Source organism: Drosophila miranda, assembly GCF_003369915.1.
Source record: "Drosophila miranda strain MSH22 chromosome Y unlocalized genomic scaffold, D.miranda_PacBio2.1 Contig_Y1_pilon, whole genome shotgun sequence".
In the NCBI taxonomy this organism is placed as follows: domain Eukaryota; kingdom Metazoa; phylum Arthropoda; class Insecta; order Diptera; family Drosophilidae; genus Drosophila; species Drosophila miranda.
Genome location: NW_022881603.1, coordinates 27,065,304 through 27,134,246, shown reverse-complemented (window position 1 = coordinate 27,134,246; position 68,943 = coordinate 27,065,304). Strand labels below are relative to the sequence as shown.

The window sequence follows — 68,943 nt, the reverse complement described above, 5'->3', positions numbered from 1 at the left end:
TTATTTATTTGCTCTATAATATATACTGTACAATTTATATTTAACTTAATTTAACGGACAAGAGTATGTTGGGACTAGGGGCCCCGCGGACTGCGGTACTGCCGCAAAGCATTGCTTCGCAGTGGCGTGGACACCTACTCCGTCTGCTCCTTCCGCCTTCTCTCCAAGGACCTAAGCGTTCGCATCACGCTAGAGGCGAACTCCGCGGCTGCTTCCCACACCTTCGGGTCTGCCAGCATCAGCGGCACCAGAGTCTCGGTGCTGACCCTAGACCCTGCTGCTGTCTCCAATGTCTGACGCTCGAGGTCAAACCTGTGGCAGTCGAAGAGGACGTGGCGAGCGTCCTCCTCTATGCCTGTGCCACACTCGGGGCACCAGTCCTCTGTCTCGTGGCCGAAGCGCTTGAGGTAGCCGCGGAAGCAGCCATGTCCGCTCAGTGCCTGGGTAAGGTAGAAATCCACCTGGCCGTGCTTCCTTTCAACCCAGCATGCTATGCTTGGGTTGAGGGTGTGGGTCCATCGGCCTTTGGGTGAGTGGTCCCATCGAGTCTGCCATCTGTCTATGCTGGTCCTTCTGGCGGCGTCCTTAATTTCTGCTTTGGAGCGTACCTCGGCTGCACTGTCCGTCATGGCATCATGGATCTCCTTCCTCTCCCTTATCAGCTCCCTGAGCGGAACTTGCATGGCAATGACTAACGCGGCTTCCTCTGAGATGGTCCGGAACGAGCACGCGATCCTAATGGCGCACAGTCTGTACGTTGCCTCAACTCCTCGCATGTAGCTCCTCACCTTCGCGGCTTCTGCCCACACCGTTGCGGCGTAGAGCATCTGCGACGTCACGACGCTCGTCAGCAGTTTCCTCGTTGCCTGCTTTGGCCCTCTGGTGTTTAGCAGCATCCTGGATAGCGCTCCCGCGGTCCCACCGGCCTTCGTGTGGACGTATTCCAGATGCTCTTTGAAGGACAGGCGCGTGTCGATGAGGACTCCAAGGTACTTGATGGACCTCTGCGATTCGATCGCGGTCCCACCGACCTGCACTCTGGCGGTCTCGACCACTTTACGGCTGGATATCAGGACCGCCTCCGTTTTTTGGGCCGCCAGCTCCAGCCCCGCGGCGGCTAGCCACGCCTCGACGGCTTGTATGGCGACGTTGGCAAGCTCCTCCACTGCGGCAAGTTCCTTCGCTACCGCCACTATTGCGACGTCGTCAGCGAAACCCACCAGGTTAGTGTTGGCTGGCATCGGGAGCCGTAGGACCCCGTCGTACATGGCGTTCCAGAGCAGAGGTCCCAAAACGGAGCCCTGCGGGACTCCGGCTGAGTCTTCGTATGCCCTAGAGCCCTGACATGTGTCCATTGTCAGCACCCTATTGCTGAAATAGCTTCGCGCTATATTCAGTAGGTAGCCCGGGATGTTGAAGGACCTCAGTGCCTCCAGCGTCCGGGTCCAGTCGGCCGAGTTGAAGGCGTTCCTAATGTCCAGTGTCACCACCAGACAATAGGACTTGTTTCCGCCTCTCCACCTAGTCCCAGCAATGGCTTCCTCCGCCGTTTGTACGACCCTCAAGATGGCGTCCAGCGTCGACCTCCCTTTCCTGAACCCGTATTGGTTCTGGGAGAGACCGCCTGCTACTTCGATGGCTGCGCTCAGCCTCGCACCGATCACCATTTCGAAAACTTTTCCCATGGAGTCCAGAAGGCAGATGGGCCTGTAGGAGGCCACCCCTGGCGGCTTGCCCGGCTTGGTTAATAGTAGCAGCCGTTGCCTTTTCCACCTCTCGGGGAACGTCCCCTCCTGGAGGCATTTGTTGAAAAGGCCCGCAACTTCCCTCGGGAGTAGAAGAAGTGCCAGCTTCAACGCGCTGTTGGGGATCGCATCCGGACCCGGAGCCTTCCTAGGTATCAGGTTTCTGCCTGCCTGCAACACCTCGGCTTCCGTAACCTCGCAGATGTCGCTCGGGACATGCTCGAACCGCAGGGAGCTAGGGATCTGCCGTCCTCGAGGAAACAGTGCCCTGACTATACCCTCCAGTGCCTCTGGATCTGTTGGAGCATTACTGCCCGCGTTCAGCCTCTTCACCACCATCCTGTACGCGCCTCCCCAGGGGTCCTCTTCGGCGGCATCACACAGCTTAAGGAAGCATTCCCTCTTGCTGTTCCTTATGGCGGTCTTCAGATCCTTCCTCGCCGCTTTGTAGGTCTCGCTGCATCGGGCCAAGCGCGGTGTGCCTCTTGCTCGCTGGAGCAGCCTTCTGGCCCGGTGGCAGGTTCTACGGAGAACCGCAATCGCTTCGCTCCACCAGAAAACTGGATCCTTGTGCTTCCGGAACGTCCCTCTCGGTAGCATGCTCTGGTCGCAGGCGCCTTCAAGTGCGTCCGCCAATTTGGTCGCCATATCGTTGGCTCCGTCTGCATCGTTTGCAGAGTAGCTCTCAAGGGCGCTTGCGAAGGCTTGGGCCCTCAGCGTGTCCTGGCGGTACGCCTTCCCATGCCGGAACGGGGTACCTCTCGATCGGGCAAGGGTGCCCAGGGTGCATAGTATGGCCTCGTGGTCGCTGGCAGTATATACGCCGCTGATCCTCCATCGGGCGTTCCGGGCCAGTGTGCTGCTGGCATAGGTGAGATCGATGATCGACCCTACACCTGCCCTGCTGAAAGTTTGCTGGGACCCTTCGTTCAGAAGGACTACGTCCAGAGAGGCAAAAGCCTCCGTGCGGCCTCTGGCGTTTGTACGGAAGGACCCCCATTCCAGGGCCCAGGCGTTGAAGTCGCCTCCGACTACGACGTTGTTCCGTCCTCGCAGATCGCAGCTCAGCTCGTCCATAATGCGGCTGAAAGTCTCCAGTGAGAGGCTGGGTGCCAGGTAGCAGCTGTAGAACCATATGCCGCCTACATACCCTCGGACGAACCCGTCTGCCGACTTGGTGTCGCGCAATTGTGCCGCGTCGACGCCACAGAGCCACAGGGCCGCTTTGCCAGTAAGGTCCGTGGCCCAATCGCTGCTGCTGCCCACCTTATGTGGTTCGCTGAGGAGTGCCACCTCAGAGCCAAGCTCGCGCACCGTCTGCGTCAGGAGATCCTGTGCGGCCCTGCAGTGATTCAGGTTGAGTTGAATCAACTGCATGTCGTCCTGGTTTTGCCGAACCCTCTTCGCGTGGCTGGGCAGTTTTTAGTGCCTGCCTGGTGCGTGACCTCCTTCTTTCCAGCTGCTGAGCAGATGAAGCACGCAGGCTCTTTTTTGCATTCGGCAACTTTGTGCCCTTACTCCCCGCATTTGATGCAGCAGCCACTCCTGTACACTGTACTCTTGCAGTTCCGTGCGATATGCCCGGCTTCCAGGCATCGGTAGCACCTTGGGAGTCCATCTCTTTCCCGGATCCTACATATGGTCCAGCCGATCCTCACCTTGCCGCCTTTCAGGACCGCTTGGCCCAGGGAGAAGGGCAAGCTGACCACCGCCAGCTGGGACTCCGCGTATCCGCGGCGCAGACTGCGGACTCTTACTCGACCCTCGTCAATGTTGAATTGGCGAGTTAGAGCGGCACAGATCTCCTGCTCTGTCGCGAGGGAGTCGATGTCCCGTATCTCCAATATGACCACCTTCGAGTCTGTCGTCATTGCGCGCACAGACGCTCCATCGCCGAGGACACGTGCGATGCTGGCTTTCATGCCCTCAGCACTCTCCACGCTGTCTTTTGCCACCTCCAGCAGAAGGTTGCCGTTTATGGTGCGGCGTACCTTGGAGACGCAGCTTCCCAGGTCGGAAAGCTGGTTGTCGTGTCGTCTGGTGACCATTGCCAGAACCTCGCTGTACGACTTCCCGGGGGCCTGAACTATGACCGCGTCTGGGCGAGCGCGGCGTGCTGCTCTCGGCCTCTTGGCCACCACGCTCCATTCGCTGTCCGGGATTCCGGGGCTCTTGGGCTGCCTCATGGCGCTGGTCGTCGCCACGTCTCCGTGTGGCCGCAACGGGGCCTTTTTAGGGGTCCTCTTGGTTGCGATAGCTCCTTTTCGCAGCCTTGTCCACTGATTGCTGGCTAAGTTTACGCCACGGTTCGGTTTGCGCTGCGGCATCTTTCCTCCAGACGGTCGTTGTCTGCTGCTCCTTGTCTGGGCTCCGCGTGCTCTGTGAGCATTTCGGGCACAGGCCTTGGGCGTCGGAGCCTTCCTGCAGCGCGCTTCTACCCGCTGCAGCCTCTTGGCTCGATTCGATGATGTTCGAGTGCAGCTCCTTCATGCGCACGAACAGTGGCCATGTTGATGTGGCGCGTATTTTTGTCCATCATCCTGGTCTGAACCTCATCAAGGATTTTTCCCAGCTCCGAGAGGTTCTCAAGGCAGGTAGCCTCCTGGTGGGCCTTGCTCTTCTTGGGCGGCGTTTGCCTCTGGGAACTTCCCGGGCTGGCTGGGTCCCGAATCCTCTTGGGGGTCTCCCCAGAGTCAAGGTCCCGACTCTGCGCCGCTGCTGCTGGAGATGGAGATGGCTCGCGTGCCGGCGATCGGGCGAGCATGCTACCCTTCCTGAAGGCGAGCTTTTCATCCTCCTCCATTTCTATTGTTTACTTTAGAATTTGAATTTCGAAATTAAAATCTCCCTCCGTTGGCGCGCAACTCCAGCTCTCTCCAACACTCTGGCAGCCCTGGGTCGATCAGGGCTGTCTGGCAGCACCGTCAGTGTGGCAACTCTACGCGATCACCTGTCTGGCGGCGCGATCAGCTGCTGTGTGTGAAGCTCCGGACGAGAAGAAGAAGAAAGAAGAAAAGTTGAGTGAAAATTCCTTTTTTCCCTCCACCAACAATGTGGAAAGTGGAAGTGGAAGGCGCCAAAACAAGGGTTCACCCCCCCCCCCCCCCCCCCCCCCCCCCCCCCCCCCCCCCCCCCCCCCCCCCCCCCCCCCCCCCCTTCGACTGCTGCCTGGAGCGCACTGATTGTGCCCGTGCAACAGAGCAAGATGCCGGTGGGGCCGGTTTTTATACGCAGTACGTACCGGTGCGACAGCAACCTGCTCTCAAAAGCTTTTCTTCCAGGTAACACGCGCAGCGCGGATGCTAAGAACGGAAAATCAGGAGCCCGTGATTCAAAACAACCGCACTTGAAAACGCTCAACTCTTGTGTGTGTGTGTGTGTGTGTGCGTGTGCGTGTAGCTGGGTGGGGCGGATGGATGGATATATGTTTGTTGTGTCCACATCCTGCGGCGAAACTTGTCACAGACTAATTTCGTGTCTCAGCTCATAAATTGTTAATAATGAGCCTTCGCCCCCCCCACATGAGGCGGCACACACTCGTTCTTTTCGCGTATACTTAGCATTTTGTTTTGGTTCGGTTCGTTACGTTCTCTGACAATTACAAAGCGGCAAGTATATGGGTAATTTGAGCAGGACACCAGAGTCCTGTGGCTCTGCCGACATGAACATGGGAATGATGACTGGATGAGTGGATGGGTGTGAGTCTGCTCCCCAGAGAAACTTTGACACATTTCGTTGTAAGCACAAATTGAATGTATAATTTATGTGTTTTTTGTAGGTAGACAACAGTTATTGTGGGATCCTTTTAGTGACGGCGATCTCTATATAACCAACTCCTTGTTAGGCCCAGGCCCAACAGAGCCTCCTGGCAGCGTCAGTTTTCCGCAGGAGTACTTTTCTGGTTATACTTTTCTCTATAAATTTTACGATGTATAGTATCACTTCCCACGAAAAATCGGTTGGCTTTTGATCAACGGGATCCAGGCAAATAATAACTTGTGCCTTGACATTTCTGGCGTCCTCTCAATCGTTTTTATGAATTTTCACTGTCAATGCCAAAGATTCAATTGGTGATGACGTAAATTACAATGATTTGTTGCCACTTATGCTTTCCGTTCGAGTGTAATTATATTTGTGTAATTCCGTTTTGCCGCCACTTTCGTTTACCGCCATTAACAAAGCTATTTGCTGACGCTTTTGGCTTGTCACCAGACTTGACCCACACACAAACCGACAAACAATCAAGATCTCATTACTGCCTGTCCCTCCGTCCGCCAGTCCGTGGACCCTTGTCAGGGTTGTTGTCTGTGCAAACGAACATATTCATTGAGCAGCTTGTACAGAGCCAAACAATGCTAATCCATTCGATATGGCATGCCCGGATTAGCTACCACATCCGCATATTGCAGAACTTGTTCTCTGAAAATTCGATCTTCGATTGGGTATAAAAGCCCTGGCCTTTCTGGGGAATGGCATCAGTCAACGCACTTCCTCCAATCTTTGAGAACGTTCGTCCAACACAAACCCAAAACCCAAAACCCAAACCCAAAACAAATATCAACATGAAGGTGAGTCAGCTTTACAGTTAGGCCTGTTTCAGGAGGATATTTGCAAGAGATTTCTAATCTCATTCATCTTTTTGTTCTGTTTAGTTCCTCATCTGCTTGGCTCTGTTCATCGCCGCCGCCCAGGCTCATGTTGTGGCTCCCGCTGTGGCCACCTATGCGGCTGCTCCGGCCCTGACCTACGCCGCAGCCCCAGGCCTGGCCTATGCCGCTCGGGTGACCACCTACTCCGCCGCCTATCCACGTGCCTACTCCGCCTACGCTCCTTCGGTCTACTCCTCCGCATATCTGGGATCGACCTCAGTCTATTCGGCCTACGCTGCTCCCGTCACCACCTATGCCGCTGGCCCCGCTGTGGTCTCCACCTTGCTGAAGAAGTAATCGCTTTGGATCGATCAAATGAAATGGAATTATGTCAAGGATTTGTGAAATTAAATGAAGTTGAAAGCTAACCCTTAAATGTTGGAAAATAATCTTAAATGTGGGGGAATCAGTAGGGGACAATAGATCTCTCAACTATTTTTCCATGGATGGAGGAGAAGATTGGAACTTAGAACCACATCGGACTTTTAATAGTTTATTTCTTGAATCAGTGAATCAATTTATTTAAACTCGGCTTAGACGCCCGGCAAGCGGCTCATGCTCCGGCATCCGCCTGCCCGTTAATGTTATGCAAATGAACTATGACTTCCACAGCACAGCCACGTGCCACACACACGTGAGGAGGCAGCCGTCATTGTCGTCGCATAAACCTCAGCATAAGTACCACATACACTTGTACATGGAGCCTGACAGGAGACAAAGTGCTTGGCTGGGCATCTCGGTTCTCAGCGAAGTAATCGCCCAAGTAAATTTATTGATTGCTTCATAATGCACCTATCGTCTGCGGGTATAAGTATTCCCCCCTTTTTGATCAACTTCCGGCAAACGATTATGCGCAACAACAAAAGTTTTCCTCGCTACATTTCCGGTAAAAAACTTTAGCCTAAATCACTTAGACCTCTCTGTGTTGAGGTCTCTGCTCCTGCCCCGCCCTCCCCCGAAAAACAAGTGTCGGCAAGTCGAAAAATCACACAGTGGGTGGGACGAAAGCAGTGCAGGGGCTGGCTTGAGTGGGTGGCAAAAACTTTAGAAAGTTTGCAGTCAGCAACAAATAGCAGCAAGAGCAGTCAACAGTTGCGAAATCTCGATATGATTCCATTTATGGTAAGCGTTCTGTCAAAAGAGGGCCCGAGACCCGAGATCTGACTTCTGACAGAAGTTTTTAAATAATTAATCAACGTTTTACCACTGTGTTGCCAAGTAAATATTTAATTAACCATTTTGGCAATGACAGTTTCAAAAATGTGTACGCACGGACAAATGTATTTGGGCATGATCCCGTATTCCGGATTCAAAAATTCCCTTCTGTCGTTTGCTTCAGGAATAAATTATGCAAAAGTCAACAGAGAAAATATAAGTTTTCCTTCGGGTCGAATGGAAATAGATGGAATTGTGAATAAATTATGAATGAAAAAACCTGTCGGCAATTAAGTGACCAAAACAAATCGACTAAAGTGAAAGATTTTGTGTCTAAATGTTATTGGAAAACAAACAAAGAATTATGACTAAGCACAGTCAGATGATTTTCCGCCCAGCTGCACTTCGAGGAAGACTCTAGGCATCAAGGACGTGACATTCCTGAATGGAATCATCATATTCAATGACAAACAACGGGGTACAGTTCTTGCAGTCCCACTTGAGACGCTGCCAAATACCCGGGGAGATGTTTAATATGCACTTCACTTTCCAACAAAGGCTTAATTACAATGGAACAACAAAACATGAATGCAAACATACATACAATGTACACTATGCCCATCAAATGTACGACTACTCGGCCCGTACAAATGTACACAACAAATAGCTTTCAATGGCAATGGTGGCAATTGAAAAGGGAAATGAATATCGGATTATTTCTGCTTACAGAAACAGCTTTCCTCTCTGTCGCCTCTCGACTGTTGTTTGCTGTTCGGTTCACTTCTTGGCTCCGCTCCTACTGGCAATTCCATTTGAATCGACGCATCGGGGCAAGGATCCCTTGTCAAGACATCAATTCCGTTGGCATTATTATTTCATATTTCTTGGCTTTGTCAATGGGGGAAATGAGAACAATTGCCATGGCAGCGCCGGCAATTGCCTTATGCCCGGCAACAAAGGGCACAAGCTCTGATCTGATTGATAATTCGCATCAGATAAATGGCCTTGCCGGTGCTCCGTTTGAGTTAACAATGCTATTCAGAGGAGAAATCAGTGATTTGAGTATACAATCGCACGTTGTATACGGTTTTATATTTTTTAATACTGTGCAACTGTTCCCACTAAAAAGAAAAGTACAGTATTTCATCACTTTTCAGAATTTTAATAATATCAAACTGTTCCCACAAAAACTGATCCCACAAAAACTGTTCCCACAACAATTTTTCTCACAAAACCTGTTCTCGGAAAAACAGTATATTCTTTACAGCGCTATTACATCTGTTCTCTCTTTTCGTGTTCTCACAAAAACTGTTCTAAATTCAAAACTTATTCGAAATTTTGAATAATTGTTGGTTATTATTTTATTCGAAATTTTCTTGTTTTTATCTCCTGCCTCCTGTACAGTTTTCTTATGCCAAGTTCTGCTAATTTCTAGGCTAATCCGTTGTCAATGCCCTCAGAAATCTCACCAGATGAAAACTGTTCTCATCTTTCTGTATATACATACATATGTATGAAGAATTTTTCTCCATCTTCCATGCATTATTCGACCCGAATTACTATTTTATGATAGAAATATATTTAAAAAGTGGAAAAGTTTTGTTTTCTTTTTTAAATTAATAAAACATTCAGCCGGTTTGAGCACACTTTACTGTGCAAACAAACTAAAATTAACTAAAAATTTTATGGGGGGATGGGAACAGAAGCGGTAGCAGTAGAAACATTAAGCAAACAGCCGAAAAGTATGCTTCAACTTTGGGCATTACATAAATTCCGCACACACACTCAGGCGCACAGGCACACAGAAGCACATAAACACACCATAAGGACGAGCAGGAAAAGCAGGAAAAGCACATTTAAGCTTAGTTAGAAGAGAGGGACAGAGAGAGAGATATAGAGAGAGCGAAAGCAAGTTGTAGGAAAGGATGGAGGGAGGCCAGCAAACAACGATAACATTTATCACGAAGACACTTAAGGCTGGCTAAAAGGGGAGGGGGGAAAATGTAGGAGGAGCGACAGAGACAGCCATGAGGTTTGTTAAATCAATTTGATAAACTGTCAATAATGAGAAATAATTTAACGCGTAGAGCCAGACTCCATGTCTAACCAACAACCCCAGAACCACGCCCAGCCACCCACTCTCGTGGCAGAGAAAAGGCAAGTTCGGAAACAGATTTATTCCTACTGTTCGTCATAAGCAATTATGAGGAACTTGAGCGGCCTTCTGCCACTCATCCGCACTCCGCCCACTGGCGGCTCCGCTCCTATTAGCACTTGGCCAAGTTGAGACAAATTTTTGGTTGCTTGGACAAGCGAAAGCCGAGATTTATCAAAGATATCATTGGGATGGACCAGTCAACAGCCAACAATAACGAAAAGTGTCAACAGAAGCTGGAAAAGTGCGAGACGGATGGAGGAGTGGGCCAAAAGGAATAGCACCACCTAGATAACAATGCCAAAAATGGCTTCGAAGCTGCCTTAATTGGTGGGACAAGTGGTAGGAGAGGAGCGGGAGCGGGAGTAGACTTAATGGTGACGACAATGACGATGTCTGTGCGTGCGTGCCCCAAATCCTTTTGTGCGGGCTGTTGGAAACGACCTTCATAAAACAAACACGCCGATAATGAGAGAACAGTCGTGGCTTCTCCCACAAGAGATGGGGGAATTCGGGCTCCATTCGGTGCCAGTCCCCGACCCGTGCCAATATTTTGGCTGCCACTGCCACGGACTCCTCAGGCGTCCATTCCCTTTGAGAGTGCAACTAACTATGCGATAATCGGCATTTGATTTGCTGCCAGCGAAAACTTTTCTCAAGAGTTCCTCCGATTGGGAAGCCACCTCTGGCCTGTGACGAAGGGTTACCAAAGGCCTTCATCAAATCGATTCGGTTTGATGAAATTTTAGAGATTCATATAGACTGAGGGTCTGCGCAAAGGGAATGGTAATGATGTGTGCCACCGTCAATGGGATACGGAGGATTACATTTAAAGTTTGTTGTAAGAGAAGGCGCTTAAGAGGCTTATAAAGTTCGACTGGATGGCACAGCTGTGATGGCTTTGTATGAAAGCTGCTGTTTTCATTTTCCAATTTTCCGGAATGCTTTCAATACAGATCCCTAATCGAAAGCCCGAGTTAAATACAGGAAAAAATCCACAAAGAATGTAAAGTGAAAAAGGGCAGAAGTAAGACAACAAATGTATCTATTTTCGTATGTACTCGTATGTAAATTCCTTTACTTTGATGGCTTGGCAGTCTCCTGGCATTGCCTCCTCTCATGATATGTCTGTAGAGCTTCGGATATGGTTGGGGCAGCCGCACAGTTATCTGTTTACCTTCAGCTTTCCTCCGCTTTACACTCGACTTTAATCAAATAATTTTAACCTTTTTTTAGGAGGGGGTATGCCCAACTCTTGTTTTGCTTTTGCCTTTGGAACATTAAGCCAGTTAAAGAGCGGAAGTCATGTTAGCTCCGGCCTGCCACGCCGGTCTGCCAGCCCCTGCTGACTGCTCTCTGGCTCCCTGGATCCAACTGGTAAATTTGCATAAAAGATGTTTTTCACTTTTCCAGAAAAAGAAATGAAAACTCTTCCAGCAAATATCTCAGGTCTGCTTCCCTTTCGCCTCCCTCCCCTTCCGATGGCTGAAGAAGTGAAATATTTTTCAGAGCAACATGGAAGCGAAACGACGAAATGAAAAACTGAGAGAAATTGTAAACTAAACAAAAAAAAAGAGGGGAAACAGCAATACATGGAATTTTCCTCTTTTTTGGTTGGGTTTTTTCTTTTCTGCTTTGCTGCTGTCGTGTGGAATTAACTTAACGGAAACGGAAATGGAAAATGAAAATGGAAGCTGCTGCTGCGCACGGCCATATGGCCGGTGCCCAAAAGATGATCGCCGACAGCTGTTGCACTGCTTCTCGCTTCCTTTATTGTGGTTTTCCCCCTTTTGGCAATAATCCTTCGCCCGTGGCTCTTCTAATCATGGTCGATTGCTTCTCTTTAGGGCCCTGCTAATTATCCAATGAGAGCAGGGTGTTTTGTTGGACTTCAGATTCCGACTCTCTCTGGTGGCGACGCGGCCTCGACCTGAGCACCTGCCAATAGTTGCAGCAGTAAATGAACAGAGCTGGAGGGGAAGAAAGGTAGTTATTAAGGCAGCTCCTCGTTTCGTTTTGGCTCACTTATAATGCTGAGCAGCACCCAGGTCAAGGTGGCAATGATCATCATCAAGTTGTTGTGGGCGCTTTCCTCCTCTGATGCTACATATATTGGAATGTAAATTGCTTTTGTGGCGGAACTCATTCGTGTCGATGACTACTACCTGTAAGATCTGTGAGACTTTCATTGCTAGCCATCGAACTGAAACGCTCTGCTGTTCCCTCGAACCGTTCGTTGAGGACTGGGCTCTCTTCCACCCATTCAAACCCACTTTATTCCAACGTGCAGCCTCGAACAGCTGTCTTTCTATCTATCGTTTAAAATTTGTGTGATTTTATCATTTTTCATTTTTTTCATCTTTGAGTCATTGGAATTCATATAATCAATTAATGGCCAGCTTTGGTAAAGGTGGAATTCAAAGATACACATCTTCAGTGCCGTTTAGTAGTAAAAGCAATTAGTATTAGACACCCTCTAGCTCCATTTCAGAGCTTATTTGAGATCTCCCTTCTGAATGCCTCTCGTTTATCATTGCTTCGAGCTGTCAAACTTTCTTCCACATTTTATTCACTTTCAATTGCATGTACCGCATTAATTTCATTCGGTTTTCTATTTATACCAACTCTTACCTCATTCGGGGAGTCTGCTGGCCTCTTATTGCCGCCCCCAGCTCGCCTGCCTGCCTGCCTTACCTTTTTTTTTTTTTTTTTATTCATAGTAAAAATAGGATATATTTATATAAAATATAAGAATATAAAAATATGCCTGCCTCACCTTGCCCAATTGTATCTGTTATTGGAGGCGTTGCTGTTTATCATTTGCCGCATTGCATGACTCCCGCTCGTATATCAATATCGGTCGGGCTGCCATTGACACGCCGAAATAAAGAGGAACAGGAGAACCACTAATAAAAGGAGACTTGTATTTATGGCCAAAACAAACAAATATTATTGACAAAATTATGGCGGTGCGGCAGCCAAAACTACGAGCAAATACAAAGTACATAAAATATTGTTGTAAAAAGTTCGCATTTTGTTGCATACTTCGAGTTTTGGTGGCATGCTTCGTGACTCGTCGGAGGGGCAATGGCTGAATGGGCCAGGACGTTGGGGGATTGGCCAAAACGAGTGGAAAAAGGGCACACATATGCATAATTTTGTGCCATATGGTTTCATAGCCCTCTGCTGCGGTGGCCCCATCATCACATTGCGTGCACTAGGATTAGGGATGCGACACTGCTAAAACTGCTGGCGGATTATCCTAGCACTGGCAGCATCATCATGCATAGGAGAAAGGCTTTCCCCTTCCCCATCAGCTCGGTTCACTTGGAACGTGCTGACACCTTACACAAAATAATAGTTACCAAAAGTTGGCGCTGCACAGCGCTGCCCTGTCTTTGCCGAATACCGTACTCGTACTTGCCTGGCTGTCAAATCAGAATTTATTTTGGCAATGCAATCGATTTAACAATTTGGACCAGTACCAGTGGCAGTCCACGGCCAGTGGCAGGTGCTCCCCAGCGGAGTGGGGCGGGGCCAGCATATGGCACGTGAGCGGTGGCCACAAATAGATATATACCCGTCGATGTATCGAAATTGTGTTGAAGCTTTTTCGGAGTTGAGAATAAAGTGTTTTATTTGATCTAAAAAAGTTGCAAGTACATCAACACCGAGTTTGGAACTTGGAACAAAGAAAGAACTAAGTGACTAGACACACGCAGACACACACACACACACATTGCAGCACAGATTAAAAGAGGAAAAGAGAGGAGCATAAACCCATAGATGTAGCCGTATACCATCCTCGTCCTCGTCCTCATCATCAAATGCAAAACGAACCGAACAGCAAACGGCGAACGGCGAACAGTGAACAGAAAAAGTGCTCAAGTCGAAAGCCCTAGAGTTGTTTCGCAACATTTGAACACGTCAAGTTTTTTAAGGTCAACATGTCGCTGGCAGGCAGGCCAGACATGGCTAACACACAGCCAGGAGCTGCCGCGGGCATTTGAGTGGTGGCTGGGGGGACGGGCGTGATGAGTGGGCAATAATAGTTGGTCCAACATGTGAGTGGCCTTTTGCATATGTCGCCCATCCAGGCGATTGTCTAGTTTTTAAGCACTGTTTTGCTCTTTCTATTACTCAATCTTTTATTATTTCTCTATTTTTCTTTCTTTGAGTATGAATTATGGCCTATGGATAGCTCTTCTCATTGATATCCCGCCCCCCTTACCAGACTCGCTCTTCACCTAAATCCTTACCTTGCTTAACTGAAGTTGAAATATAGTCTAAATCCCACCTAAGAACTCTTTTCTGTCTTGATATCAAAGTCTTGTGAGGACCAAGCGCCACAGGCTCTCGCTGCTCTCTGAAACGTTTATTGTTACTTAGCTTTGGGGCAGATCCAGGGCTGCCCCTTGGCTCTTTGGATGCCTTGTTTACTCTTTAGATGTTCACAGCTTGCTTTATGCACACATCCATCCATACACCCATACGTTCCTTTGTTTATGTGTGGGTGGTCTACTCTCATGTTGGAAAGCAGTTTTTCGCAAAATTGTCTCAAAAAGAATGTTAGTCTACAAACTTTGTTGGCAACAATTTGGGTTAAAACTTAAGTGTTTTGCTTCAAGTTGAGGCCATGCCACCAGCCAGCCCCAATTTCAACCCCCAACCCATTCCCGAACCATAGCATCTCATTAAATTTCGTTGGCAGTGCACTGCTTTACCATGGCTTAAACCCCAAAACCCACAAGAGAAGAGGGAATGCTCGAAAGGAAAACTAGAAAAAACGAACAAAGTTGGAAACGTGAAATATTTTTGTGCTTTTCCCTTTCATGCATTCCCAAGGCAAAGTGCAGAGGCAGAAGCACCACCAGAAGCAGCATCAGAAGTGGAAGCACAACCAGAAGGCGAATGAGAAGCCCAAGCAGACGGTAAATTGTCCTTTTAACTTCTTTCCCAGCTGCTCCGCACAAATTTCAGTAACTGCAGACTCCTCCGCACTTTCACTTTCCCGCACCGCAGCTTAAGGAGACAATGGGGTCGAGAGTATCTACGGGCTTCCTCATTAGACCAACTAAAAAAAATTAACATCCATTACCCAGATGAAAACTTTAACAGGATTCCCCCATCCCATTTCTTGGCACCAGAACATGCATGAGCTTGGGCATGCATCGGGGCTAATTTGATTGAAAGTTTCTGATCAAGTTTGTTGCTGCCGAGGAGTCGAGTACGAGTCTACCGCAGTCCGAGGCCACATCAAAGCGCACCCAAGCAGGCAAAAGTTGATGCAAATATACGAGTATCCCCCGCAGCAAAACCATGCCCAAACCCAAACTGAATCCCAACCCAGACCAGGACCAATCCATTCAAATGTAAGCACGGAGAGGGTCCCTGTCTCCTCTCGCAGATAAATTTGTTTGTTCACATTTTCGGGGCTGCATTATTGGATATCTGGGCTCCAACTTAACTAATTTTAAAGTTTTCCAAATGAGAGATCTCTGTGTATGCGTGTGGCAAGCTCTGCAAAATTTTAGAGCGCAACTGATTTGGCTTGGGCCCTGTCTTCGTCGTCCTCCTCCGGCTGCTGCTGCTACTACTGCTGCTTCTTCATGGAATTAGTTGGGGCATTAGTTAGTTAGCATCTGGGGAAAAGAGAGAGAGAGAGAGAGAGAGAAAGGGAGCAGGAAATTGTCTATAGCTGCTTGCGGTGGGGCATCATAATCAGGGATGACACTTTAAAGTTTACAAGAATTTTCCGAAGCAAGTTCACGGCTTGGTTAACCATTTGTAAGCAATTCCTAATGAAATTTCCAGTAATTGTTATTAGAGTTAAATATTTTTAGAGAATCTGCTCATTGTAGCACCCTTCCACTAGCAAATCATTCTCATGCACCAATGGAGGTGCTTTCAAATCATATACCTCTGTATTTTGTGTCAGACGTCACACATAAAATAAGTTTAGAAACATCAGATTTCCAATGGCATATTAAAGTAAAGATCCTAGTATCATTCCTTTTTACTTTTTATCACTCTTTTATTTACTAATTTAGTACGACTGCAAAATGGAATACTTTAAACGCATTTCTTCAATGCTGTCTTATTGGTAAGTTTTGCACCAATTACACGTTTCAAGTTATGGTTATCTCTATGGCTTTTGCAGCCTGGATTACATACTGTTCAACGGCTGGCTGGCAGTTTTCGGGGACAAGCTGGAAGACCACCACAAAGGTTCGAATTGCAATAAAAGGCACTGCAAAAACTGCCGGGTACAGCGTATAGTGAAGCGGATTAAGAGGGCCAGGTTCCATGTCGTTTTGGCAATTCTGACCATCTCGCATAAGACTCTGTGCAAGGCTCTTATGGAGGCTCGTCTTCGGGGCGTTGAGGTGCGCATCGCAACGCCCAAGAAGATGCTCTCGGCCCGGGACCTGGTGATAAGGCAACTCTTGATGTATATCCACTCCGTAGATCACAGTGTGGTTCCCATCATCAAGTGCGTCTTTCTCGACGGCAATCGGATCATTTTGCGTATGGATGACGAACTTCTATTGCTCATGCAGCGCCTGCTGATCGATGAGAATTTATTCAGTTATTATTTTTGGTACTTTGGGTATCTGTGGCATGGTGAATACTTCGAACCTCTGGATATACCGACTGCAGCTTAATTTGTGATCAAAGAAATACAACCAAAGATGCTTCCTCCAGGGAACAATTAAATTGAATGGAACTAGAGTCAAATCTCTGTAGAGCATTTCAACTTCGTTAGTCCCTATCCGCCCACCTGATTTCTCTACTCTTCTGTGCTTTATTGCAGTCAAAAGTTGTTCGCAGTTCTTGTGCGTAGTTCGCTGTTTTTCTCGCTGTTCTCACTGGACCTGTTATACATGGTGTCAGGAAATATTGCCCGCTAACCAAGTTAACAAATCCACCCCAAACGGTTTTGTTTCCTTCGTTCGGCGGTTCTTCTTGGCCCGGTTTCACTTTGTTGATTACACTTTGGTCGGTCATAAATTTGTATCAGGTGGAGTGAGGAGAGAACGAAGCTCAGACAGAAAGTTTGGCCAGGAAAATTCCTGCTTACTGAACCCCTGGGTCTTCAGCCGTACACAAAGAGTGAAGGCGTAGAAGCGGAAGGGCGATTGAGCTATTGAGACTTCGAAAACAGAAGACACTAGATTCGCTACACTTTATTGAATTTACATTAACTGCTTGAAATACAAAGCGATACGAAATATAAAATAGCAACAATGGGGTTTCTGAAACCTTCGGAACTGAATTGGGACTTACCGGCACTCAAACGAGGCTCCCATTGTTCTGGACTTTTCAAAAGAGGACACCGGAAACACAGCCACAGCTAATCCATTAAAACACTTCTTACACGTTTATTTATTAACAGAGTTTGTGTTTATGATTGCAAATATTGTGTTCCATGCAACTAAATGATGTAGAGGCTTTGGATTCAGTTTCTCCATCGACCAAAGTCGGTCTCCACCTGGCATTGTCCTCTAGAACCAGCCCCTGACAGGCAGACCAATTTTTGGTTTGCATTTTTGGGTGCTGGGTCGTAAACTCTTTGCGGGATGGGGTTCGAGTTGTGGCCCCATTGGATATATGGACATTGCTTCGCTACGGGCTAGTACTTTTCCAATTTGATTTGGGAACGGTCGTAGCGCTAACCCTTCTCCGCATGTGTCATAAACTCAGGGGGAACCTTTCAATATTTACACAAGCGTATACAAGGCTTCCCCGCACCCCTTCCACAAAAAAAGAGCTGAAAGAGGCTCCCCTTTCGTTTCGTTTCGTCTAGACATCTTATCTGATTGGTCCACAATTAAACCCAAGCGAGGAATCCGTAGCCAGGCTGCCTGCTGCCTGTGGATTGAATTAGGGATCAAACAACAAGTTGTCCCCGTGGCATGGCCTTGATTTCGGTCAGGTGGAAAAACTAATTTACAGCTAAACCTTTAAGGACCCTAACCACAGGACAACCCTCGGGTGGAGTCGAGTCTGCAAAGTTTTGGCCCAATCGATGGCTTGGAAAACCTCATCGACTTTGGTAATGTGAGTGCAATTATAGTAGATGCTCGGTGCACAAGTAACTTTGCGGCGAGCCAACACAAATGTGGGCACATCCTTGGGTATCAGTTACTGGGTCAGCAAACAGCATCATGAGGGAGCAGACCATAAATCTCATGGCAGCCGCAGTCGCTCGTCGTACTACTACTGCAATCAAGAGCGGAATCCCAATCTGAATCAGAAATCAGCAAGCAGTGCCAACTTGTCAGGGCCAATAGATAGATAGTGGGAAACTGGAAATGGCGTCAAGGGCGCCATAAATGAGAATTTCCGTTTCATTTCCGCCCGTTTGTTTGTGTGTGGCGGCAGCCCATAGGTGTGCGCCTCTTTTTTTTTTTTTTTTTTTTTTTTAAATTCCATTTAATTGCTTGTATTTACAACTTATTTTATACTTAAAGCAAACTATATTAAAGGTTAGACTATGCAAGCCCAACATGTGTGGTACGGCCGTGAAGCAATGCTTCACACATGTGCAGGCTTTGTTTAGACTAACTGGACTCTTGTCTGGTGCTCAACAGCGCGCAGTTCCCTCATAATGGTCGCCGCGAAGCAGCTCGTCGCCTCCCAGTTTTCCGGGGACAGGAGCATGCACGGCACCAAGCTCTGCTTGACTACGGCTCCACCCAGCGCTTATTCTAGCCGCTGGCGCTGCGCTGCGAACCTGCCACACAAAAATATCGCATGCTCGGCATCCTCCTCCACGTAGTGCCCGCACCAAGAGCATTCTGCGGAGTCCGCGTGCCCGAAGCGATGAAGGTAGCTTCGGAAGCAGCCGTGACCACTGAGGAGCTGAGTCAGGTAAAAGTTGACCTGCCCGTGCTTCCTGCTTACCCACGCGTCGATGGACGGGATAAGCTGGTGGGTCCAACGCCCCTTAGTGGTCGTGTCCCAGCGCTGTTGCCACCTTCTGAGACTCTCCTGTTTGCACGCCATGCGTACCTGCCTTTTCGCCGCCGCGTCCATTCCTCTGCCATGTGTTTCCTGGTAGTATGTGGACCGTGCATCCGCCAGGAATTCCAGGGGTGCTATGCCCGCGATCACGTGTGCTGCCTCGTCCGAGACCGTTCGGAAGGCACTGGTGATCCGAATCGAAGAGAGGCGGTGCGTGGCTGCCAGACCCCGTGCGTAGCTCGCTGTTCGAAGGGCCTTTGCCCAGATTGGCGCCGCATATAGCATCACCGATCTCGTGACAATCGTTAGCAGTTGTCGCCGCCATTGCTTTGGTCCTCGGGTGTTCAGCATTAGCCTCGAGAGCGCACCGTTGGTGGTCGCCGCCTTCGTGCCCATGTAGGCCAAGTGCTCCCGAAAGCAGAGACGTGTGTCCACCAGGACACCAAGGTATTTGATAGCGCGCTTAGACGAAACCAGGGTACCTGCCACTGAGATGTTGGCCGTCTCGACTTTCTTCCGGCTGGATACCAGCACTGCCTCTGTTTTGTGGGGTGCGAGTTCGAGCCCGACCAGGTCCAGCCACTGATGAATGCGCGCTATCGTTTGGTTGCAGGTCGTTTCCACGCCGGACAGGTCTTTTGCCACCACTAGGACAGCCACATCGTCTGCAAAACCCACCATGTGTACTCCGTGGGGGAGGCTGAGTCGCAAGATGCCGTCATACATTGCGTTCCACAGAGTGGGGCCAAGCACTGAACCCTGCGGGACGCCTGCCGATACCTCGTATTCCTCCGTGCCAGCCTGCGTGTCGTACAAAAGCAGCCTTCTCTCAAAGTAGCTTTGTACCATCCGCTGCAGGTACCTGGGTGTGTCGAAACTCTCCAGCGCCCTTAGGATGCAGCTCCACCTCGCCGTGTTGAACGCGTTCTTAATGTCTAGGGTGACTACTAGGCAGTACTCTTTCCCGCCGCCTTTCCACCGAGTGCCGGCAATTGCACCGGAGGCAATGTCCACCACCTTACGAACGGCGTCTATCGTGGATCGGGCCTTGCGAAAGCCGTATTGGTGCGGTGAGAGGTCGCCAGCCTCCGCGATGGAGCGTTCCAGTCGCGCGCAGACCACCTTCTCAAGCAGTTTACCCGCGGTGTCGATCAGGCAGATAGGCCTATACGACGACGCTGTCCCCGGCGGCTTGCCTGGCTTGGGAATAAGCACTAGCTTCTGTATTTTCCACCTCACAGGGAACACTCCTTCCCGAAGGCACTGATTTAGCAGCATCGCAAAGATGTCCGGACGCGTGGAGAGGGCGAGCAAGAGGGCTCTGTTCGGGATAGAGTCCGGCCCAGGAGCCTTGTTCGGGCTGATGCTCCTGGCTGCGCTTTCGACTTCCTCGAGTGACACCTCCTCGATGTGTGCCTGACTGTGCGGTTGCAGTGTGAGGCAACGGACATCCCCGATGTGGTCAGCCCTCTGCGGAAGGAGTTCCTCCACGATAGATCTTGTCGTGTCGGGGTCCGGTGGGGGTGCCTGCCTCTTGGCGCAAAGTTTGTTCGTCACCAACTTGTACGCCCTTCCCCATGGGTCCTGCTCCGCAGAGTCGCATAGCTTGAGAAAGCACTGGCGCTTGTTATCCCTAATGGCCGCCTTGAGGGCCCTTCTGCAGTCCCTAAACGTGGATTGCCATTGCGGAAAGGCAGTGCTTCCGCGCGAGCGCTGGTAGCGGCGTCGAGCTTGGTTGCATTCCCGGCGTAGCGCGGCAATGTCCTCGTTCCACCAGAACACAGGTTGGTGGTGGCGACCGTAGTGCTTCCTCTGCGCCATGGTGGCATTGCATGCTGCCTCCAGATGCTCCATGACATGGTTGGCCATGCATTCAGCATTTCCATTCGCCGTGAGGTTGGACATAAGCTCCATGAACAGTGCCGTATTGAGCGTTTCGGCGCGATAGCATCTCCATCTGGGCGCAGCTGTCTCTACGCTACACGTCTGTTGGCCTGTGTCCCATATAATTGCCCTGTGGTCGCTCCCTGTGTAGATGTTGCTGATGCTCCAGCCCGATGAATTAAAAAGTGAGCTGCTGACAAATGTAAGGTCGATGACCGATCCTGTTCCTGCTCTGGAGAAGGTATGCTGGTTTCCCTCGTTGAGGAGCGCGATGTCCAGGGGCGCAATGATCTCCAGCAGAGCTCTACCTCTCGCATTCGTCGCCACGCTTCCCCACTCCTCAGCCCACGCGTTGAAGTCCCCTCCAATGGCTATTGGGTGACGTCCTCTAGCATCAGCCGCTAGGTTGTCTAGAGTACCTGCGAACTCGGAGAGCGTCAGGCTTGGGGCAAGGTAGACGCTGTATATCCACACACCTCCGACCTTGGCGCGCACAAACCCAGCAGCAGCGCTTGAGAGGGAAAGCTGCAATGGCGTCGCCCCGCATAGCCATATCGCGGCCTTTTTGGTGGCATCCAAGATGAACCCAGGGGACTCCCTAGCTTGATAAGGTTCGCTTAGGATGGCGAGGTCAATTGCCATTTCTCTTATGGATTGGCTCAGCAGGTCTTGAGCCGCAGCGCAGTGGTTGAGGCTGAGCTGCATAACCTTCATTATTGGGCCGGCAAGCTGGGCACGCTCCTGGCTGCTGGACATCTCCTGCTACCCGCATAATGGTTCGTCTCATTGCTGTTGTTAGCGGTGCAGATGAAACACCGCGGATCGCTTTGACAGGTTGCCGCCTTGTGCCCGTTCACGCCGCATCTGAGGCAGCATCCGGTGCGATCCACCGCGCTCTTGCACCTGATTGCTAGATGCCCAAACTCCAGACACCTGTAGCATCGTCGTTGACCTGTCCGCTCCCGGATCCTACAGCTTGTCCATCCGACTTTAAGTTTCCCCACCATGAGCAGGGCTCTTGCCTGCACGGGCGGCAGGCACACAACTGCCAGTTGCGTACCAGCGAACGATGGCCTCAGACTTTTAATGGCGCTGGTGTCCACGCTGGGGGCGTCTATCGATGCAGCTATCGCTGCTGCGATGTCCTCCTTCTCGACCAGGCTGTCGAGATCCCTGACCTCCACGCAGAGTTCTTCTGACACCGCCCTGATGCCCCTCTGCAGTCCCAGTGCCGCGCTGATATCCTCCTTGAGCTTAGCTGTGTTGCTTTTGCTCGCGCCGTTGAGCTCGAGCAGCAGCTCGCCCTTTGCCGTCCTCCGTCTCCGGTGTGCCCCTCTATGTGTGTGTGTGTGTGTGTGTGTGGTTCATTTGTGGCGCATAATGAGCAGGGTTTGTATGCCTGCCTCGTGCCCAACAGAAAATGTCCCTTTGCCTTTGCCCCTGCCACTGCCACTGCCACTGCCTCCGTCATTGCTTTCTCTCTCTTACGGTTGCCTTTTCCCTATTTGTCAGCATTAGAACACAATTAGAGCCGAAAATGATGCAGTCAAGGGCATCTCTACGGGGCTATAGAAATGTGGCTGGAAATATGGGTTATATTGATTTGCCTCAGCCTCGTGGAGCCCCATACAATTCAATTAAATGCAGCTTTAGATGAACTAAAAGTGGGACTGGGGGGCCATTTATTAGATCCCTAGAAAGTCAGGAAAATAGGATACACATCCAGAAGGAGATGGACATATTTGCATCGTAAATCGCGATAAGCGTGTTGATACAGCGAAAAATGCCAGCCCAGCCGCCTCAATGGAGCCACCGCACAATGGAGGCCAAGATTTATATGAAAATAATCGTTCGTGTCCATAAATTATGGCCAATCTTCATGAAAGGAGCCCGATTTTCCTAACAGTCCTTGTGATGTCTGTCAATTTCAATAGCCCTGTGAGACAATCAACACTAAATTCAGTTATACAACATAAAACTACTCATGGAAACAGTATAGAACAGTAATTAGGTACAGAAAACACATTACGGGAGGAACTAAGAAACTTACAAACATGTTCTGGGACAGGCATCGGACGCAAGTCGGCTCGCGGAGGCATACGGACGGCATGCCGGTCTCGGGAAGCTCGTAAGCACAGCCAACTCATTGGAATCAACTATATCTTTTACTATTCAAGGGTGGAAGACAATGAGTCCGAGTTAATAGAGGAGGGTACCTCAGGCACACCACTGCTACTGCCAACGCTGTCGCGGTAAGGAGGATCTTGAATAGGTCATAGAGCTTATGACACTTCCTTGAGATTGCCCGCAGGACCGCGATGCTGTTGCTGGACTACACGCATTTCAAGTCTGCACGGACCATCCAGCGTCACTGGCGAGGTTTCTTCAGTCGCAAAACACTGAAAAAACGCAACAAGGCGGCCATTACCATTCAGCGGTGGTGGCGAGGCTTTGCAGTGCGAAAGAGCTACTTCAAGACCGTGGAGAAGATGCTGCAGAATCGGCTCGAGATTCACTACACCAAGGCGGCCACCAAGATTCAGGCTTTGTTTCGCGGCTGGTGGATCCGTCACACGGTCCACAATATGCAAAGCCTGCGGCATATGCAGATCTGTGCGGCCGAGGAACTACTCAACTGTGTGGCCTTCAAGCTGCACCATTTGCTGCGCACCTACTCGATACCCGGCGTCTACTCGCTAAAGAACACAACGTGAGTACAGATCCGGTGTGTAGATCGCTTCCGAAACTCTGTCTCCTTCCACAGGTGCTTGTCGCGAGTGGAGAAGCTGCTAGCGAGTCTCAATTTTCGTTTCCACAACGGTCGGGTGCGATCGTACATGGCCAAACGGAGCGCTGATGCCCAGGCGGAGCGGGATAACTTCCGGAATAACAGACACCTGACGGGAGTTCCGTACAAAGGTCCCAACTTTCAGAGTCTCTGTCCGCCGCATTGTGAGGAGGCGTTCCGCCTGAGCAAGTACATGGACCGACGAATGTACAAGATCATTGAAATGTACGACATGGCACAGAGGGATTCCCACGCCCAAAAGTTCCACAAGAAAATAGCCGGAAGTGTGTCAAATCGGTATCATGAATTAATTTCTTAATTGTAGAAGTATCCCTTTTCGTTTGCAGAGAAGCGTCTCAAGGTCTTGCAGGAGAAATTGAAGTTTCTCGAGAAGAACAAGCGGGACTTCTGTGGCGATGTCATTGCCAGCATGCGTCGCTGGAAGATATTGGGCGGCAAGCGGCTTTCAGTGGACAGTAATATCTTCCAGAAGCCCGAGAATCTGGAGAAGTTCCTCCACGAAATATCCGACATTCTCGAAGAGATCGATAGCACGCCTTGCCATTGCAAAGCACCCTCTCTAGACGAGATCGTTTGCCACTAAACGCGGCTTGGGTGGCCGAAAGACTTAGGATACCCCAAACAATTTCAAAACTACATATTATAAAATTTAAATATAAAGAGCTTTATAAGCATGGAAAATATATCTGCCAAAGTTTTTTTTTTCACAGCATTATCCAGGATTTCTTCACGAATTTGTTCCTTTAGGCGAATATGGACCTAAAGAAATCAACTTAACATGGAATGGAATCATTAAATATTGTACTTCTGAGTATGTTAGGAAATACTAACCAAATATATTCCCATAGAAGCGAAGGAGCACTGATGGAAATGCCGGCCTATCGGGATTGATCAATCGCTGTCATTTCATCTAATTGGAAGATTAATTTCTCTGCTAAGTTTCTACTGAGAGAACTGTCAGTGTCCCTCCTTACCAAGATTCTCGCAATCCAAACGCTCATTGTTCATGCTAAGATTGTTTTCCCCGCCAATGGGTGGCGGTACGGTTTCGGCATCCCGAGCATCTGGATCTGCCATTTTGATGCACTTTGAATTTAGCTCTCAAAATTTTGTTACAAAATACAAAGAATTTTGTTGATTTTTTATTTACTAGAAACTTTGAACAGTCCCGTCCCGTTGAGGTGGAGATACTGACTGAATGGGAATGAAAGTAGATGTAATTTTTCTAGGCCTATTTGGATTTACTAAATCGTTTTTTAACATTTACTACGTCACAAGCACGTTAGGCAATGAACCATCTGGAGACGTAAATTTGTATTTTTATACCCGATACTCAAAATGAGTATTGGGGTATATTAGATTTGTGGTAAAAGTGGATGTGTGTAACGTCCAGAAGGAATCGTTTCCGACCCCATAAAGTATATATATTCTTGATCAGCATCAATAGCCGAGTCGATTGAGCCCTGTCTGTCTGTCCGTCCGTCCGTCTCTCCGTCTGTCCGTCCCCTTCAGCCCCTAGTGCTCAAAGACTATAAGAGCTAGAGCAACGATGTTTTGGATCCAGACTTCTGTGATATGTCACTGATACAAAAATATTTCAAAACTTCGCCCCGCCTACTTCCGCCCCCACAAAGGACGAAAATTTGTGGCATCCACAATTTTAAAGATATGAGAAAACCAAAAACGTAGAATTGTAGAGAATGACCATATCTTTAAGACTGCGGAATCTGAATTGGATCGTATCATTATTATAGCCAGCATCAAGAAAACAATTTCATTTTTTCTCGCCCTGTCTCTCTCTAACACACACGTAGCATAGGCGGCTTTGCTTAGAGTAAAACATTAGCGCCTAGATCTCAGAGACTACAAAAGCTAGAGCAACCAAATTTGGTATCCACACTCCTAATCTATCGGACCGAGACGAGTTTGTTTCAAAATTTTGCCACACCCCCTTCCGCCCCCGCAAAGGACGAAAATCTGGGGATATTCAAAAATCTCAGAGACTATTAAAGCTAGAGTAACCAAATTTGGTATCCGCACTCCTGTTCGATCTTACTTAAAAACGTGTACCTCAAAATTTCGCCCACCCCCTTCCGCCCACACAAAGGACGAAAATCTGGGGATATTCAAAAATCTCAGAGACTATTAAGGCTAGAGTAACCAAATTTGGTATCCGCACTCCTGGTAGATCTAACTATAAAAGGTGTATCTCAAAATTTCGACGTACCCTCTTCCGTCCACACAAAGGACGAAAATCTGTTGCATCCCTAATATTGCACATTCGAGAAAACTAAAAACGCAGAATCATAGATAATGACTATATCTATCAGATTGCTGAATCTGGATCACATCGGATCATTTTTGTAGCCAAAAGCAAGAAATCAATTTGCAGTGGCCACGCAGCGCCCGACGTCACGCTCAGACTGATTTTCTGTCTCTCTCGCACGCACTCTTTGTCGTGTCGTTTAATATTAGCGGCGTCTGCCGGAGGAGAGCCATACTGACTAAGTATCGGGTATACCGTAGAGTTGCGGTGTCCGCAGAAACTCACAACGTTCCCCCTCGTTATACCCGATACTCAAAATGAGTATTGGGGTATATTAGATTTGTGGTAAAAGTGGATGTGTGTAACGTCCAGAAGGAATCGTTTCCGACCCCATAAAGTATATATCTTCTTGATCAGCATCAATAGCCGAGTCGATTGAGCCATGTCTGTCTGTCCGTCTGTCCGTCCCTATTAGCGCCTAGTGCTCAAAGACTATACGAGCTAGAGCAACGATGTTTTGGATCCAGACTTCTGTGATATGTCACTGCAACAAAAATATTTCAAAACTTCGCCCCGCCCACTTCCGCCCCCACAAAGGACGAAAATCTGGGGATATTCAAAAATCTCAGAGACTATTAAAGCTAGAGTAACCAAATTTGGTATCCGCACTCCTGTTCGATCTTACTTAAAAATGTGTACCTCAAAATTTCGCCCCACCCCCTTCCGCCCACACAAAGGACGAAAATCTGGGGATATTCAAAAATCTCAGAGACTATTAAGGCTAGAGTAACCAAATTTGGTATCCGCACTCCTGGTAGATCTAACTATAAAACGTGTATCTCAAAATTTCGACGTACCCCCTTCCGTCCACACAAAGGACGAAAATCTGTTGCATCCCTAATATTGCACATTCGAGAAAACTAAAAACGCAGAATCATAGATAATGACCATATCTATCAGATTGCTGAATCTGGATCAGATCAGATCATTTTTATAGCCAATAGGAACAAATCAATTTGCAGTGGCTACGCAGCGCCCGACGTCACGCTCAGACTGATTTTCTGTCTCTCTCGCACGCACTCTTTGTCGTGTCGTTTAATATTAGCGGCGTCTGCCGGAGGAGAGCCATACTGACTTAGTATCGGGTATAACCGTAGAGTTGCGGTGTCCGCAGCAACTCACAACGTTCCCCCTCGTTTTTGTATTAAACAATTTATATTTTGCAGTAATATGTTTGCTCATTCAAACATTTAGCGAATTGAACAATTTCCAAGGAGCAGGGCGGGGTAATGGGTTAAAGAGTTGTCTGCGGCTTTGATTGATTAACATTTGCTTAGCTCAATATGCAAATGGAGCTGTCCGAGCCGTGCAATGGGACCGCTATGAAAACAGTGCCTTCAAACAGTTAGTGGATGAAAGAGTTTGTGCCCAGTGCGAGGCCAAAGAGGCAGCTACAATCGGATTAATGGATCTCTGCTTTTATAAAATTGTAACATTATGATCCGTTTGACATCGACGCGTACCACTTTTTTTTTCTCAGTGTGTCATACCAAAAAGTATTTTTCAGGTTCTCTCTGGCGCGCACACAAAAGACAGGCATATTTATCCTCTCATGCAGTATTGACATTTTCCCTGGCTCAGGCCGAAGATTAACTGCAGACACTGTCGCCAAACCATTTCCAGGCGGTTCCGCTCTACGGCCATATGCACGGCACGTATTCGAATTTGAATTATGGGTGCTGCGCACACACACACATGCCACACGTCAGACGATGTCGGAGAGGGAAAAAAATAAATAGATACATAGACGGGCAAAGCCCGACACATTCGCCCCCTCCGCCATCAGCGCACACAGTCATTCGTTTCAAGTGTCGCGGCTAAGAGATCCGCTTTGTGGAATCCTACTTTTGCACAGATATACAAATTAGACAGACACGGCCACGCCCACTAATCATGGAGCTAAGGCGTGCGTCAAGGCGGAAATTGCGAGCCGATTAAATTGGCAATCAACTGAAAAGGCATCACCAGAGAGGGGGAGCAGTGCTCCAGTGCTCTCTCAACTTTTCTGCCAGCAAAATGGCATAGTTACATGTAACTAGCCGAAAAAGTTTACATTTATGAGCCAGACGGCTGTTACCTGGATATTTCCACCGTTTAGGGTGGCGTGTGGGACTAAGCCATCAACATCAACCAAGCGGGAGCTATTTATGTCGCCATCAACGTTGCGGAAAAAAGGCGGCCCACAGAGAAGCAGGAAAGAAAGAGACGGCAAAAGCAGGAAAGGATGAGTGAGATTGAGAGCGGAGAAAGGGTGGGGGACTGGAGGTGAGTTTTGGAAACCAAATGGCTGCGTTGACACAGTTTGCTGGGTTCTGAATACCGACTCCCTGCTTTATGCAAAAATTATGACTAAAAACTGGCGGTAAAGTCCTTGAAGTGATAGAATAGAGAAAGTAGTGAGACTTTCTGGAGACTTTTTGAAAATGGTAAAGATTTTACAGAGAAGTTGCAAAAGTGTTGACTGAGTAAAGGAGTAAATATAGAAATAAATAAATACATGAAGGGCTCTCAGTGACCACAGAGCAATCTGAGGAGTAACCAGACCCAGAACCAATTTAAGTTCTTTGTGGTTACGTCTCTCTGTCTGTCTGTTAGTCTCTTACTACTGAGAAGGAGGATGAACAGAAAAAGTAGCAATTGAAGATGACCTTTTCGCACTTTGACCGGTCCTGCTAGCTGCCACAAAGTACGGGTAAGAGAGCCAGAGCTGGCTCTGTGATTGAAATTGACCTCGAGAGTCCCGACTCGCCCACTCGTTTGCCCCCAGCTCCCAGCTAACGGACAGACCGACGGTGGAACGGCAGAGCTCATCCAGACACCATCTGGGCATATTTTAATTACCATTTAGGCAAACATTAAAAAAACCAGAGAGAGAGAGCAACCAAAGAGAACATTTAAAGCAAACTGCAGAGGCCCCGCCTTTCCTGCCCACTGCTCTGATCCTTGACCCTGGCCTGTCTGCTTTCAACTTCCCCTCACAAATGGGGGAATGCGGCAAATGTTGTCGGAATATTAATTCGACTTTGGTCCATATTTAAGCAGCTTAATGAACTCGAATCGTGGAGAAAGAGACTAAAGTTGCCAGAAACCAACTTAATTCGCCTCAAAGACTATTCCCAATCAATAGGGGGATTGGGGTAGGTAAAGCAGAGAAAACAAAAGGTTGCTCTGACTGTGTGGAGTTTTTATATACGAATATCCTTCGATACTAACAGGGCCATGCAGCTTGCTCTACTTCCAGCTAATTGGGTTATCTCAAGGAAATCAAAGCAAAGTGAGAGTGAAAACATTGGCTAAGCAAAAGTTTAGCTACTACAGCATATCATCCGCACAGACACTTGCACAACTCCCGCACAGACACTCGGAATCACGTTTACAGCTAGCAAAAATATGGAATAATTTTATTTACGCCTCAACTTTGTAGCCACAAAATCATATGAGTAACTGCCACGTAAAGCAGGAAGGAAGGTGGGGAAGAGCCGTCGCCGTGAGGTGCAGAAACTGGTTTCTTGCCCTTGGTTTCGGGCACAAAGAAGATGACAAATAGCATGCCTATAATGCAGCACACACAATATACGGAGAAGGCGCCATAGCTATTGATCAGAGCTGAGGGAGAACAAATTATACAAAAGATCTAGTGCCAAACTTGTCATTGAACAAAACTCACAGATCATGTCCATATACGTTTTGGTGACTATGAAAGTGCACAGCCACCAGCGGCAGCCATCCCACACCCGAGAGATCCCAGTCCTTGTGCTTGCCAAAAAAGAATATGGCCAGCGTGAACAGGGTGATAATCATAGTCGTGTCGGAGATGTATAGCAGGACCTGGATAACAGCAGACAGATTAAAGCAAATAACGGATCTAGGATCTCACCTTGCGTCCCACTCGATCGATGACAGCGGTGGCTATTAGAGTGGCCACAAAGTTGACCAAGCCCACAATGACCGTGGCAATGGCCGGCTTAATGGTGGAGCCGGCGTCCAAAAAGATCTGATGGGTGTAGAAGATCACCAGATTGATGCCGCTCATCTGCTGGAACAGCTTCAGGCCGAGGGATATGAGAATGGGCTTGCGGTTGCGCTTCTTGAACATGTCCCCATACGTGGTCTTGGCATTTGCCGTCTCGCCCTGGGTGCTGGCCAGCTCCTTCATCTCTGCATCGACGTCGCCGGTCTTGCCACGCAGCCAGGCGAGCGACTTTTAGGCCTTCTCGGTCTTGCCGCGCGACAAAAGGTAGCGTGGTGTCTCCGGCACGAACAGGGTCAGGTAGACGTCTCGCCCAGGTAGACGGGCAGGACCAAGGTGGCCAGGCCCACTGCTGGACCGTGGCAAAGCCGATCAGCAGCCAGCCGATAATGAACGGAGGAGCCGTGATCATAATTGTCCACTTCCTGCCAATATACATGATCAGTAGGCCGCCGAGAATGCCGCCCACAAGACAGGCCAGTGGCATAAGGCCACCCACCCAGGACTCTTCCTGGGATGTGATCGAGAACTTGCCATCATCGCCCTTCATGAAGGGCAAGGCCGGAGAGGTGTAAGCACCGCAGAAGCCAGTGCAGAAGGAGCACAAGGACACGGACACGGCCACGAGAAGCTGCAGAAGGAGACCGATAAGGTTTCCCAGTAAATGTATTATCGAAAGGCGCTTACCTGTGTCCAGGTGAAGTAGTTTGGATTTTCTTCCTTGGCATTTTCCTTGGGCGGCATGTTGTAAGTCTGTCCAGTGTGTGTGTTTCAATACGACGACTGTGTATATACGAGTTAACACTTATCTGTCGGGATTTGAAAGGAGTGATTTAAATTGCTTTGAAAGTATATCCAAGAAAATAAATAAATAAATAATAAAATAAATAATTCCCAATAAAAGAACATAGAATTTCCGATCGTGAAATAGTCCCTCAGTTTTACCACAAGAGAAATACAGCTTAAGATATGGCCAGCAAACGGCGCCACTAAATTTCTGAACCCCTCTGATGGTGCTATTTAAAGTGTTGGCGGCCGTTTTCATTGCGACGCACACCATTCGCAGCCAGGGACGAATTTCCATTGTTTTGTCTCCTCGCCATTGTTTTTAGCCCGGGCCCTGGTTTGGCCTATGCCTCGGCGGCAGCTCATTAAAAATTCCATTTTCATTTTGCCCATCATCCATTTTAATTTCATAGTCGAGTGGATGGCGCTGGGTGGGCTTGGATTGGATTGGGTGGGACTCGTACTCGTTTTTGTAGTTTTTGGGATTGCGTTGGGAGCCAGGACCATGAACTACGGTTACCAGACGGCCGACTGAGCGTCGCACACAATTTCCAAGTGTTTACTTTCTTGCACATTGATTTCGTTGAAACTTTCACTATGGCTTTCGCCCTTTTTAGTTTTGTTTCAAAATTTCGCCACACCCCCTTCCGCCCCCGCAAAGGACGAAAATCTGGGGATATTCAAAAATCTCAGAGACTATTAAGGCTAGAGTAACCAAATTTGGTATCCGCACTCCTGGTAGATCTAACTATAAAACGTGAACCTCAAAATTTCGCCCCACCCCCTTCCGCCCACACAAAGAACGAAAATCTGTTGCATCCACAATATTGCACATTCGAGAAAACTAAAAACGCAGAATCATAGATAATGACCATATCTATCAGATTGCTGAATCTGGATCAGATCAGATCATTTTTATAGCCAATAGGAACAAATCAATTTGCAGTAGCTACGCAGCGCCCGACGTCACGCTCAGACTGATTTCCTGTCTCTCTCGCACGCACTCTTTGTCGTGTCGTTTAATATTAGCGGCGTCTGCCGGAGGAGAGCCATACTGACTTAGTATCGGGTATAACCGTAGAGTTGCGGTGTCCGCAGCAACTCACAACGTTCCCCCGCGTTCTTTATTAATCCTATATTTATTGTTGTTTATTATAATTTGTAATATTATTTTTATATATTATAATTTGTATTTTTATTTGTTAATTTTATTTATTTTTTTATTTATTAGTATTATTATTTATTATTTTTATTTAATTTTTACTTTTTTTATTTTATTTTTTCTTTAAACTGATTTTCCCTTTCGGTCAAAAACCCCCAACAATCTGCCGCACAATCAGTTATGAATTTTTATTGAGTTGTTGAAAAAAATAATTTATCGCCTTCGGTGGTGGATGGCTTGTTGCATTCCTCAAATGATGAGAACCGATCGAAAAACGTTCAGAATATTTTTTTCGGGGCATGTGGCTGTAGTAGGGTTACCTCATCATCAGCCTCATGGAATGGAAGGTGGAAGGTGGAAGGAGGTGGGAGAGCATTCACTGCCTGAATTTAAATGGACAAATTAATTGCGTTTGTCAGTGTCTGCGTGTCTGCGTCGTGTGTTTGTGTGTGTGTGTGGACAGGTTCTGGCCATTGGCCAACAAAAAGAGCCAGCCAAAATCCAACAAATGAACAACAAATTAATTGGTTTTTGGACACTGGCGATGAAATATATTTAATTTGGAGACTTAATGACGGACAGAGATTGCATTTGCATGAAGAAGATCCTCCCGTAGATCGTCTCTGTGTGCGTGCCATCAAATAACCATTAAACGGTAGACCATTATCCTGAAAGGATCGCAGGCCATATATCCGTTGAATGGTGATTGAGTCTCGCCTTGAGGGACATAAATTATCGGAGGGTGCCTGCCTGGTGGAAGGTAGACAACCACAAAAATCTATAAAGAATTCCTCGATCGATCCCCACTTCATTATGCCAGATCCTGCTTTGGGTTGACAGTTTTATTGTGTCGCCTTTATGGGAATTAATTGAGTCGCTCGAATCGGAGGATCCCAAATGAAGTTGTGTCTTTCCATGGAATGTCGCTGGTGCGCTCCTTGGTCAAAGGTATTTCTTAATCGATTTTCTAAGGAGAAATACTTTAGATTTGGGTTTTAATTAACCCTGCCGGTGCACCTGCCCCCTGCCGCTGTCAGCTACAACTCTATGGGGCGCCTGCCCGGTCAGCACCTTGCAACCCTGTCTCCTGTCTAAGGGGAAAAGTGCCAATCATTGTGAAAGCTGTCAACGCGAAAAAAATAACAAGGAAAGTGAATTCTTGCGCTGTTTTACGAGTAAGATTTTCATCGTTTTTCCCGCACGTATTTTCCCCTAAAAAACAACCCATGTGTTTTCCAGCGAGAGAGATATCAATGGGTGGTGGTCGGAAAATAGAAAAGCGCCTCTCGCACCGCAATCGAAGTGGCAGCAAATCCGAGCAGGCGGTTTCCTGCTACACACGTCCTCGATTCAGGAATCGTTCCCGCTCCCGTTCCCACTCCCGTTCCCGCTCCCGATCCCGTTCGCGTGCCACCCGTTCGAGTGCCATGGCCAGAAAATCCCTTCCAAAACGTCGCCGCCACGGCGCCAGCCTGTGGGATGTGCCGCCCGAGGGCTATGCCCATGTGACGCCCATGCAGTACAAGGCCATGCAGGCCAGTGGCCAGATCAGGCCAGTGGCGCGCATCCAGTCGGACACGCAGCCGACGGCGGACACGGCGGCCATTGCGATGGTGACGCGCCAGGCGCGTCGCCTCTACGTGGGCAACATACCGTTCGGCGTCACCGAGGACGACATCATGGCCTTCTTCAACCAGCAGTTCCTGCTGCTTTGCGACGACTGTGGCGGCCAGCTCTGTCTCGACGGGAAGGCGGTGCTGTCCTGCCAGGCGAATCTCGACAAGAATTTCGCTTTCATCGAGTTCCGTTCGATGCAGGAGGCCACCCAGGCGACCACATTCGATGGCATCTCGTTCCGTGGACAGGTGCTGAAGATCCGACGGCCACACGACTACCATCCAGTGGGTCCCGTTGGCGCTGCCGCTGGCGCTGGCCGGATCCCCGATGCCGTCGGAGGCAGTGCTTCATCGGTGGCCGGCAAGTCCCTGTCGTCCTCAGCGGAAACTGGGAGCCTGGGCAGCGAGGCGATTTCCAACCTCGTTCCGGACTCGCCGCACAAGATCTACATGGGGGGCCTGCCCACGTGCCTGAACGAGACGCAGATCAAGGAGCTGCTGCTGTCGTTCGGCCAGCTGCGGGGCTTCAATCTGGTCAGGGACCCCAGCACAACGCTCAGCACGGGGTACGCCTTCTTCGAGTACGTCGATCCATTGCTCACGGAACAGGTGAGTGCCAATCTGAACGGCATGCAGCTCGGGGACCGCCGGATCCCCAGCGGCCGGTACGCGGGCACCCAGCAGATCCCCATCCAAGTGCCCGGCCTTGTGGCCACATCCCTCACGGGCTCCACGGCGGGGCTGAACAATGCCACCCAGGTGCTGTGCGTTCTCAATATGGTGCTGCCGGAGGAGCTGCTGGACAACGAGGAGTACGAGGACATACGAACCGACATCGAGCAGGAGTGCAGCAAGTACGGCGAGGTTCTTAGCCTCAAGATACCACGCCCCCAGGCCAGCGGATCGGAAGGGGAAGGAGGAGGGGACTCTGGCACTCGCCCCAAGGGCTGCGGCAAGGTGTACGTCCACTTCGGGACCATCGAGGACAGCGAGAAGGCTCTGGGCGCCCTGAGTGGCCGCAAGTTCAGCGGCCGCATTGTCATTGGTTCCTTCTTCGATCGCGACAAGTATTTGTCGGAGGATTTTTGATGGATTTCCATTGGATTTTCATTTTGAATGCAATTTTTGATCTCAAAATAAAGGCTATGGTTCGGCTATGTTCGGTTTAGGGAACGATTTGTGTGATTCAAGGTCTCAATTCCATTCCCAATTTAAGGTTTAATCCTTCGGGGTGTCTTTTCTGCCTTTCTACAGATAAATAAACAAGTTGCCGTAATCTGAAAAGCCTTTAGAGCTGTAAGAAATCGTGGTATCTGTGCGAATGTTCGTATCTTTTGCGCTGAAAGTCGTTCTTTAAGGGATTTAATCGCCTCAGAGACGATACCAGAGATAAGTCCATACCCCTCTCTCTTTCGCAGAGAGCGCTCTCCCCTCTCCTTCGCTGAGAGCACTCTCCCTTCTCTTTCGCTGAGAACTCTCATCTGCTGCCCAAGAAATCGCTTCAAAAATATCTCTGGAAGGATACGCCTTTCATTTTGGGATTCAATTAGGGAAACCGACTTAAGGCTGCAATCCTTAAAGCTCACCTTAAAGCTCCTTAAAGTCACCACCGTCATTCAACGCCTTTGGATAATGTCATTTACCAGAGGAGAGGCTGCCACACCACCTCCCCTCTCCTCTAGCTCTAGAAAGAAAAAAAACTTCTTTCGATGCCGCTCTGTCGCTCCGGCTGTCCCATGAAAATCAATGCCCTGCTACTGCCTCCTCGATGGGTAATTAATAGACGCCCATAAAGATACAGCGGATACAATAAAAATTCCATCGATGGATCAGAGCGAGGGAGAGAACTCTGAGAGAGAGAGAAGAAAAAGGATTTCTTTTGATTTTTGTTTGTAAATTTTTATGATCTGTGCCACAAAAGCGGGGGATTAACTGGATTGAGTGCTCATTCGTCCAGATTCAACATCTTCTATTCCCCCTCCCATCTCCCCCTCCTGCATCTTCTGGTCAAACAACTTCTCTTTCGATTTGTGTCCGAGGTTAGGGCTTAGGGCCCTGCCCCCTGCCCCCTGCTCCCCTCGGGATATGTTAGGTAATCGAAATTAAGAAATCAAATCCACAGTTGAGTGAACTCCTCTCTCTCTTTCTCTCTCTCTCTCTCTCTCTTTCTCTATCTCTCTATCTCTCTCTCTCTCCGTCCCTTTCCTTCGCTTTGTGGTTACCATTCTCTATGCATTTTTAATTGCATTTCACATCATTTCATTTCATTTCATTTGAATATGATGTAATAGATAATTATATGGGCAGGCTACCGCCCCGAGGCAACGCCTTCCTCCTCCTCCTCAATGATGTCTCTATTTAAGAGCCCCAGAAGCTTGTCCTCTCCTTATCCATATCCATCAATTGATTTGTGGAAGCTATCTCTGTGGAAGGGTTAGGAGAAGCGGGAGGGAGCGCTATCCGAACTTTAATTAGTAAAATCTTTAGTTGTTTTCTCTGCCCCCACTAATGATAGTTTAGGTCTAGAAGCCGCCTATAAATTGGCCAGAGATCTTGTTCTTAGATTTCTATTGCCCTCTAATGATATCTAGATACAAAATTTGTTCTTCCGCTAATGATATCCCAGAGATATGCATCTGAATATCTCCCACAATTTAAACAAAACTTTTAATGAAGATCTATCCATGAATATATTGGAGATTAAAGACCAACAATAAATCCTAATGAACTTTATTCAAATACGAGCTCTGCAAAATTTGAATCTTTAAAAACGGGTAAAAAAAACGATCCGTTGGATGAGCGGGGAATTTCGGGTTTAATTAATAAAACAGAGCCCCCCTCAGGCCACACACACTTCCAAGAACCTGTTGCTTCGCATTTTTATAGACTAAAATTGAAATCACATTTCCGCATCACAAAATAAAAGAAACAACAAAAAAGGAACATGTAAAATACACAAATATTATTCTGCAATTCATGGGAAATTTCGTCTATACCCTCAAGGATGTATTTTTCTTTCGGTATCTATATGGTATAGTCATCCCATTCGGATCCAAATGAAAAACGAGGGGGAACGTTGTGAGTTGCTGCGGACACCGCAACTCTACGGTTATACCCGATACTAAGTCAGTATGGCTCTCCTCCGGCAGACGCCGCTAATATTAAACGACACGACAAAGAGTGCGTGCGAGAGAGACAGAAAATCAGTCTGAGCGTGACGTCGGGCGCTGCGTAGCCACTGAAAATTGATTTCTTGCTTTTGGCTACAAAAATAATCCGATCTGATCCAGATTCAGCAATCTGATAGATATGGTCATTATCTATGATTCTGCGTTTTTAGTTTTCTCGAATGTTGTGGTTGCAACAGATTTTCGTCTTTTGTGTGGGCGGAAGGGGGTGGGGCGAAATTTTGAGATACACGTTTTATAGTCAGATCTAACAGGAGTGCGGATACCAAATTTGGTTACTCTAGCCTTAATAGTCTCTGAGATTTTTGAATATCCCCAGATTTTCGTCCTTTGTGTGGGCGGAAGGGGGTGGGGCGAAATTTTGAGGTACACGTTTTTAAGTAAGATCGAACAGGAGTGCGGATACCAAATTTGGTTACTCTAGCTTTAATAGTCTCTGAGATTTTTGAATATCCCCAGATTTTCGTCCTTTGCGGGGGCGGAAGGGGGTGTGGCGAAATTTTGAAACAAACTCGTCTCGGTCCGATATATTGGGAGTGTGGATACCAAATTTGGTTGCTCTAGCTTTTGTAGTCTCTGAGATCTAGGCGCTAATGTTTTACTCTAAGCAAAGCCGCCTATGCTACGTGTGTGTTAGAGAGAGACAGGGCGAGAAAAAATGAAATTGTTTTCTTGATGCTGGCTATAATAATAATACGATCCAATTCAGATTCCGCAGTCTAAAAGATATGGTCATTCTGTACGATTGTGCGTTTTTTGGTTTTCTCGTATCTTTAAAATTGTGGATGCCACAGATTTTCGTCCTTTGTGGGGGCGGAAGTGGGCGGGGCGAAGTTTTGAAATATTTTTGTAGCAGTGACATATCACAGAAGTCTGGATCCAAAACATCGTTGCTCTAGCTCTTATAGTCTTTGAGCACTAGGCGCTGAAGGGGACGGACAGACGGACAGACGGACGGACGGACAGACGGACAGACAGACATGGCTCAATCGACTCGGCTATTGATGCTGATCAAGAATATATATACTTTATGGGGTCGGAAACGATTCCTTCTGGACGTTATCGTCTGGAGTATCGTTACTTCTGGAGTATCGGGTATAATAAATACTATAAACTTATGATTCTGTTATTTGAGGAAACAAAAGAGTTTTCTCATAGTCGAGTGGATGGCGCTGGGTGGGCTTGGATTGGATTGGGTGGGACTCGTACTCGTTTTTGTAGTATTTGGGATTCCGTTGGGAGCCAGGACCATGAACTACGGTTACCAGACGGCCGACTGAGCGTCGCACACAATTTCCAAGTGTTTACTTTCTTGCACATTGATTTCGTTGAAACTTTCACTATGGCTTTTGCCCTTTTTATACCCGATACTCAAAATGAGTATTGGGGTATATTAGATTTGTGGTAAAAGTGGATGTGTGTAACGTCCAGAAGGAATCGCTTCCGACCCCATAAAGTATATATATTCTTGATCAGCATCAATAGCCGAGTGACCGTCCGTCCGTCTGTCCGTCTGTCCGCCTGTCCGTCCCCTTCAGCGCCTAGTGCTCAAAGACTATAAGAGCTAGAGCAACGATGTTTTGGATCCAGACTTCTGTGATATGTCACTGCTACAAAAATATTTCAAAACTTCGCCCCGGGGGCTGCCGCCCCCACAAAGGACGAAAATCTGTGGCATCCACAATTTTAAAGATATGAGAAAACCAAAAACGTAGAGTTGTAGAGAATGACCATATCTTTAAGACTGCGGAATCTGAATTGGATCGTATTATTATTATAGCCAGCATCAAGAAAACAATTTCATTTTTTCTCGCCCTGTCTCTCTCTAACACACACGTAGCATAGGCGGCTTTGCTTAGAGTAAAACATTAGCGCCTAGATCTCAAAGATTACAAAAGCTAGAGCAACCAAATTTGGTATCCACACTCCTAATATATCGGACCGAGACGAGTTTGTTTCAAAATTTCGCCACACCCCCTTCCGCCCCCGCAAAGGACGAAAATCTGGGGATATTCAAAAATCTCAGAGACTATTAAGGCTAGAGTAACTAAATTTGGTATCCGCACTCCTGTTCGATCTTACTATAAAACGTGTACGTCAAAATTTCGCCCCACCCCCTTCCGCCCACACAAAGGACGAAAATCTGTTGCATCCACAATATTGCAGATTCGAAAAAACTAAAAACGCAGAATCATAGATAATGACCATATCAATCAGATTGCTGAATCTGGATCAGATCAGATTATTTTTATAGCCAATAGGAACAAATGAATTTGCAGTGGCTACGCAGCGCCCGACGTCACGCTCAGACTGATTTTCTGTCTCTCTCGCACGCACTCTTTGTCGTGTCGTTTAATATTAGCGGCGTCCGCCGGAGGAGAGCCATACTGACTTAGTATCGGGTATAACCGTAGAGTTGCGGTGTCCGCAGCAACTCACAACGTTCCCCCGCGTTCTTTATTAATCCTATATTTATTGTTGTTTATTATAATTTGTAATATTATTTTTATATATTATAATTTGTATTTTTATTTGTTAATTTTATTTATTTTATTATTTATTATTATTATTATTTATTATTTTTATTTAATTTTTACTTTTTTTATTTTATTTTTTCTTTAAACGGATTTTTCCTTTCGGTCAAAAACCCCCAACAATCTGCCGCACAATCTGTTATGAATTTTTATTGAGTTGTTGAAAAAAATAATTTATCGCCTTCGGTGGTGGATGGTGTTCGGAGCAGAACCCAGCCGATTAGCTGCTTGCCAAATAGCACCTAATTCTTCGGCCCTCAGCCGCTTATTTTGTTTGTTACTTATGTCTATGTCACTCATTTGTTTGTTAAAGCTCTGCGCTTGCTTGCCCTGCTAAACGCTCTCTGCCAGCTCGCTCTTCGCTATCTCCGCTTTGCGTCTGCCTACCGACGTCGGCCGAGCGAAGCTGCGCTTAGCGATCGGAGCGGCAATGTAAAGGGCAGGCAAGCCACACTTGCAATTTGGATGTCACGCATTAAAGAACATATCGTAATTTTATTTCTGCGCCGAGTTTTATTTAATTCGAAATAATTAGTCGGCCGATTGGGGATAAAAAACATTATCTCCACATAAAATTTGGTGACCCCGACGTGATCTCTGAGTTGCAGTGTCAATTAATAATCATTCGCGATCGACATTCGCTAGCCCAAGCAAATTTTCGGCGGTTAAGCACAATTCGGTGCTAAAACACACTTACATACACCTACATTCACGCATTGCTGGCTATTAATTTCTCTGTCGCGACAATTCGGTCAGTGCAGTGCGGTAGGCAGTGCAGCGAACTCACTAATACACACAAGCGGAGTACAAAGCGGAATCGGACAGCTCGCACAGCCGCATAGCTAAAGGCATTAGCTGTAATCCCTTTGCTTTCGGTTCCCACGTTTATACGTATACAGGGTGTCTTTTTCGGTCGTGCTGAGTGACTCTTTTAAAACCTCAACATGGCAGCACCTGAGCCTACCAATGTCGCGAACGCAGCAATGCCGAGTGATGTAGATTTCTACAAGCACAAGGCCGAGTCCATCGCGCGCCAACTAAAGGCCATGGATCGCTTTCTCACCAAGGGAGAGCTTGCCGAGTTAGATGAGGCAGAACTTCAAGCTCGCTTAGAGCAGATCGAGCGAATGAATGCGGATTTCGATGCCGCTCAAACGAGCCTTGAAAGGCTGGATTTCCTGCAGTTAGCCCATGATGCCCGGCTGGACTTTTCGAATGTTTATGTCAAGGTTAGGTCCAGGCTGTCGCGGGAGTTGATGGCGGCTCGCACGGTAAATGTTGCCAATTCAACGGCTCGGCATACTCTCGAGGGGAACTCGTCGTTGTTCGCCTATAATAGTATAGGCCGTTCTCGAATGCCCGAGTTGCAGCTTCCGCGATTCGGGGGGAACTACATGGATTGGCCAGAATTCCACTCGATGTTCTCGACAATGGTGCACAAAGACCATAGTATACCAATCATCGAAAAATTCCAATATCTTCGTGGATGTCTAGATGGTGCTGCGCTGGATACGATTCGTTCCTTGGAACTTTCTGAGGAGAATTACGACAAGGCGTTGAATTTGCTAATGTTGCGATTCGATAATAAACTGTTACATTTTCAGGCACACGTCAAGGCTATTTTCGGGTTGCAAGGGGTGGAGAAGGGCTCAGCTATCGGCTTGCGCGCGCTCAGCGACAAAATCAATTCGCACTTGCGTGCACTTCAGACCTTGGCGACCCCGCAGGAGATTTCCGATGGGTTGCTGATCTTCATCATAGGCACGAAATTGGACCACAAGACCAAGGAGAAATGGGAAGAGAACTTGCCGACGTCAGGATTGCCTCGGTGGTCAAGCATGGCCTCATTCTTGGAAGCAAGATGTCGGATGCTGGAAAATTTGGGATCGGCTATGGTAACAATTCCTAGCCAGCAGGTGGGAGAAAGTAAACCTAGCACCCTAATCACCTCCATTAACGATCATAATAGCTCAACATGCAAGTATTGCAAATCCTCCGATCACTACATATCCCGATGCCAGGCATTTATAGATCTCCCTGTTTTTTCTCGATACAAGGAGGTGAAGAAGCGCCATTTATGTCTAAACTGCCTCAACAAAGGCCATTCATTGCAACGCTGCAAGTCAGGGGCATGTAGAAATTGCCAAGCCAAGCATCACACACTGCTCCACATGCAGTCGGGCGCTGACGCTGAGTTGCCGTCGCCGAGCACGGAATCGACCCAGCATGATCCTGCAAGTGCCCTAGTAGCAAGCAAATATATTAGCCCTCCCCCTCGAGTCAAAAATCTCTGCCTAGCCAAAACGTGCTGCTAGCTACTGCAATCGTATATGTCAGGGGCCGTTTTGGATCGCTTATTCCATGTCGTGCCATTTTAGATTCCGCTTCTCAGGTTAACTTTATAACATCGAGACTCGCCAATCAGCTGCAGTTAGATCCTCACCCGTCTCACGTTAAAATCGCCGGTATTGGAGAGTCAATTCTACCATCCAGCAAGGCTGTGGACATCGTCCTGCAATCTCAAGACGAAAGCTATCGCGGTTTCCTCTCTGCAATTATCACTGCCTCAATCACAGGAATGCAGCCTAACTTCGGCCTAGACGCAAAAGATTGGCCAATGCCAAATAACCTAAAACTAGCTGATCCTAATTTCGCCAAGCCCCAGCGTGTCGATCTGTTGATAGGTGCTGGTTTGTTTTTCGAATTAATGTGCGTTGGACAGATTCGACTGTCAGACCAATTGCCAACATTGCAGAAGACGAAACTTGGCTGGATAGTGTCAGGAAGTATTAAAAACTCTGAGAAAGCCCGTGCGGCGCTAGCAGCCGTTGAAGATCCCCCTGTCATCTCCGCTTGCGAGACTAATTTGTGCGATATTGTAAGGCGGTTTTGGGAAGTCGATGGAGATTATTCGCCCTCATCAATTTCGGAGGAAGATGTTCATTGCGAACAGCATTTCGTCACAAACTGCATTCGCCTAGAGTCCGGAGCTTACTCCGTGCGTTTGCCAACCAAATTCAGTCTAGAGGAATTAGGAGAATCGTATCAGCAGGCGCTACGTAGATTTCTCAATTTGGAGAGGAAGCTAGCAAAAAATGCACAGCTTAAGGCAAAATATATGGAGTTTCTTCAGGAGTATCGTGATTTAGGACACATGTCGCCAGCTTCGCGGCAGTCAGACCTCCCGCAGTACTTCTTGCCTCACCATTGCGTCCACAAGCAGGATAGTACAACCACCAAATTACGCGTAGTGTTCGATGGATCTGCCAAAACAGCGTCTGGAGTATCACTGAATGATGCGCTTATGGCTGGACCCACCATCCAACCTAAAATTCTGATAACTCTGCTTCGTTTCCGCTTTTTTAAAGTCGCCTTGTGTGGCGATATCTGCAAAATGTACCGCTGTGTACGCGTTTCCCATCCCGATACGCACGTGCAGTGCATCCTATGGCGCAATGACCCGAAGGAGGAGATTCAGGTGTTCAAGTTGGAGACTGTTACTTACGGAACCAAACCTGCCGCTTTCTTAGTAATTCGTGCTATGCATCAATTGGCAAATGATGAAGAGTTGCGTTTTCCGCTTGGCGCTGATGTTGTTCGAAGAGATTTCTATGTCGATGATCTCATATCTGGAGGGGACAGCATTGATTCTGTCATCAAGATTCGTCAGCAGGTAAAGGAGCTACTTTCGAAAGGATGTTTTCCCATACGTAAATGGTGTTCCAATGAACCCGCTGCTTTGGAAGGCGTATCGGAGGCGGATCGCGAAAAGTTCCTTACCTTTCATGACGGGACTGAAGTAACCAAGGCGCTTGGTCTAGTTTGGGATCCCACCACGGACAATCTTCTGTTTAGCTTCGCTCACGTCGGAACCGCTGCAGGCCCAATATCGAAGCGTTCGGTCCTGTCTACACTAGCTAGGTTCTACGATCCTCTAGGGCTCATCTCTCCGATCATCACAAAAGCTAAAATATTTATGCAGTCGCTATGGAACGAAAGCCTAAAATTGAATTGGGACGAAAGCCTGCCCCAGGATCAACATACGACTTGGATTGAGCTGACTTCGCAGTTGTCGATGGTTAAAAACTTTAAGTTTCCACGTTACGTGCTTCGGCAGCAAGCCAGATTAGAAATGCACGCGTTTTGTGATGCGAGCCAAGCAGCATATGGCGCCTGTGTATACATGCGTTCGGAAGCTCTTGGCATTGTGCAAAGTCATCTCTTATGCTCTAAATCCAGAGTAGCGCCCTTGAAAAGTATGACTATCCCCAAGCTTGAGCTGTCCGCTGCCCTCGTATTAGCCGAACTAGTGTCCACCATAGTTAAGGGATTATCAGCTCCATGCCAAATACATTGCTGGTCGGATTCGTCCATAGCCCTTGCCTGGATTCGAGAATCACCATTGAATTTTAATATATTTGTTTCTAATCGAGTTCAGCGGATTCAGGAGCTCACCGCTGGAGTGTCTTGGCGTCACGTGCCCACAAAGTTGAATCCTGCCGACATCATATCACGTGGATCCACGCCCGCTGAACTAATGGATAGCAGCCCTTGGATCTCTGGACCACCATTCTTGCGTCTTGAGAGCTCAGAGTGGCCTGCAGGCTTGCAATTGCCGACCGATGTACCAGAACGTCGTCATGCAGCATTGGTTGTTTCAAACGAAAGGGATGTATCGTACGATTGCAAATTTCAAAACTCATTCGGATCCATGCAGCGCGTCTTTGCTTACATATATCGATTCTACATTCTCAAGGACAAAGGCATAGCGCGGTCGAAGGGTCAACTTACCGTAATCGACATCAAAAATGGTACGCATTTGCTCATAAGGGCAATACAGCAGCAACAATTTTCGGAAGAGATAAGGGCCCTCGCCAGCAAACAGGCCCTACCCCAAAAAGCACGATGGCCTCACTGAATCCATTTCTGGATAGCTTTGGATTGCTGCGTGTTGGAGGCCGCCTCCAAAATGCCGAATTGGACTATGACGCGAAGCACCCGATCCTGCTTCCTAAGGGACATCCTGTCACTGTCTCTATTATTATCTTCTTTCACGAAAGGTTTCTCCACGCAGGAGCTCAAGGATTGCTCGGACTGCTTCGGCAAAAATTCTGGCCTATTGGTGGACGCAAATATGTTGCGGGAATCATTCGCAAATGTGTTAGATGCTTCCGTTTGAAGCCAGTGCTGAGGGAACATATCATGGGAAACTTGCCTGCGGATCGCGTAAGGACTAATCCAGCATTCCACACAACGGGCGTTGATTTTTGCGGACCCTTTTATCACAAGTCGGAAGTCAGAAGCAGGCCTCCTATCAAATGTTACATCGCTGTCTTCGTATGCTTTAGCACCAAAGCAACTCATTTGGAAGTCGTTCGGGATCTATCTACAGAATCCTTTCTGGCAGCATTAAGGCGTTTTATAAGTCTACGTCCCAAACCTTGAATCAACTGGTCAGACAACGCTACAAATTTTGTAGGAGCAAAAAAGGAGCTTTTGGAGCTTCGGCAAATGTTCCTCAGTGATCCTCATACGTCGGCTGTGTCACATCTCTGCGTTTCTAGTGGAATCGATTGGAAATTCATCCCCCCTCGCTCACCTCATTTTGGGGGTTTGTGGGAGGCGGCTGTTAAAGCAGCTAAATATCATTTTCATCGCATCGTCGGGACCTACATTTTTACTCTTGATGAAATTCAGACCTTGGCTTGTGAAATCTCTGCTTTGTTAAATTCCCGTCCGCTTTATGCAATTACAGAAAGTCCCGATGATCTAGATGTGCTCACGCCAAACCACTTTCTCAATGGAGCCCCGAAAGCTGCATTCGACGAGCCAGATGTGGCGCATCTCCGGGTCAACCTACTTAGTCGATGGCAGCGGCTGTGTCAAATGAAGCAGGCGTTTTGGAGAAAATGGAGCACGGCGTATCTTTCGATTCTTCAGGAGCGGAGCAAGGGGCGGTCATCGTCTCCAAACATCAAGCTAGGAGCGCTCGTCATGATCAAGGAGGAAACGCTGCCACCATTAAGGTGGCCGCTTGGCCGCATTGAGAGCGTCATCCCAGGAAAAGATGTAACCATCAGAGTAGCCGTCATCCGCACTCAAAAGGGCCTTTTCAAGAGGGCCGTTGGAAAAATAGCGGTTCTGCCCCTTCAGGATGGATCTGTTGAAAGCCTTTGCCTTCCAACGGGGGGTGAATGTTCGGAGCAGAACCCAGCCGATTAGCTGCTTGCCAAATAGCACCTAATTCTTCGGCCCTCAGCCGCTTATTTTGTTTGTTACTTATGTCTATGTCACTCATTTGTTTGTTAAAGCTCTGCGCTTGCTTGCCCTGCTAAACGCTCTCTGCCAGCTCGCTCTTCGCTATCTCCGCTTTGCGTCTGCCTACCGACGTCGGCCGAGCGAAGCTGCGCTTAGCGATCGGAGCGGCAATGTAAAGGGCAGGCAAGCCACACTTGCAATTTGGATGTCACGCATTAAAGAACATATCGTAATTTTATTTCTGCGCCGAGTTTTATGTAATTCGAAATAATTAGTCGGCCGATTGGGGATAAAAAACATTATCTCCACAGATGGCTTGTTGCATTCCTCAAATGATGAGAGCCGATCGAAAAACGTTCAGAATATTTTTTTCGGGGCATGTGGCTGTAGTAGGGTTACCTCATCATCAGCCTCATGGAATGGAAGGTGGAAGGTGGAAGGAGGTGGGAGAGCATTCACTGCCTGAATTTAAATGGACAAATTAATTGCGTTTGTCAGTGTCTGCGTGTCTGCGTCGTGTGTTTGTGTGTGTGTGTGGACAGGTTCTGGCCATTGTCCTACAAAAAGAGCCAGCCAAAATCCAACAAATGAACAACAAATTAATTGGTTTTTGGACACTGGCGATGAAATATATTTAATTTGGAGACTTAATGCCGGACAGAGATTGCATTTGCATGAAGAAGATCCTCCCCGTAGATCGTCTCTGTGTGCGTGCCATCAAATAACCATTAAACGGTAGACCATTATCCTGAAAGGATCGCAGGCCATATATCCGTTGAATGGTGATTGAGTATCGCCTTGAGGGACATAAATTATCGGAGGGTGCCTGCCTGGTGGAAGGTAGACAACCACAAAAATCTATAAAGAATTCCTCGATCGATCCCCACTTCATTATGCCAGATCCTGCTTTGGGTTGACAGTTTTATTGTGTCGCCTTTATGGGAATTAATTGAGTCGCTCGAATCGGAGGATCCCAAATGAAGTTGTGTCTTTCCATGGAATGTCGCTGGTGCTCTCCTTGGTCAAAGGTATTTCTTAATCGATTTTCTAAGGAGAAATACCTTAGATTTGGGTTTTAATTAACCCTGCCGGTGCACCTGCCCCCTGCCGCTGTCAGATACAACTCTAGGGGGCGCCTGCCCGGTCAGCACCTTGCAACCCTGTCTCCTCTCTAAGGGAAAAAGTGCCAATCATTGTGAAAGCTGTCAACGCGAAAAAAATAACAAGGAAAGTGAATTCTTGCGCTGTTTTACGAGTAAGATTTTCATCGTTTTTCCCGCACGTATTTCCCCCTAAAAAACAACCCATGTGTTTTCCAGCGAGAGAGATATCAATGGGTGGTGGTCGGAAAATAGAAAAGCGCCTCTCGCACCGCAATCGAAGTGGCAGCAAATCCGAGCAGGCGGTTTCCTGCTACACACGTCCTCGATTCAGGAATCGTTCCCGCTCTAAAGATCGCTGCCGCTCCCGTTCCCACTCCCGTTCCCGCTACCGATCCCGTTCGCGTGCCACCCGTTCGAGTGCCATGGCCAGAAAATCCCTTCCAAAACGTCGCCGCCACGGCGCCAGCCTGTGGGATGTGCCGCCCGAGGGCTATGCCCATGTGACGCCCATGCAGTACAAGGCCATGCAGGCCAGTGGCCAGATCACGGCGCGCATCCAGTCGGACACCCAGCCGACGGCGGCCACGGCGGCCATTGCGATGGTGACGCGCCAGGCGCGTCGCCTCTACGTGGGCAACATACCGTTCGGCGTCACCGAGGACGACATCATGGCCTTCTTCAACCAGCAGTTCCTGCTGCTCGGCGACGACTGTGGCGGCCAGCTCTGTCTCGACGGGAAGGCGGTGCTGTCCTGCCAGGCGAATCTCGACAAGAATTTCGCTTTCATCGAGTTCCGTTCGATGCAGGAGGCCACCCAGGCGACCACATTCGATGGCATCTCGTTCCGTGGACAGGTGCTGAAGATCCGACGGCCACACGACTACCATCCAGTGGGTTCCGTTGGCGCTGCCGCTGGCGCTGGCCGGATCCCAGATGCCGTCGGAGGCAGTGCTTCATCGGTGGCCGGCAAGTCCCTGTCGTCCTCAGCGGAAACTGGGAGCCTGGGCAGCGAGGCGATCTCCAACCTCGTTCCGGACTCGCCGCACAAGATCTACATGGGGGGCCTGCCCACGTGCCTGAACGAGACGCAGATCAAGGAGCTGCTGCTGTCGTTCGGCCAGCTGCGGGGCTTCAATCTGGTCAGGGACCCCAGCACAACGCTCAGCACGGGGTACGCCTTCTTCGAGTACGTCGATCCATTGCTCACGGAACAGGTGAGTGCCAATCTGAACGGCATGCAGCTCGGGGACCGCCGGATACCCAGCGGCCGGTACGCGGGCACCCAGCAGATCCTCATCCAAGTGCCCGGCCTTGTGGCCACATCCCTCACGAGCTCCACGGCGGGGCTGAACAATGCCACCCAGGTGCTGTGCCTTCTCAATATGGTGCTGCCGGAGGAGCTGCTGGACAACGAGGAGTACGAGGACATACGCACCGACATCGAGCAGGAGTGCAGCAAGTACGGCGAGGTTCTTAGCCTCAAGATACCACGCCCCCAGGCCAGCGGATCGGAAGGGGAAGGAGGAGGGGACTCTGGCACTCGCCCCAAGGGCTGCGGCAAGGTGTACGTCCACTTCGGGACCATCGAGGACAGCGAGAAGGCTCTGGGCGCCCTGAGTGGCCGCAAGTTCAGCGGCCGCATTGTCATTGGTTCCTTCTTCGATCGCGACAAGTATTTGTCTCAAAATAAAGGCTATGGTTCGGCTATGTTCGGTTTAGGGAACGATTTGTGTGATTCAAGGTCTCAATTCCATTCCCAATTTAAGGTTTAATCCTTGGGGGTGTCTTTTCTGCCTTTCTACAGATAAATAAACAAGTTGCCGTAATCTGAAAAGCCTTTAGAGCTGTAAGAAATCGTGGTATCTGTGCGAATGTTCGTATCTTTTGCGCTGAAAGTCGTTCTTTAAGGGATTTAATCGCCTCAGAGACGATACCAGAGATAAGTCCATACCCCTCTCTCTTTCGCAGAAAGCGCTCTCCCCTCTCCTTCGCTGAGAGCACTCTCCCCTCTCTTTCGCTGAGAACTCTCATCTGCTGCCCAAGAAATCGCTTCAAAAATATCTCTGGAAGGATACGCCTTTCATTTTGGGATTCAATTAGGGAAACCGACTTAAGGCTGCAATCCTTAAAGCTCTGGGGAGTCCCCACCGTCATTCAACGCCTTTGGATAATGTCATTTACCAGAGGAGAGGCTGCCACACCACCTCCCCTCTCCTCTAGCTCTAGAAAGAAAAAAAACTTCTTTCGATGCCGCTCTGTCGCTCCGGCTGTCCCATGAAAATCAATGCCCTGCTGCTGCCTCCTCGATGGGTAATTAATAAACGCCCATAGAGATACAGCGGATACAATTAAAATTCCATCGATGGATCAGAGCGAGGGAGAGAACTCTGAGAGAGAGAGAAGAAAAAGGATTTCTTTTGATTTTTGTTTGTAAATTTTTATGATCTGTGCCACAAAAGCGGGGGATTAACTGGATTGAGTGCTCATTCGTCCAGATTCAACATCTTCTATTCCCCCTCCCATCTCCCCCTCCTGCATCTTCTGGTCAAACAACTTCTCTTTCGATTTGTGTCCGAGGTTAGGGCTTAGGGCCCTGCCCCCTGCCCCCTGCTCCCCTCGGGATATGTTAGGTAATCGAAATTAAGAAATCAAATCCACAGTTGAGTGAACTCCTCTCTCTCTTTCTCTCTCTCTCTCTCTCTTTCTCTATCTCTCTATCTCTCTCTCTCTCCGTCCCTTTCCTTCGCTTTGTGGTTACCATTCTCTATGCATTTTTAATTGCATTTCACATGATTTCATTTCATTTCATTTGAATATGATGTAGTAGATAATTATATGGGCAGGCTACCGCCCCGAGGCAACGCCTTCCTCCTCCTCCTCGATGATGTCTCTATTTAAGAGCCCCAGAAGCTTGTCCTCTCCTTATCCATATCCATCAATTGATTTGTGGAAGCTATCTCTGTGGAAGGGTTAGGAGAAGCGGGAGGGAGCGCTATCCGAACTTTAATTAGTAAAATCTTTAGTTGTTTTCTCTGCCCCCACTAATGATAGTTTAGGTCTAGAAGCCGCCTATAAATTGGCCAGAGATCTTGTTCTTAGATTTCTATTGCCCTCTAATGATATCTAGATACAAAATTTGTTCTTCCGCTAATGATATCCCAGAGATATGCATCTGGAAATCTCCCACAATTTAAACACAACTTTTAATGAAGATCTATCCATGAATATATTGGAGATTAAAGACCAACAATAAATCCTAATGAACTTTATTCAAATACGAGCTCTGCAAAATTTGAATCTTTAAAAACGGGTAAAAAAAAACGATCCGTTGGATGAGCGGGGAATTTCGGGTTTAATTAATAAAACAGAGCCCCCCCTCAGGCCACACACACTTCCAAGAACCTGTTGCTTCGCATTTTTATAGACTAAAATTGAAATCACATTTCCGCATCACAAAATAAAAGAAACAACAAAAAAGGAACATGTAAAATACACAAATATTATTCTGCAATTCATGGGAAATTTCGTCTATACCCTCGAGGATGTATTTTTCTTTCGGTATCTACATGGTATAGTCATCCCATTCGGATCCAAATGAAAAAAAAACGAGGGGAACGTTGTGAGTTGCTGCGGACACCGCAACTCTACGGTTATACCCGATACTAAGTCAGTATGGCTCTCCTCCGGCAGACGCCACTAATATTAAACGACACGACAAAGAGTGCGTGCGAGAGAGACAGAAAATCAGTCTGAGCGTGACGTCGGGCGCTGCGTAGCCACTGCAAATTCATTTGTTCCTATTGGCTATAAAAATAATCTGATCTGATCCAGATTCAGCAATCTGATTGATATGGTCATTATCTATGATTCTGCGTTTTTAGTTTTCTCGAATGTGCAATATTGTGGATGCAACAGATTTTCGTCCTTTGTGTGGGCGGAAGGGGGTGGGGCGAAATTTTGAGATACACGTTTTATAGTTAGATCTAACAGGAGTGCGGATACCAAATTTGGTTACTCTAGCCTTAATAGTCTCTGAGATTTTTGAATATCCCCAGATTTTCGTCCTTTGTGGGGGCGGAAGGGGGTGTGGCGAAATTTTGAAACAAACTCGTCTCGGTCCGATATATTGGGAGTGTGGATACCAAATTTGGTTGTTCTAGCTTCTGTAGTCTCTGAGATCTAGGCGCTAATGTTTTACTCTAAGCAAAGCCGCCTATGCTACGTGTGTGTTACAGAGAGACAGGGCGAGAAAAAATGAAATTGTTTTCTTGATGCTAGCTATAATAATAATACGATCCAATTCAGATTCCGCAGTCTTAAAGATATGGTCATTATCTACAATTCTACGTTTTTGGTTTTCTCATATCTTTAAAATTGTGGATGCCACAGATTTTCGTCTTTTGTGGGGGCGGAAGTGGGCGAGGCGAAGTTTTGAAATATTTTTGTAGCAGTGACATATCACAGAAGTCTGGATCCAAAACATCGTTGCTCTAGCTATTATAGTCTTTGAGCACTAGGCGCTGAAGGGGACGGACAGACGGACAGACGGACGGACGTACAGACGGACAGACAGACATGGCTCAATCGACTCGGCTATTGATGCTGATCAAGAATATATATACTTTATGGAGTCGGAAACGATTCCTTCTGGTCGTTACACACATCCACTTTTACCACAAATCTAATATAACCCAATACTCATACTATAAGAGCTAGAGCAACGATGTTTTGGATCCAGACTTCTGTGATATGCTACAAAAATATTTCAAAACTTCGCCCCGCCCACTTCCGCCCCCACAAAGGACGAAAATCTGTGGCATCCACAATTTTAAAACGTAGAATTGTAGAGAATGACCATATCTTTAAGACTGCGGAATCTGAATTGGATCGTATTATTATTATAGCCAGCATCAAGAAAACAATTTCATTTTTTTCTCGCCCTGTCTCTCTCTAACACACACGTAGCATAGGCGGCTTTGCTTAGAGTAAAACATTAGCGCCTAGATCTCAGAGACTACAAAAGCTAGAGCAACCAAATTTTGTATGCACACTCCTAATATATCGGACCGAGACAAGTTTGTTTCAAAATTTCGCCACACCCCTTTCCGCCCCCGCAAAGGACGAAAATCTGGGGATATTCAAAAATCTCAGAGACTATTAAGGCTAGAGTAACCAAATTTGGTATCCGCACTCCTGTTAGATCTTACTATAAAACGTGTATCTCAAAATTTCGCCCCACCCCCTTCCGCCCACACAAAGAACGAAAATCTGTTGCATCCACAATATTGCACATTCGAGAAAACTAAAAACGCAGAATCATAGATAATGACCATATCTATCAGATTGCTGAATCTGGATCAGATCAAATCATTTTTATAGCCAATAGGAACAAATCAATTTGCAGTGGCTACGCAGCGCCCGACGTCACGCTCAGACTGATTTTCTGTCTCTCTCGCACGCACTCTTTGTCATGTCGTTTAATATTAGCGGCGTCTGCCGGAGGAAAGCCATACTGACTTAGTATCGGGTATAACCGTAGAGTTGCGGTGTCCGCAGCAACTCACAACGTTCCCCCTCGTTTTAATTATATATATTTATTTTTGATTTATTTTTTTTTATTCAATTTCTTATTTTATTTAATTTTTTTTTTTAATTTGTTTTATTTATTTATATTTTTTATTATTTTTAGTTTTTTATTTTATTATATTATTATTTGTAAAAAATGTAGAAATAATTCTGTTTGTACACGGAGCGTTTTCCGCATTAATGTTAATTCACGGATGGGGGTGTGTTAGTTTTTTCTGCAAACGAATCAAAGTCTATACAAGAAAGAGAAAAGTCGATCGATCCAGTTGAGTATTAGGGAATAACTATTTATTACAAATCTTAGTGCTTGAGTACTGGGCATAAGAGAGAGAATACAGTGGTGAATTTAGTACAATTATGATGAGTAAATACAAAAAGTGAGCGTAGGCTCTCTATTTTACGAGCGTCATTTGAATACTTGTTCCTTAAAGGAGTTTGACCGAACATCCCGGCCCCGTTGAAAGGACTGCTTTCAAACCACCGGAAGAATTGCCAACTTGGGTTTTGGCCTGCAACATGTTCCATTTGCAGTGCGGAGGTGCACCACCCGTACAAGTCCATCCTTCCCAAGCACAGTAGACTGCACTCGGCCTAGTTTCCAGCGTAGCGGTGGCAGGTTGTCCTCATGGATGATGACCAACGTGCCCTCGGTGAGGTTCGTTGAGGGTGCTGTCCACTTCGTGCGCGATCGCAATTCGTTGACATAGTCAGCAGACCATTGCTTCCAAAACCGTTCCTTGACGGCCGTAACCGCATCGTAGCGGTCCATACTTGACAGCTTGATATTCTCGAGGGACCTTTCAGGTAGTGATCGCAATGATTCGCCAACCAAGAGATGACCAGCCGTGAGAGTGCTATAGTCGTTTGGGTCTGACGAAAGCGGCGATAGCGGGCGCGAGTTGAGGATCGATTCTATCTCGACGACGACAGGGCTCAACTCTTCGAAGGTGAACCTGGTGTTGGCCAGCGTACGATTTAACAGCCCCTTTGCACTCTTGACTGCCGCTTCCCAAAGGCAACCGAAATGAGGTGCCCTGGGGGGAATAAAATGGAAATTAATAAAGTCAGATGCGCAAAATTTATAGATTTCATCTTGGGTCTGCTTTAAAAACATAAACTTTTTTAGTTCCTGCAGTTGATTCGATGCCCCTACAAAGTTAGTGGCATTATCGCAGAAGATGTCTGTCGCCAGCTTGCGACGACCTCCCATCCGTTTCAATGCGTTTAAGAACGCAGAGACTACTTCGATGTGAACGGCCTTGGTGAGAAGGCAAACGAACACGGCTATGTATGCTTTTGTAGGTCCCTTTCCTCGAATGCATTGATATCTGTTAATGGGTCCACAAAAGTCAACTCCACAGCGTTCAAAGGGTCGAGCCGGAGCGAGTCGCGTAGGCGGTAATGAGCCCATGAGTTGTTGTAGCAGCTTCGGTCTGTAGCGAACAATTCTACGTGCCAAGTCTCTGGCGTTAACGATCCAATACTCCAAACGAATGATAGCGACTAGGGCTTTAGGTCCAGCGTGATAGTTCCGAAGATGCAAATGGCGAATATAGTTCCATACAAATTTGGACTGACTAGGCAGCAGCAACGGATGTTTTTGACCGTATTGTAGGTCTGAGTATTCCAAACGTCCACCAACCTTGATAAGTTTGAATCCGTTCACGACTTCTAAAAAGGGAGTAAGAAACTTTAAGCTGCTTTTTAATGGTTTTTGCTTCTGAAGTAAACAGATGTCCTCTACAAAATGAGTTTGTTGAATGTTCCAAATAAGGCAATGTGAAGCAAAACGAAGTTCATCTGGCGTCGGTGAGGTTGTGGTAAACGTCGATTGCTTATGAACCTAATCATCCAAGCAATTAGACGCAGACTGTGAGTGTACGAGCTGATATTATCGACGATGTTGAGGATATTAATTGTCTCGTGTACGGCAGCAAACAAACTTTTCCGATTCTCCGAGCTAACCACGTCCATGTCAATATCAAGTTTTCCACCAGCGGCGGGCCAGTTTAGTGAATCTTCGACTAGAAACGTAGGACACGAAAACCATGGAGACTTAATCAACTCGCTCACGTTACAGCCTCGCGACAGAATATCAGCAGGGTTTTGATGTGTTGGCACATAGCGCCATTTTCCATCAGACGTTAAATCCTGAATATCGGACACTCGATTTCCAACAACGGTCGATAAGGTGACTAAGTGTTGTTGCAACCAATGCAAAACGAGCTGTGAGTCGCTCCAAAAATAAGATGTGATAGTGTGTTTACTGAATATGGCCTTGACTTTGTTATACAAATGAGAAAGTAGATGTGCGCCGCATAGTTCAAGCTTCGGAAGAGACTGTTTCTTCACTGGTGCTACTCTAGACTTAGAAGTGAACAATTTCACTGTGCCCTGTCCAAGCGAATTCTCCGTGCGCACATAAACACAGCAGCCGTATGCCCGAATCGATGCGTCGCAAAATCCATGTATTTGAATGCTCCTAGTATCAGGCTGCAAACAAAAACGAGGTACCGCTAGTGACGACAGTGAATTCAGCGATTCCAAACACTTGCTCCATGCGTGGCTTAAATTCTGGGGGACAGACTCGTCCCAGTCGAGTTTCAAAAGCCACAACTCCTGAAGAATGATCTTAGAGACAATGACTAACGGTGATAGCAGACCGATTGGATCGAATAGCGACGACGCAGTAGACAAAATTGTTCGTTTTGTGGTAGTGGGATAGACTTCCTTTGGATTAAATGTGAAACTAAATGCATCTCTTCGTTGATGCCAAGTTAAGCCGAGTGTGCTGCTGACTGAGTTTTCTGAAATGTTTAATTCCTTGGTAGATTCGTCTTCCATTACGCCTGGATGATTTGAATGCCACTTGCATAATGGAAACTGACCACGAGCGAGAGTTGATGTGATTTCAGTTTTTAGTTTGAAGAGTGTATCTATATCATCAGCCCCACACAAAAGGTCATCAACATAAAATGCAGTTTTAACAGCAGCAGCCCCTAATGGCCATGCATCCTTACAATCCTCAGCCAAGTAATGCAAACTACGAGTTGCGAGAAATGGGGCAGACGCAGTCCCATATGTCACTGTATTGAGTTGGTAGGTTTGAAGATCCGTATTTGGAGATGCTCGCCACAAAATGTACTGGAATTTTCTATCCTTCTCACTCACAAGTACCTGCCTGTACATTTTTGTGACGTCGGCTGTGATGCCGAACCTATGCATGCGGAACCGCAGCAATTGCAAGTACAACTCATCCTGAATGGTAGGGCCGACTAAAAGTAGATCGTTAAGTGACCTTTGAGATGTTGTACGGCAAGAGGCGTCAAAGACAACTCTGAGCTTCGTCGAGGTACTGCTTGGTTTCAGAACGAAATGGTGGGGTATATATTAATGCGGTTCTTCCAAGTTAGGATTCAGTACGAGGGACATATGGCCGAGACTTTCATATTTCTGCATGAACGAGATATACTGCGAGCGAATTTCCGGTAGACGAGCGAGACGTCTCTCAATGGCAAAAAATCGAGTTCGAGCTGTATCGAAGGAACTTCCAAGACAACTTGGATCTTCTTGAAATGGCAAGCGAACGACAATCCGCCCACTGGCATCCTGATGTGTTGTGTCCCTGAAATGGTCCTCACAGCGACGATGATTTGGGAGCATTCTAGCGCTTGGATCGACAAATGAGTCCACTTTTCATAATTGCTGCAAATTCTTGTCGATCGACTCTTCTACAGTCGCCAAGCACAATGGTGGCTGTCTGTTATATTGCCGCTGGTACCTCCCAGCAACAACCCAACCAAAAAGAGTCTTCTGCAAAGTGGGAAGATTTGGACCAATGCGAATCTGGCCAACAGCTAGAGCTCCATAGAAGGCTTCGGTCCCCAGTAACAAATCAATACGTTTAGTCCTATAGAACGATTCGTCAGCCAATGGAGTGTTAGCTGGTAGGTTCCAATTCGATATGTCGATCTCACTATCTGGCTGGTAGGCAATATGGGATGTGATTCCAAACTGGAGAGTGAGCTGATAGCCGGAAGTACGTGACTTAATAGAGGTAGTCGTACGAGCCTTCAAACTAGTAAGGGAGTCTCCTATACTGCGAATTCCAATGTGGTGTTTTTCACGACGAAGGCGAAGCTTTTGTGCAAAGGTTTCGATTACAAAATTAACCTGAGAGCATGAATCAAGCAACGCTCTACCGAATTTGTATTCACCTGTGGCATCCTTTACCAAAACCATAGCTGTTGCCAACAAAATTTGATCATCTGCAGCGATCTCCATATGAGAATGTGAAGCAGCTTGATGAGCCGTTTGCCAGGAGGGTTGCGCTGGTTGGAGTACCGGTTCAGTAGTTGAAGATTGTCCTGCTGATGATTGGGGTGGCTGTTGCGGCTGAGAGTGATGCAAAGATGAATGATGATTCCGATTACAGGATCGGCAACGATGTGTCGATGAACATTGCGCCACTCTATGACCATTTCCAAGACAATTGATGCAGAGACCGAGGCGTTTTGCATTGTCGTACCGTTGGTTGCTGTTCATAGCCTTGAACTGAGCGCAATTAGAGATCTTATGGCCAGAACTAGAACAAAGTGTACAAGACGGATTAGTGATAGCAAACGACGAGTTTATTTGGTGATTAGAATGACGATTTGACTTATTGGATTCAGCCTTTCGTTGTGACGAAGTAGCAGCCGAGTTTCCAGACGAATGGAGAAACTGACAGTGGCGTTCCAAAAGCTGTGTGCATGCTAGCCAGGTTGGCAGAGTTTTGCAGTCCTGCGATTCCTTCCACTTGTTCCGAGTTTGCTGATCACACTTTTCCATTATAATATATATAACCATAGCGTGAACAATGTTCTCAGGTTTGCCGATGGACTCCAGCGAGCTTAATATAGCGGATGCCTTATCCACTAGGCTGTGAAGCTGCTGACTGTTTGACCTTTCCACAGGTTGTAGTGCAAACAATGCCTCAATACCTTCTAAAAATATAAGAGTAGGATTATCAAAACGGCTTTTGAGTTTTGCTAGGGCCTTCGGATAGTTTTCGCTTGTAACCTGGAATGCCTGAATTATATCTAATGCCGGCCCCGTGAGGCAGGTCAGCAAATAATTAAACTTTTCTATATTAGACAATCCAGACTCACGCACAACAATTTGCTCGAACGAGTGAATGCAATCCTTATAGTTTGCATATGTTCCGTCGAAAGTGGGTAGAGACAACCTTGGTAACGATGACTTCACTGGCGGTGGGTGGTAGTCCGGCGCAACAATGCTGGCGTTCAGATCTCCTCCCATTTTTTCCTTTATGGCTAGCTTGATTGCTATGTATGTATCCTCCAAATCTGCCCGTCCTTCATCATTCGGACTAAGGTCTTCAATATTAGCTTGGACATTTAAAACATTCTTGAAATACGTTTCTAAGATGTTCAACCGATAGCGAAGCTCATCATTGCATATCGGGGTTTCCGATTTAGCATCTACCACAGATTTGATCCGAGTTATATTTCGTTTTATATTGCTCCATTGGCGTTTTAAGTCTTCGAGCGTCGTCATTTTGTTGTGTAGTGTAATTACGCTGACACAGAACTAGAGCTTCCAAAAATAACAACAACTAAAAAACGCAGCAAGCAGCAGCAGCTAGAGCACAAATCCAACGGTGAAAGCAAAAGCAAAAGTTCCAGCAGCGGCAACGAAAGCAAAACGAAAGTGAAGCGGTGGAATTCCAATAGAAAGAATGCGTTGATCGATGGACCAAAGCAGGTAGCTGCAAAGCGAACGAACCGAGAATGCAAGCGCCGTTGAATGCGTTGTGGGTGACAAGCGAATGATAAAATTAAGCGAGAACGGCGAGAGCAAGGCGAGGACAACGATCCCGCGATCTAGACGAACAATTCTGATACGGTTTTCGGAACTTTCGATTGCAGCTGCGAGACGAGCGAATGTTGTAATTGTTGCCTTTGTAGATTGCGATTAGTTTAATTGTTCACAGAAGAATTAACATAACACACACGCCCCACGTTGGGCGCCAAAATGTTTGTACACGGAGCGTTTTCCGCATTAATGTTAATTCACGGATGGGGTGTGTTAGTTTTTTCTGCAAACGAATCAAAGTCTATACAAGAAAGAGAAAAGTCGATCGATCCAGTTGAGTATTAGGGAATAACTATTTATTACAAATCTTAGTGCTTGAGTACTGGGCATAAGAGAGAGAATACAGTGGTGAATTTAGTACAATTATGGTGAGTAAATACAAAAAGTGAGCGTAGGCTCTCTATTTTACGAGGGTCATTTTAATACTTGTTCCTTAAAGGAGTTTGACCGAACAAATTCTCTATAGCATAACTCGAAATATACGTTCGTCCTTCTTCTAATAATCATAACACCCTCACACTGAAAAGGGAAAGGGTATGCAAAAACAAATTTCCGCCAAAAATGTCTACTCAATTTAATGTGAAAAAAACAGGGTTTTAGGGTGTTAAGGGGGTTAGTACTGTGTGGAGGGTGGGGTATGCCACGCTTCCTTCCTTCTTCTCCAATTTCACTGTTCCGCGTCGCTACGTTAATGGCAGTGCAATTAATTCGAGCAAATCGTCTGTGAACCCTTCTTATGGCCTCTAAGAGCATGCCCCACGCCCCCGTCCCCAGCCACTGGTTCACACAGCCACCACAGTCTTTGTCTTTCTCTGTCACTATCTCTACGTACTGCTGTCTCTTTCTCAGATAAAAATTCATTAAGCAACATCAATCGCGCTTACCATTCGTCGCCCATCCATCCGCTGAACGGAGAGCTTTGTTTCGCTTTAAAAACTTTTTTTGAAATATAAAAATTAAAAAAAAATCGAAATAATAAATAAAATGTCTTGAAAAATTGTCAAGGTTAGATGGAAAAAATAAGAAGGATGGAAAGCTGGTAGAATAGTGAATTTGTAGCCAGATCGTTTGAGCCGACGAATGAGTTGCGTATTACCCATAAGTGAAAGGATACAATCGTAGGGAAGCCTCTGTGCGCCTCACATGCATAGTATATGTAATGTAGATGCCAAATATTCCAATATTATGGGCCAAAATACAACCAGTGGTAGTTGAAACAGTTTTTCTAGTAGTAGGCAAAAGATACTCGGCGTAACATCACATTTTAATACCAATTAGGATACTTTTTTTGTGTAGGAGAATGCCATGCGAATGCGAATGAATGAGTGCAAGTAGAAGGCAGAAGAAGTGCAGAAGACCAAACAAAAGGAAGAGGAACCTGTTCACCAGGACAGAGAGCATGAGAGCATGAGGGCACAGGCACAGGTAGCAGAGTAGAAGAGAGCCTTTGATATAGTGGACTTTAAGATACCCCTTGCTTGGGGTCGTTTTGGGGACAAATTAGAGGTTCTACAGGCTTAGATAATCAACTTTTATCCCTGGGAGATATATTTAGAAATTGTGGACACCACACACAAAATTTGTTCACTTTTTTTTGGCTCCTACTCCGAAAATCTTTGATATAGAATATACCCTACAGAGGGTATTCAAAATTAAAACTATATAAAGAAAAGAAAATGAAAAAACAGTGGCAGTGGCAGCATCACAGCGTAGTTGAAAGATTAAAATCAGAATCAACGTAAACAGCAGTCGGCAGGAGACAGAGCGAGCGAGAGAGAGAGAGAGAAAATAATGCAAATTCAGATGAGTATCGTATCAAAAGTTGAAGTTGAATTGTGGACAGAATTAAGGGTCTAGGGAGAGATAGTGGAAAGGCAGCAGCAGGACAAATGCTCACTGAACAGAGAATAGAGGAGAATGACGGCCCATGATGGGGCACACAGCAGCACGGCACGTCAGGGCAGGCGGTCATTCATCAGTTGGCAAGCGGATGGGTCCATTACACGGCACAAAACAGGATTTTATTTTGATGGGAAGGGAGAGGCTGCCAGGGAACCCCTGAATAGACGGTGGAAAGGTCAACGAACTATACACAAAAATATACATTTCTATAGATGGGCGAATGGAGATATACAAGAGCTCTGTGGAGGGAAGAGGCAACGCAGGATATGACAAAAGAAATATGAGAGAATGCAAGGATAAGATCTGAAGAGGAGATCCAGGCATCGTATCTCTGGCCTGAAATCAAAAGATTATCAATTGAACAAAAATTTCATTAAATAAATATTTAAAATTGAACAATTTAGTGAATAAATTCCCTGTTTAAATTAAATAAGAATTCTATTTGAATCCATAAAAAATAAAGTCTAATTCCCTGATTATTCTATAATTTTATAAGCCATTTAAATGTGAAATAAATACCATTCCACCTGAATATACACTGCTAAACATTTCTCTCAGTGCATAAGAGTGGAACAGTTTGAGTGCCGAGTACTGACTCCTGAGTTGCCCGCCTCGACAGTAGAACAACAAAATTAAGTCAGACATTTAGTTTGGATTGTGGCGGAGTGGAGGGGCGGGGAGGGTAGAGGAGGGGAGGGGAGTCAGGCAGCTTAAATTGTGTGTTTTTTTCTCTCCCTGCATTTCCATCTCTCTCTCTCCCTCCTATTGTTGTGCCGCCGTCTGTCCGTCCGCTGCTTCTGGGTTCCAGGCGGGTTTCTTTTTTTTTGTTTTTTTGTATTTTCTTGGATTATGCCTCACTTTGGGGTCAGAAGTTGACACGCCCAGGCATTTGCATAGGAATACACAACACAAAAGAAATCTTGAGGCTCTAATTCCCAAAAAAAAACACAAACGATTCAATGAGTGCGCTCTGGGTTCTCTGGCGCCGGAAAAATGTTAAATCTCTAACAGAAATGTCGTCCTTAAAGTGTCCTTTTTCGGCTACCTAGCCATAATCTGCATTCGAATTTCATCGCCAGACAGACATCGCACCTGTTACGCGTCTTAAGCCCAGAGTTCTGTTCGGGCTACGCGAGTTTTTCTGTCTGGAGTGGATATTTGGTTCTGCTTCTGGTTCTGGTTTTTCCAAGCCTGGCGCTGGATTTTATGACCCTCATTAAATGCGCTCACGGGTCGCAGGTCGCAGGTTATTTCGCGTTCGCTGCTCGGAAAAAACTCATTTCAGTTGGACACAGTTTTCCCTCTTTCTCTCTCTCTCTCTCTCTCTCTCCTTTAGCATTTTCCATCTTTCGTTTACCTTTTGTTCCCGCTGTGGGGTGCCTCCTGCCTGAAATGGGTTCTTCGAACCGGGATTTGTTCGAATTGTCTCGAGAGGCGAAAGGGCGACTCCCTGGCCAAGACAAATGGCTTGTGTAATGGATCAGTGGAATAATCATCTAACAATGTGTTCAATCGAGCTACGGATCCCGCTAATGGGTTGAGGTTCTTTTCTATCGCTCTTTCAATGCATTGAGAACTAGTTCACGGGGTAAGGGCTCTTAAAGGAGGATAATAAATTAAACGGGCATTGCCAAGGCTGAAATGAATAGAAAAGAGTGTCTTTCAATTGGAACTAGCAGCCAGAAAAAATTCTTAAACGGAAAGAACTACTAGAAAAACTGTTTCAACTACCACTGGTTGTATTTTGGCCCATAATATTGGAATATTTGGCATCTACATTACATATACTATGCATGTGAGGCGCACAGAGGCTTCCCTACGATTGTATCCTTTCACTTATGGGTAATACGCAACTCATTCGTCGGCTCAAACGATCTGGCTACCAATTCACTATTCTACCAGCTTTCCATCCTTCTTATTTTTTCCATCTAACCTTGACAATTTTTCAAGACATTTTATCTATTATTTCGATTTTTTTTTAATTTTTATATTTCAAAAAAAGTTTTTAAAGCGAAACAAAGCTCTCCGTTCAGCGGATGGATGGGCGACGAATGGTAAGCGCGATTGATGTTGCTTAATGAATTTTTATCTGAGAAAGAGACAGCAGTACGTAGAGATAGTGACAGAGAAAGACAAAGACTGTGGTGGCTGTGTGAACCAGTGGCGGGGGACGGGGGCGTGGGGCATGCTCTTAGAGGCCATAAGAAGGGTTCACAGACGATTTGCTCGAATTAATTGCACTGCCATTAACGTAGCGACGCGGAACAGTGAAATTGGAGAAGAAGGAAGGAAGCGTGGCATACCCCACCCTCCACACAGTACTAACCCCCTTAACACCCTAAAACCCTGTTTTTTTCACATTAAATTGAGTAGACATTTTTGGCGGAAATTTGTTTTTGCATACCCTTTCCCTTTTCAGTGTGAGGGTGTTATGATTATTAGAAGAAGGACGAACGTATATTTCGAGTTATGCCATAGAGAATTTGTTCGGTCAAACTCCTTTAAGGAACAAGTATTAAAATGACCCTCGTAAAATAGAGAGCCTACGCTCACTTTTTGTATTTACTCACCATAATTGTACTAAATTCACCACTGTATTCTCTCTCTTATGCCCAGTACTCAAGCACTAAGATTTGTAATAAATAGTTATTCCCTAATACTCAACTGGATCGATCGACTTTTCTCTTTCTTGTATAGACTTTGATTCGTTTGCAGAAAAAACTAACACACCCCATCCGTGAATTAACATTAATGCGGAAAACGCTCCGTGTACAAACATTTTGGCGCCCAACGTGGGGCGTGTGTGTTATGTTAATTCTTCTGTGAACAATTAAACTAATCGCAATCTACAAAGGCAACAATTACAACATTCGCTCGTCTCGCAGCTGCAATCGAAAGTTCCGAAAACCGTATCAGAATTGTTCGTCTAGATCGCGGGATCGTTGTCCTCGCCTTGCTCTCGCCGTTCTCGCTTAATTTTATCATTCGCTTGTCACCCACAACGCATTCAACGGCGCTTGCATTCTCGGTTCGTTCGCTTTGCAGCTCTCACCGAGGGCACGTTGGTCATCAACGCAACTTTACGGTTATACCCGATACTAAGTCAGTATGGCTCTCCTCCGGCAGACGCCGCTAATATTAAACGACACGACAAAGAGTGCGTGCGAGAGAGACAGAAAATCAGTCTGAGCGTGACGTCGGGCGCTGCGTAGCCACTGAAAATTGATTTCTTGCTTTTGGCTACAAAAATGATCCGATCTGATCCAGATTCAGCAATTCGGGGCGAAGTTTTGAAATATTTTTGTAGCAGTGACATATCACAGAAGTCTGGATCCAAAACATCGTTGCTCTAGCTCTTATAGTCTTTGAGCACTAGGCGCTGAAGGGGACGGACAGACGGACAGACGGACGGACGGACAGACAGACAGGGCTCAATCGACTCGGCTATTGATGCTGATCAAGAATATATATACTTTATGGGGTCGGAAACGATTCCTTCTGGACGTTACACACATTTACTTTTACCACAAATCTAATATACCCCAATACTCATTTTGAGTATCGGGTATAAAAATACATATATATAATTAAATAAAAGGTAAAATAATATGAAATACAAATTTTAATAATTAGTTAGTGATAATAAATAAAATTAATTAAAATAAATGAAATTAATTAAAATAAATAAAATTAAATTAAAATAAATATAAATATATTAAATTAAAAACATAAGTAAGAAAAGAAAAATAAATAAATAAAAAAAAAACAAATTAAATACAAATAATAAAATGAAATAAATAAATTAAATACAAATAAACTGTGGATTAAAATAAACAAAATAAAATTCAACTAAAATACACAGTCATTGTGCGAAAAAACTCTTTTGTTTCCTCAAATAACAGAATCATAAGTTTATAGTATTTATTTTTCATTTGGATCCGAATGGGATGACTATACCATGTAGATACCGAAAGAAAAATACATCCTTGAGGGTATAGACGAAATTTCCCATGAATTGCAGAATAATATTTGTGTATTTTACATGTTCCTTTTTTGTTGTTTCTTTTATTTTGTGATGCGGAAATGTGATTTCAATTTTAGTCTATAAAAATGCGAAGCAACAGGTTCTTGGAAGTGTGTGTGGCCTGAGGGGGGGCTCTGTTTTATTAATTAAACCCGAAATTCCCCGCTCATCCAACGGAACGTTTTTTTACCCGTTTTTAAAGATTGAAATTTTGCAGAGCTCGTATTTGAATAAAGTTCATTAGGATTTATTGTTGGTCTTTAATCTCCAATATATTCATGGATAGATCTTCATTAAAAGTTTTGTTTAAATTGTGGGAGATTTCCAGATGCATATCTCTGGGATATCATTAGCGGAAGAACAAATTTTGTATCTAGATATCATTAGAGGGCAATAGAAATCTAAGAACAAGATCTCTGGCCAATTTATAGGCGGCTTCTAGACCTTAACTATCATTAGTGGGGGCAGAGAAAACAACTAAAGATTTTACTAATTAAAGTTCGGATAGCGCTCCCTCCCGCTTCTCCTAACCCTTCCACAGAGATAGCTTCCACAAATCAATTGATGGATATGGATAAGGAGAGGACAAGCTTCTGGGGCTCTTAAATAGAGACATCATCGAGGAGGAGGAGGAAGGCGTTGCCTCGGGGCGGTAGCCTGCCCATATAATTATCTACTACATCATATTCAAATGAAATGAAATGAAATCATGTGAAATGCAATTAAAAATGCATAGAGAATGGTAACCACAAAGCGAAGGAAAGGGACGGAGAGAGAGAGAGAGAGAGAGAAAGAGAGAGAGAGAGAGAGAGAGAGAGAGGAGTTCACTCAACTGTGGATTTGATTTCTTAATTTCGATTACCTAACATATCCCGAGGGGGGCAGGGGGCAGGGGGCAGGGCCCTAAGCCCTAACCTCGGACACAAATCGAAAGAGAAGTTGTTTGACCAGAAGATGCAGGAGGGGGAGATGGGAGGGGAATAGAAGATGTTGAATCTCGACGAATGAGCACTCAATCCAGTTAATCCCCCGCTTTTGTGGCACAGATCATAAAAATTTACAAACAAAAATCAAAAGAAATCCTTTTTCTTCTCTCTCTATCAGAGTTCTCTCCCTCGCTCTGATCCATCGATGGAATTTTAATTGTATCCGCTGTATCTCTATGGGCGTTTATTAATTACCCATCGAGGAGGCAGCAGCAGGGCATTCATGGGACAGCCGGAGCGACAGAGCGGCATCGAAAGAAGTTTTTTTTCTTTCTAGAGCTAGAGGAGAGGGGAGGTGGTGTGGCAGCCTCTCCTCTGGTAAATGACATTATCCAAAGGCGTTGAATGACGGTGGTGACTCCCCAGAGCTTTAAGGATTGCAGCCTTAAGTCGGTTTCCCTAATTGAATCCCAAAATGAAAGGCGTATCCTTCCAGAGATATTTTTGAAGCGATTTCTTGGGCAGCAGATGAGAGTTCTCAGCGAAAGAGAGGGGAGAGTGCTCTCAGCGAAGGAGAGGGGAGAGCGCTCTCTGCGAAAGAGAGAGGGGTATGGACTTATCTCTGGTATCGTCTCTGAGGCGATTAAATCCCTTAAAGAACGACTTTCAGCGCAAAAGATACGAACATTCGCACAGATACCACGATTTCTTATAGCTCTAAAGGCTTTTCAGATTACGGCAACTTGTTTATTTATCTGTAGAAAGGCAGAAAAGACACCCCCAAGGATTAAACCTTAAATTGGGAATGGAATTGAGACCTTGAATCACACAAATCGTTCCCTTAACCGAACATAGCCGAACCATAGCCTTTATTTTGAGATCAAAAATTGCATTTAAAATGAAAATCCAATGGAAATCCATCAAAAATCCTCCGACAAATACTTGTCGCGATCGAAGAAGGAACCAATGACAATGCGGCCGCTGAACTTGCGGCCACTCAGGGCGCCCAGAGCCTTCTCGCTGTCCTCGATGGTCCCGAAGTGGACGTACACCTTGCCGCAGCCCTTGGGGCGAGTGCCAGAGTCCACTCCTCCTTCCCCTTCCGCTCCGCTGGCCAGGGGGCGTGGTATCTTGAGGCTAAGAACCTCGCCGTACTTGCTGCACTCCTGCTCGATGTCGGTGCGTATGTCCTCGTACTCCTCGTTGTCCAGCAGCTCCTCCGGCAGCACCATATTGAGAAGGCACAGCACCTGGGTGGCATTGTTCAGCCCCGCCGTGGAGACCGTGAGGGATGTGGCCACAAGGCCGGGCACTTGGATGGGGATCTGCTGGGTGCCCGCGTACCGGCCGCTGGGTATCCGGCGGTCCCCGAGCTGCATGCCGTTTAGATTGGCACTCACCTGTTCCGTGAGCAATGGATCGACGTACTCGAAGAAGGCGTACCCCGTGCTGAGCGTTGTGCTGGGGTCCCTGACCAGATTGAAGCCCCGCAGCTGGCCGAACGACAGCAGCAGCTCCTTGATCTGCGTCTCGTTCAGGCACGTGGGCAGGCCCCCCATGTAGATCTTGTGCGGCGAGTCCGGAACGAGGTTGGAGATCGCCTCGCTGCCCAGGCTCCCAGTTTCCGCTGAGGACGACAGGAACTTGCCGGCCACCGATGAAGCACTGCCTCCGACGGCATCTGGGATCCGGCCAGCGCCAGCGGCAGCGCCAACGGAACCCACTGGATGGTAGTCGTGTGGCCGTCGGATCTTCAGCACCTGTCCACGGAACGAGATGCCATCGAATGTGGTCGCCTGGGTGGCCTCCTGCATCGAACGGAACTCGATGAAAGCGAAATTCTTGTCGAGATTCGCCTGGCAGGACAGCACCGCCTTCCCGTCGAGACAGAGCTGGCCGCCACAGTCGTCGCCGAGCAGCAGGAACTGCTGGTTGAAGAAGGCCATGATGTCGTCCTCGGTGACGCCGAACGGTATGTTGCCCACGTAGAGGCGACGCGCCTGGCGCGTCACCATCGCAATGGCCGCCGTGTCCGCCGTCGGCTGCGTGTCCGAACGGATGCGCGCCGTGATCTGGCCACTGGCCTGCATGGCCTTGTACTGCATGGGCGTCACATGGGCATAGCCCTCGGGCGGCACATCCCACAGGCTGGCGACGTGGCGGCGACGTTTTGGAAGGGATTTTCTGGCCATGGCACTCGAACGGGTGGCACGCGAACGGGATCGGGAGCGGGAACGGGAGTGGGAACGGGAGCGGCAGCGATCTTTAGAGCGGGAACGATTCCTGAATCGAGGACGTGTGTAGCAGGAAACCGCCTGCTCGGATTTGCTGCCACTTCGATTGCGGTGCGAGAGGCGCTTTTTTATTTTCCGACCACCACCCATTGATATCTCTCTCGCTGGAAAACACATGGGTTGTTTTTTAGGGGAAAATACGTGCGGGAAAAACGATGAAAATCTTACTCGTAAAACAGCGCAAGAATTCACTTTCCTTGTTATTTTTTTCGCGTTGACAGCTTTCACAATGATTGGCACTTTTTCCCTTAGACAGGAGACAGGGTTGCAAGGTGCTGACCGGGCAGGCGCCCCTAGAGTTGTAGCTGACAGCGGCAGGGGGCAGGTGCACCGGCAGGGTTAATTAAAACCCAAATCTAAGGTATTTCTCCTTAGAAAATCGATTAAGAAATACCTTTGACCAAGGAGAGCACCAGCGACATTCCATGGAAAGACACAACTTCATTTGGGATCCTCCGATTCGAGCGACTCAATTAATTCCCATAAAGGCGACACAATAAAACTGTCAACCCAAAGCAGGATCTGGCATAATGAAGTGGGGATCGATCGAGGAATTCTTTATAGATTTTTGTGGTTGTCTACCTTCCACCAGGCAGGCACCCTCCGATAATTTATGTCCCTCAAGGCGATACTCAATCACCATTCAACGGATAAATGGCCTGCGATCCTTTCAGGATAATGGTCTACCGTTTAATGGTTATTTGATGGCACGCACACAGAGACGATCTACGGGGAGGATCTTCTTCATGCAAATGCAATCTCTGTCCGGCATTAAGTCTCCAAATTAAATATATTTAATCGCCAGTGTCCAAGAACCAATTAATTTGTTGTTCATTTGTTGGAATTTGGCTGGCTCTTTTTGTTGGCCAATGGCCAGAACCTGTCCACACACACGCACAAACACACGACGCAGACACGCAGACACTGACAAACGCAATTAATTTGTCCATTTAAATTCAGGCAGTGAATGCTCTCCCACCTCCTTCCACCTTCCACCTTCCATTCTATGAGGCTGATGATGAGGTAACCCTACTACAGCCACATGCCCCGAAAAAAATATTCTGAACGTTTTTCGATCGGTTCTCATCATTTGAGGAATGCAACAAGCCATCCACCACCGAAGTCGATAAATTATTTTTTTCAACAACTCAATAAAAATTCATAACAGATTGTGCGGCAGATTGTTGGGAGTTTTTGACCGAAAGTGAAAATCAGTTTAAAGAAAAAATAAAATAAAAATAGTAAAAATTAAATAAAAATAATAAATAATAATAATAATAAATAAAAAAATAAATAAAATTAACAAATAAAAATACAAATTATAATATATAACGAGGGGGAACGTTGTGAGTTGCTGCGGAGACCGCAACTCTACAGTTATACCCGATACTAAGCCAGTATGGCTCTCCTCCGGCAGACGCCGCTAATATTAAACGACACGACAAGGAGTGCGTGCGAGAGAGACAGAAAATCAGTCTGAGCGTGACGTCGGGCGCTGCGTAGCCAGTGCAAATTGATTTGTTCCTTTTGGCTATAAAAATGATCTGATCTGATCCAGATTCAGCAATCTGATAGATATGATCATTATCTATGATTCTGCGTTTTTAGTTTTCTCGTATCCTCAATATTGTGGATGCAACAGATGTTCGTCTTTTGTGGGGGCGGAAGCGGGTGGGGCGAAATTTTGAGATATACGTTTTAAAGTGAGATCTAACAGGAGTGCGGATACCAAATTTGGTTGCTCTAGCTTTTACAGTCTCTGAGATCTAGGCGCTAATGTTTTACTCTAAGAAAAGCCGGCTATGCTACGTGTGTGTTAGAAAGAGACAGGGCGAGAAAAAATGAAATTGTTTTCTTGATGCTGGCTATAATAATAATACGATCCAATTCAGATTCCGCAGTCTAAAAGATATGGTCATTCTGTACGATTCTGCGTTTTTTGGTTTTCTCGTATCTTTAAAATTGTGGATGCCACAGATTTTCGTCCTTTGTGGGGGCGGAAGTGGGCGGGGCGAAGTTTTGAAATA

At 46.9% G+C, this 68,943-nt stretch overlaps 8 protein-coding genes, 1 non-coding gene and 1 pseudogene across 9 annotated transcripts; 5 read left to right on the top strand and 5 right to left on the bottom strand.

Annotated features, from left to right (window-relative positions):
* The first annotated feature begins 5,362 nt into the window (after positions 1-5,362).
* On the top strand, positions 5,363-6,757 carry LOC117189346 (cuticle protein 16.5-like). The gene is made up of 2 exons (XM_033394485.1): positions 5,363-6,313; positions 6,398-6,757. The coding sequence occupies exons 1-2, from the start codon at positions 6,215-6,217 to the stop codon at positions 6,689-6,691; spliced, it is 393 nt and encodes a 130-aa protein (XP_033250376.1). The 5' UTR covers positions 5,363-6,214; the 3' UTR covers positions 6,692-6,757.
* A 4,601-nt stretch (positions 6,758-11,358) lies between these two features.
* LOC117191560 lies at positions 11,359-11,850 on the bottom strand. The gene is made up of 2 exons (XM_033396389.1): positions 11,730-11,850; positions 11,359-11,674 (listed from the first exon to the last, which is right to left on the bottom strand). The coding sequence occupies exons 1-2, from the start codon at positions 11,848-11,850 to the stop codon at positions 11,559-11,561; spliced, it is 237 nt and encodes a 78-aa protein (XP_033252280.1). The 3' UTR covers positions 11,359-11,558.
* A 3,757-nt stretch (positions 11,851-15,607) lies between these two features.
* Positions 15,608-16,436, top strand: LOC117190899. The gene is made up of 3 exons (XM_033395905.1): positions 15,608-15,695; positions 15,755-15,807; positions 15,865-16,436. Exons 2-3 carry the CDS (start codon positions 15,767-15,769, stop codon positions 16,367-16,369), a joined length of 546 nt encoding a protein of 181 aa, XP_033251796.1. The 5' UTR covers positions 15,608-15,695; positions 15,755-15,766; the 3' UTR covers positions 16,370-16,436.
* A 6,041-nt stretch (positions 16,437-22,477) lies between these two features.
* LOC117190898 lies at positions 22,478-23,969 on the top strand. Its single transcript, XM_033395904.1, has 5 exons — positions 22,478-22,683; positions 22,733-22,807; positions 22,867-23,265; positions 23,320-23,627; positions 23,691-23,969. Exons 1-5 carry the CDS (start codon positions 22,610-22,612, stop codon positions 23,945-23,947), a joined length of 1,113 nt encoding a protein of 370 aa, XP_033251795.1. The 5' UTR covers positions 22,478-22,609; the 3' UTR covers positions 23,948-23,969.
* Positions 23,970-24,012: 43 nt separating this feature from the next.
* Positions 24,013-24,568, bottom strand: LOC108159390. Its single transcript, XR_004473872.1, has 3 exons — positions 24,339-24,568; positions 24,196-24,274; positions 24,013-24,136 (listed from the first exon to the last, which is right to left on the bottom strand). It is a non-coding gene; the product is annotated as an uncharacterized LOC108159390 (transcript).
* A 4,494-nt stretch (positions 24,569-29,062) lies between these two features.
* On the bottom strand, positions 29,063-30,506 carry LOC117192099 (annotated as a pseudogene).
* Positions 30,507-32,612: 2,106 nt separating this feature from the next.
* On the top strand, positions 32,613-34,381 carry LOC117191751 (splicing factor U2AF 50 kDa subunit-like). Its single transcript, XM_033396531.1, has 2 exons — positions 32,613-32,783; positions 32,848-34,381. The coding sequence occupies exon 2, from the start codon at positions 32,862-32,864 to the stop codon at positions 34,311-34,313; it is 1,452 nt and encodes a 483-aa protein (XP_033252422.1). The 5' UTR covers positions 32,613-32,783; positions 32,848-32,861; the 3' UTR covers positions 34,314-34,381.
* Positions 34,382-46,363: 11,982 nt separating this feature from the next.
* On the top strand, positions 46,364-48,094 carry LOC117191750 (splicing factor U2AF 50 kDa subunit-like). Its single transcript, XM_033396530.1, has 2 exons — positions 46,364-46,459; positions 46,524-48,094. The coding sequence occupies exon 2, from the start codon at positions 46,538-46,540 to the stop codon at positions 48,077-48,079; it is 1,542 nt and encodes a 513-aa protein (XP_033252421.1). The 5' UTR covers positions 46,364-46,459; positions 46,524-46,537; the 3' UTR covers positions 48,080-48,094.
* Positions 48,095-53,145: 5,051 nt separating this feature from the next.
* LOC117190985 lies at positions 53,146-57,074 on the bottom strand. Its single transcript, XM_033395965.1, has 2 exons — positions 56,111-57,074; positions 53,146-56,033 (listed from the first exon to the last, which is right to left on the bottom strand). The coding sequence occupies exon 2, from the start codon at positions 55,116-55,118 to the stop codon at positions 53,634-53,636; it is 1,485 nt and encodes a 494-aa protein (XP_033251856.1). The 5' UTR covers positions 55,119-56,033; positions 56,111-57,074; the 3' UTR covers positions 53,146-53,633.
* Positions 57,075-65,458: 8,384 nt separating this feature from the next.
* LOC117192031 (splicing factor U2AF 50 kDa subunit-like) lies at positions 65,459-67,171 on the bottom strand. Its single transcript, XM_033396753.1, has 2 exons — positions 67,085-67,171; positions 65,459-67,020 (listed from the first exon to the last, which is right to left on the bottom strand). Exon 2 carries the CDS (start codon positions 67,004-67,006, stop codon positions 65,543-65,545), a length of 1,464 nt encoding a protein of 487 aa, XP_033252644.1. The 5' UTR covers positions 67,007-67,020; positions 67,085-67,171; the 3' UTR covers positions 65,459-65,542.
* Between the last annotated feature and the right edge of the window lie 1,772 nt (positions 67,172-68,943).

Excerpts from the sequence above, each read along its gene's own strand:
- LOC117191751 (XM_033396531.1), top strand. The coding sequence starts at position 32,862 with ATGGGTGGTGGTCGGAAAATAGAAAAGCGCCTCTCGCACCGCAATCGA.
- LOC117189346 (XM_033394485.1), top strand. The coding sequence starts at position 6,215 with ATGGCATCAGTCAACGCACTTCCTCCAATCTTTGAGAACGTTCGTCCA. Across the intron at positions 6,314-6,397 it reads AAACAAATATCAACATGAAG|TTCCTCATCTGCTTGGCTCT; the intron begins GTGAGTCAGCTT and ends TGTTCTGTTTAG.
- LOC117191560 (XM_033396389.1), bottom strand. The coding sequence starts at position 11,850 with ATGAGTTCCGCCACAAAAGCAATTTACATTCCAATATATGTAGCATCA. Across the intron at positions 11,675-11,729 it reads GGTGCTGCTCAGCATTATAA|CTCTGTTCATTTACTGCTGC; the intron begins GTGAGCCAAAAC and ends CTTCCCCTCCAG.
- LOC117192031 (XM_033396753.1), bottom strand. The coding sequence starts at position 67,006 with ATGGGTGGTGGTCGGAAAATAAAAAAGCGCCTCTCGCACCGCAATCGA.
- LOC117191750 (XM_033396530.1), top strand. The coding sequence starts at position 46,538 with ATGGGTGGTGGTCGGAAAATAGAAAAGCGCCTCTCGCACCGCAATCGA.
- LOC117190985 (XM_033395965.1), bottom strand. The coding sequence starts at position 55,118 with ATGCATAGGTTCGGCATCACAGCCGACGTCACAAAAATGTACAGGCAG.
- LOC117190899 (XM_033395905.1), top strand. The coding sequence starts at position 15,767 with ATGGAATACTTTAAACGCATTTCTTCAATGCTGTCTTATTG. Across the intron at positions 15,808-15,864 it reads TCTTCAATGCTGTCTTATTG|CCTGGATTACATACTGTTCA; the intron begins GTAAGTTTTGCA and ends TGGCTTTTGCAG.
- LOC117190898 (XM_033395904.1), top strand. The coding sequence starts at position 22,610 with ATGTTCTGGGACAGGCATCGGACGCAAGTCGGCTCGCGGAGGCATACG. Across the intron at positions 22,808-22,866 it reads CTACTGCCAACGCTGTCGCG|GACCGCGATGCTGTTGCTGG; the intron begins GTAAGGAGGATC and ends GATTGCCCGCAG. Across the intron at positions 23,628-23,690 it reads CCACAAGAAAATAGCCGGAA|AGAAGCGTCTCAAGGTCTTG; the intron begins GTGTGTCAAATC and ends TTTCGTTTGCAG.